Source organism: Coenobita brevimanus, chromosome 71, assembly GCF_032717465.1.
Source record: "Coenobita brevimanus isolate Jiangsu-jjx chromosome 71, ASM3271746v2, whole genome shotgun sequence".
In the NCBI taxonomy this organism is placed as follows: Eukaryota; Metazoa; Arthropoda; class Malacostraca; order Decapoda; family Coenobitidae; genus Coenobita; species Coenobita brevimanus.
In genome coordinates, this window is record NC_137024.1 from 31,697,512 (window position 1) to 31,769,600 (window position 72,089).

Below are 72,089 nucleotides of genomic sequence, written 5' to 3' on the forward strand. Positions count from 1 at the left end.
CGCACTCTGGTGTGAAACAGGAAATCCTGGTGCTTGAAGCATAGGTGCCAAAACAGTCTGGTAGTAAGCACCCCTCCCTTGACATAGTTCACGATTTTTACAATACTGGGCAAGGTGGCACTGAGCGTTTCAGAGATTTTTTTTTTTTATTCATCTTTCGGTGGATAACATAAGGTGTTCCAGTCATGTCAGTATTCTTCCTCCTGGCATGCGTCATGATGTCAGATCTTGAGCCATGCATGGCTGGGACTCCATCAGTGCATACACCAACAAGCCTGCTCCATGACTACCGTGCTTCCTCATGAAGTCAGACATGGTCCATTACATCTTGTGCCGTAGAAGTAGTGTCCAATACACGACAAATAGGAGCTCTTCCTCACTGGAGCATCCATGTACATAGTTTGCAAGAACAATGAGCTGTATCACTTGAGAGTGAGATTTGCTTCATTTTGTTATAACTCTCTTCATTCAGTGTGTAGCGCATGGTTTCAAGGAGACAAGGTTTTACAAGATTTTCCCGTTGTGTGGGGTTTCTTATTTCCTTCAAGCTGTACTGATATGTAATATGATGCCTCCATCAAGCCTTCCCTTTTTTAATCCCTTAGCCTTACTTCTGAAGTAGGGTAATCAATCCCCTTGTTTACATTACCGTTGAACGCTGTTGAAGTGATCCTTCAATTATGATGGCTTCAGAGGTTCATTTGTCAGTACTTTCAAGCAGATAATGTACTGAGAGGCATCAGTATCATTATTAACCTCTTTGCGCCCCGCGTCCCCGATATGGGACGGAACTGGGCATTTTCAAAATTTAATAAAGAAAGGAACCCCGGGGCAGGGACCTATGAGCTTCGCGACTGTGAGCCGACAGCCGGAGGGTGGTACGCCTAGCACTCTTCCAGCAAAATCCCTCGCACAGGAGCGCTGGGAGCTAAGGGGTAAAGTAGAAAGGTAAGTCCATAAATAAGAAAACTGTCATTATATCTTCTCTTGTTTGATGTTGAAATTTTGGCCTCACGAAACTCCAAAATCACTAGTGTGGCTAACTGGCGATTTTATACAAATCATGCGAACACATACAAAGTACAGATACATACAGATTGACTGGATTAACATTAGCTGACGACAATGATACGTTGCCAGCGACGAAGTGGTCGCTATGGCACCAATGAGGCAAAAAAACAAAAAAAAGTAAGTCTCTCAAGCTGGCAGTGCGTTAGGACTGTAGCGCGCTAATTTCTTTCGGAACTTATAGATGTATGTCCGCTGTGTGTGTGTGTGTGTGTGTGTGTGTGTGTGTGTATATATATATATATATATATATATATATATATATTGTTACGCTGTCCGCCTGTCCGTTCCCACGGGTGCAGCCGTTACAGCTGGGCTAGGGGATTATGCAGTATGTATCCGTCATTCGCAGAGTTTAAATTAGCGAGTGTTACAAGTTCTTTTGTTTCTTTCGTTCCAGCCACTGAGGGCAATTTTATTTAATACCATGCTGAGAATGCATTTGATTATTTTGATTGTGTTATGTGAGCTACCAGTATATTTAATGATGTTTTGCTTGCATTAGAAGTACCAATTCATTGTAGAGAGAGAGAGAGAGGGGCACGAATTTAAGTTCCTTGTTAATTAATCTGATTCATGCGTTCGCGCTTGACTGCACACGAGCCTTGATCAGTGCAGTGTCTTCCCAACCAGCTTCTGTATCGTGCGTGTGTGCACACTCTCTCTCTCCCCAGTCATTTTTTCTGCCGAGCTGGCGTTTTCATTTAAGTTTATTTTTATTCTTTTGTTGCTGACTGAGGGAAGTAGTTATTTTATTTGTTTTTGTAACCGTGTTGTCTTTGGAGGGCCAGTCTGGCTCACCGTGGTCCTCTCGCTGCCTTAATTAACGTTCCCCAACACACGTACATACACACACACCCCTAACCCCTACACAGTTCAATCCCATCTACTTGCACAAGGCTAGTGAGAACTATCGTGAGCCGTCAACTGCGTTCCCCCTTGGACACGGGTTAAGTAGAAAGTCGTCACCACCGGAAGTAAGTGGGCGGTGTTCCTGTAGACTGTCTCGGGCGGTATTACTTCCAGTAGTGACGATAGTAGGCTAGATCCATAGGTAGGCTGTTCCGTTTTACTATCAAAGTACAGAGTGTTGCGTTCTTAAGTAAGTACTTTTCCGTTGCGCAGTTTTTCTCTAGTTTGCGGAGTGTCAGTGCCGGGGTCTGCGTTATTTTTGCAACGCAGTGGAGGCCGACCATCTAAGGCTACCTTGTTACCTTTTTGTAACAGCCCCGGGCTGGCGCAACCGTAACAGTGGCGACCTCGCCAGGATATCCTAACAGTGCCTTCTTCTTGCTAGGATATCGTTACCTTGGCGTTCTCTGTGCTTTGAGGTGAAGTTGATGTGTGTGTTGTTTCTCAGTCAGCATTAGTATTTCATTATTCAGTACTGCCATTATTGTCGCCATGGAGTCACGCGTGTCTACACCAGATCGCGTACATGCTGAGTCACCTGTGGATATGGAACAACGAGAGGCACATAGCAAAGGTACTCCCCGTGTGAGCCCTGAGTTTGACTATGGTGCTGAGCTGCCTCGTTTCGCTACCCCACTATTACCATCTATGATGCCGCCGAGCCAGTTTAGAGCAGTTCCCCCAGGTATGTCTAGTGCTTTCCCTGGAGCTGTTCATTCCACTCCCATATACCCTGGAGTCTTGTCACCGGAGGCCCAGTTGCAGTTGGAGTTGAAAAAGATGGAGATGGAAATGCAGCGTGCAAGAGAGAAAGAAGAGAGGGAGATGCAGCGTGCAAGAGAGAAAGATGAGATGGAGATGCAGATGGAGTTGCAGCGTGAAAAAATGCGATTTGAGCTGGAGAAGACTCGCTTGGAGGTGACTGCTAATAGACCTACTTCAGATACCCAAACCACAGGCCGTGCAGAGGATAGAGAGAGTTGGCTCTCAAGGAGTCTGAAATTAGTGCCAGCATTTGATGAGTTGAAGGTGACAGAATGGTTTGTCAGGTTTGAAAAGAAGGCTAGGGAGTTTGAGTGGCCCAGGCAGCGCTGGGTGGGCTTGATATCTAATGTGCTGAAGGGAAAAGCTTTGGAAGTGGATAATAGGTTGAGCCCTGAGGATGTAGATGATTATGATGAATTTAAAGCAGCCATCCTGAAGGCATATGAACTTAGACCAGAGGCTTATCGGTTGTTGTTCCGTGGTGCTCGGAAAAGACCTGCTGACACCTATATGGCCTACGCCAGGTATCTGGAGCAGACGTTAGACGAGTGGTTGCTGAGTGAGAGCGCCACTTCGTATAACGATGTGCGTGAACTGCTTTTGATGGAACATTTTACCAACATAGCTGACAAAGAAATTGGTGTTAAAATTAGGGAGAAGAGATTTAAGACCTTGAAGGAAGCAGCGACGTGGGCTGATGACCGGGTGTTTGCCTTGCGGAGTATGGGGGTCAAGTATGCTAATTTTCAGCATTCCAGGGAGAGGACTGTGAGTGGCCCTGCCTGGGATAAATCTCCCGTGAATCAGTCCAAGGGAAGTACAGAGGAGAAAAGGAATTCTGGGAGAAAGAGCCCTGTATCCAGTTCGAAGCTACTTTGTTACTTTTGCAAACAGAGTGGGCACATCAAGCCTAACTGCCCTAAGTGGAAGGCCTCCCAAAATGCCAAACCAGTGGAACTAGTTGTAGGTTCGAGTCAGGTGAACGAGAGGAGTTGGGAGAGTGGTAACGGTGTGGGAGAAGTCTGTGGAAAGCTGGAGTGCAGCCGGCTGTGCTCGCTGCCAGCTCAGGCTGAAAGAGTTACCCAACATGCTACGCCACCTCCGGATGAACTCCCTCAGAAATCGTCCCTAGACTGGTGTAAACCTTTCATGTGTCACGGCACAGTGAAAATTCATGGGATCAGTTATCCAGTTACTGTGGTTCGTGATACCGGTGCACAACAGTCTGTGTGCAGAAACGTGACTGGAGGGCCTGTAAACTCAGGGAAGTATGTGCTGTGTAGAGGCATGAACTCAGATGAATACTATGATTATGTTCATGTGGAACTCGATTGCCCCATTGTTCAGGCTGCAGCTCAAGTAGCTGTTGCTGATGTAATGCCAGTAGAGGGGGTTGATTTTCTGCTGGGGAACGACCTGGCTGGGGAGAAAGTATTTCCATCTCTTCCCCCACCAGTTGTTGTGGCAGAGAAGTGTTTTGACGCCCCAGAAATTGGTATTGAAGTTGATGTAGAAGTGGAAGCCATGTTCCCGGTCTGTGCAATTACAAGATCTATGGCACAGGTTGCAGCCCGGGAGGAAGAACTGGTGAAGTCACAGGTTCTTGGGGTCGACTGTGATGAGGCAGGGCCACCAATGGAGGAACCTAGTGAACAGGGTGTTGCTGTGGTGGGTGAGGAGAGTGGGAATGCGTGCATGGGCGCCGCCCCACTTCCCACTCAGGACACTAGAGGTGGTGCTGAGTGTGTCTGTGTGGAGACTGAACCCAGCCCGCCGACTGAATTAGAATTTCAGGACGCTGGGGTCGACTGCGGGGATGCAGGACCACCGTCAAACGCGCCTGAGGAACAGAGTGTCACTGTTGAGGGTAGAGGTGGTGATGATGTCAGTGTGGAGTCTGACATTCCTCCCCCTGTCGAGTGTACTAGAGGTGCGCTGAGATTGATCGCCCTTCGCAATCCAGTGTCCCGACCAGTCCCTTATCTCAGTCCTCAGTAGAGCTGGAGGGTGTTGGGCCAGCAGAATTGAGGGTGAAGCAACAGGAGGATGTAACATTAAAGCCCTTGTTTGCTCGAGTAGGGGAAGAAAGAAGTATGGAGTGTGGTAAGGAGGAGTTCCTGATTAAAGACAATGTTTTACATCGCCGATTGACGTCCACTGGCGCCACGGTGGATGGAGGAGTGGGTGAGTTAGTGCAGGTGGTGGTGCCTGTGCAGTATAGGGTGCCGTTAATACAGTTAGCACATGAGGGACCTTTAGCAGGTCACTTGGGAAACAGAAAGACAGTGCAGCGCTTAAGATATAACTTTTGGTGGCCAAGTATGCCGGGACAGGTTGCTGCGTACATCAAGAGCTGTCACACGTGTCAGATAGTGGGCAAGCCTAATCAAGTTCTTCCTGTGGCCCCTTTGACTCCCATTCCTGCAGTTGAACCTCCGTTTACCCGGGTAATCATTGATATCGTGGGCCCTTTACCTCCTACTTCTGCTGGAAACAAGTATTTGTTAACCATAATGGATGTTACAACGCGATACCCAGAGGCTATACCAATCAGAAGCATGCAGGCGAAGTCAGTAGTCAAGCAACTTATCCTGTTCTTTACTCATTTTGGCCTGCCCAAGGAGTTGCAGTCAGACCGTGGAGTAAATTTTACATCTAATTTGTTTAAGCAGACAATGACAGAGTTGGGCATCAAACACATTTTGTCCAGTGCCTACCATCCGCAGTCACAAGGTGCCCTGGAGAGGCATCATCAGACCTTAAAGACAATGCTGTGCACCTTCTGCTATGATAGTGGAAAGGATTGGGACCTAGCGGTACCCTTTGTTATGTTTGCAGTGAGAGAGGTACCAACTGAGTCATTAGGGTTTTCACCCAATGAGTTAGTGTTTGGGCACAGAGTTCGTGGTCCCTTGGATGTGGTGCGAGAGGCCTGAGTAACAACAAATCTGGCAACCAGGAATCCATGCTTGACTATGTCTGCCGCACTCGGGAGAGACTGCATTGCGCTTTAGAGCTTGCCCGTGACCATCTAATCGGGGCTCAAGCGAAAATGAAGGCTCATTACGATAAGATGGTCAGAAGTCGTGAGTTTAAGCAAGGAGATGAAGTTTTGGCACTGCTGCCCATGCAAGGAAAACCTCTGGCGGCTAGATTCAGTGGTCCTTATATTGTGAAGAAGAGAGTTGGGGAACTTGACTATCTAATTGTTACCCCAGATAGGCGGAAGAGTACTCAGTTGTGCCACATTAATATGTTGAAGCCATACTACCGACCAGTTGATTCTCATTGTGGGATGACTGCTGATGTCTCTCACCTGGGATGTGAAGGACGGGGAAGGGAGGACGTGGCATCAAAGGAACGTGCTGTGGAGGGAGCTGTTGGTGCCGGTGATGTGAGTAGTGGACCAGGGTTACAGCCACAGTCCCTGGAAGGTGACTTTGGAGTGGACGTCGAGGGAACCAGGGATAAGAGCGCTCCTGTAGTTTTGGCGGTTGGTAGTGAGTTGGAGGAGCAGGAGGAAGTGCTTAGTCGTGGTGAGATGTTACCAGCTGACCTATGGGAGGGCAATGGTTATGCAGCTCTGTTGGAGAAATTGCGACACCTTGATCCAGTAAAGCGAGAAGAGCTGTGCAACAGATTATGGAAACATCCGAAAGTTTTTGGAGATTCACCGGGATTGACGACTTGGGCTACTCATGACATTGACGTTGGGGATAGTAAGCCTGTAAAATTAGCTCCCTACCGCATCAACCCTATCAGACAGAAAGCTCTCGATAATGAGATCAAGTATATGTTGGACCATGGATTGATCAAGAGGAGTTTCAGTGAGTGGAGTTCACCAGTTACCTTACAGCCGAAGCCAGATGGGAAGGTTAGGTTGTGTGTGGACTTCCGGAAGGTTAACTCACTGTCTAAGACCGATGCTTATCCCTTACCTCGGGTCGATGACTCCGTGGACAAGGTGGGAAATGCCACTTATATCACCAAACTTGACTTAGTAAAAGGATACTGGCAGGTCCCGCTGATGGAACGGGCTAAACAAGTGGCTAGCTTTGTTGTCAGTGGTGCAGTATATTAGTGCCACATGATGCCTTATGGACTGAAGAATGCTCCAGCCACTTTCCAGAGGCTTATGGATAAAGTGGTGGATGGCATACCTAATTGTGTCGTTTACATCGATGATGTCATTGTGTATGACACCAAGTGGGAGGAGCACCTTGATCATGTGGAAATGCTCATTAAGCGGTTGGAGGAAGCTGGCTTAGTAGTCAACTTGGACAAGTGCGAGTTCGTACGTGCTAAGGTCCAGTACCTTGGATTTGTTGTAGGACATGGGCAAGTGGCTCCACCTCGGGCTAAGGTGGATGCCATTTCCAACTTTGCAGCACCCCAGTGTCGCCGTGCCCTCCAGCGATTTTTGGGCATGATCGGCTGTTACAGAAGATTTATTGGGAATTACTCCACAGTGCTTGCCCCTCTTACTGACTTATTGCGCAAGGATAAGAAGTGGCAGTGGACAGCCGAGTGTGAGCAAGCTTTTACTACTGTTAAGTCTCTGCTGTGCCACCACCCTATATTGCGTGCACCAGATTTTGACAAATCTTTTGTGCTGGCAGTTGATGCTAGCCGAGTAGGGGTAGGAGCAGTGTTGATGCAGCCGGATGAGGGCCAGGTTGAACATCCCATATTATACTTCTCAAAGAAGTTTAATAGAGCCCAGAAGAACTATTCCGTCATAGAGCAGGAGTTATTAGCGATTATCCTAGCCCTGCAACACTTTGCTGTCTACCTGCCCCCTTTTGGCCCTGTGATCAAGATTTATTCAGACCATCATCCCCTGCAGTTTTTGAACAAGTTTAAATTTAAGAACCAGCGTTTGACCCGCTGGAGTTTGCTTTTGCAAGAGTACAATTTAGAAGTTAGGCATATTAAAGGGACTGATAACGTAATTGCTGATTGTTTATCCAGGGAGGGGTCAGGGTCTTGATTCGAAAATTTTGATCCAGGGCTCAAAATTTTCCCTTGGGGAAGGGCGTGTTACGCTGTCCGCCTGTCCGTTCCCACGGGTGCAGCCGTTACAGCTGGGCTAGGGGATTATGCAGTATGTATCCGTGTCATTCGCGGAGTTTAAATTAGCGAGTGTTACAAGTTCTTTTGTTTCTTTCGTTCCAGCCACTGAGGGCAATTTTATTTAATACCATGCTGAGAATGCATTTGATTATTTTGATTGTGTTATGTGAGCTACCAGTATATTTAATGATGTTTTGCTTGCATTAGAAGTACCAATTCATTGTAGAGAGAGAGAGAGAGGGGCACGAATTTAAGTTCCTTGTTAATTAATCTGATTCATGCGTTCGCACTTGACTGCACACGAGCCTTGATCAGTGCAGTGTCTTCCCAACCAGCTTCCGTATCGTGCGTGTGTGCACACTCTCTCTCTCCCCAGTCATTTTTTCTGCCGAGCTGGCGTTTTCATTTAAGTTTATTTTTATTCTTTTGTTGCTGACTGAGGGAAGTAGTTATTTTATTTGTTTTTGTAACCGTGTTGTCTTTGGAGGACCAGTCTGGCTCACCGTGGTCCTCTCGCTGCCTTAATTAACGTTCCCCAACACACGTACATACACACACACCCCTAACCCCTACACAGTTCAATCCCATCTACTTGCACAAGGCTAGTGAGAAATATCGTGAGCCGTCAACTGCGTTCCCCCTTGGACACGGGTTAAGTAGAAAGTCGTCACCACCGGAAGTAAGTGGGCGGTGTTCCTGTAGACTGTCTCGGGCGGTATTACTTCCGGTAGTGACGATAGTAGGCTAGATCCATAGGTAGGCTGTTCCGTTTTACTATCAAAGTAGAGAGTGTTGCGTTCTTAAGTAAGTACTTTTCCGTTGCGCAGTTTTTCTCTAGTTTGCGGAGTATCAGTGCCGGGGTCTGCGTTATTTTTGCAACGCAGTGGAGGCCGACCATCTAAGGCTACCTTGTTACCTTTTTTGTAACAGCTTCGGGCTGTACGCGCAACCGTAACAATATATATATATATATATATATATATATATATATATATATATATATATATGTGTGTATGTATGTATGTTTTTTGCTGTATTTGCAATACTTTATGTACGTACATTATTTATTACATCAAGTACTAGTACCTCCTTCCTCTCTGAACGTCCGGCTCCGTCTCAGTTAAACGTTAAATTGATTGCCAGATACTCATGCACTTGTTAGCGAACTAAACTGAACATGGGTGTATTCGCACACTTACCGGAATATCGCCAAATAAACTGATGTAACTCTGGATGCTGTCTTATCTGCAATGAATATGAAGTACTGTTTGCAGTCACAGCCTTTTATGATTGATATTACACGACTGCCAGCACTGTTTGAGTATTTTTCCTTTTCTCTCTTTCTTTTTCTTTTTCTTTTCTTTTTTTTTTGGGGGGGGAGTCTACAATCTACATGAAAATACTGTATCAATTTTTTAATACACATTTTTAACAAAGACGGTAATTATCCACCGTTTGAGAAGCACTGGTCTAGTCTTGCTTACAGAGGAATATGATGGTCAGGGTCCCAGGGTGCTCGTCTCCGTATAGGTAAACTCCAGGTGCTCAACCAAACCATCACTCGTCACACTAAAACTTTCTTGGCGATCGCAGTTACTGAAAACGCAGACATTTCAATATGTTGGGGGAGGCGTGGCTCAATCGGTAGAGAGGTGGCCTGCCGTTCTAACGGACCCAGGTTCAAATCCCCGCTGGAGCAGGGAACAGTTTAAGGATTTGAATTTCATTAAATCAGGGTTTACTGATCTACCAGAAGACCCGCCGACATGTCGTAAAAATACCCCCGCTAATACCAATACACAAGTCCTGTATGAGACAACCCTAGCATGTATTCAATATGGACGGTGGGTGTTAGCGCCGAAGTGGTGACATGTAGAGGTGTATGGTATGTAGGAGGACTGCTGGGCCTTGACAGCAAGCTGTGAAGCCTATGCCCAGAGTCGGACACAAAAAAAAAAAAAAAAAATGTTCTCCAACCTCAGTATGTACTGTACCAATTCCCCATGCTTCCTTGGGCGGAGAAGGGGGAAAAAAAAAAAAAAAAAAAGACAGGCCATGGGGCACAACAGTCGTGCTGTGGTCGAGGCACAAGGGAAGCTAATTCTCCCTTCAGTCCCAAGCTTCACTGACAGTCATCAACGAGACCCCACCAATGCCTTCAGAATTTGCAGTGAGGCTGTAAGTGACGCCCGACAGTGGAATCAAGCCCGCACTACCGCGCCTTGAAGTTTACCTAGACGGAGACGCGGATCCTAATGTCGGCAAGGGATGAGAGTCACAAACGATCAAATTCCTCTGTAAGTGAGACTATAAACTTGGGTGTCATATAGTGTCCTGTCCACCTTTTGTAGTAGCCTGAAAACTCCAATAAACGAGGGAGGGGTTGCCAGTGTTTCAATAACCGTGCCCGGGAGGAGGGGAATAAAAAAAAAAAAAAAAAAAAAAAAATTTAATACCTGCCTCCAAAACAAGGAGGGAAATGCCCACTGAAACTTACACACCACTGTAACATCCCATCAGGCTCTGCCATTACATATAGTATATATTTTTTCATTTAGATTAGGCTACTCCACATTTATACAACAAGCATAACAAAATTCCCAAGCCGATTCCACAACAAGAATGTATATGAAACTGAGTGGCAAAAACGATAATAACATACCTAGCCCTAAAGCTTTTACTGTAATGCCACCGATTGCTATGACAACTGTTTCTCCTAGAACCTCCCCCTCCCCCTGGAGAAATGGTGTTCCTTGCCAACTCCTTATGCAAGCTGTGGAATGTTATGTATTTTCATCAGCTATTGTAAGTCCGCTGCTGAACAAAGGCCTCCCCCAACCTTCATGAATTCCTTGACTGAGCCAATCTGCCAGGTTTTGCCTGCCAACTTCTCCGTCTGCTCTCTCTCCATTTGGTCTTTTTTTTTTTTTTTGTCTGATACACTTGCAATCTCATGGAGTCCAGTCAGTCAGCCTCTTGCTCAATCAGTTATTGTTCTTTCTACATGACTTCTGTAATATCTTTGACTTTAACTGCTCTCTCACCCAAGTTGATCTCTTCCTGTCTCTCAGAGATATTCCTAACATTGACCTTTCCATTTCCATTACTCTGTGAGAAGAGATTAGTTAGTTTTCCACTGATTTTGTCTCTTTCTAGGTCTCAACCGCACGTCATAGCTGGTATAATACATTCGTTACATACTTTTCGTTCCATAAATACTGGCAAGCTACTTTTCATAATGTCTCTAATTTCACCGAAAGCTTTCCATCCAATTGTAATGCGTCTCTCTCTCTCTCTCTCTCTCTCTCTCTCTCTCTCTCTCTCTCTCTCTCTCTCTCTCGTTTTAATGGTCTTTCAATAGTTTTAGTCTTTGCTCCAAATAAACTCCTCTGCTTCTTAAGAATTTCTTCATTTATTTTTATGGTGCTCTTTGGTGTCTATCTATCTATCTATCTGTCTATCTATTGCCAGACGCCTTAATCCCGTAAGGGGTGGCCACAAACAAATCGCCTCCATGTCGCCTTGTCCCCCGCCATTTCACTGCCCTGCTCCCAGCTCACACCCACCTCTCTCATATACATCTATCCCTCCATCTCATCTCGGCCTCCCCCTCCCTCTCCCCCCTTCATCTCACTCACACTCTCCTCGTCAGTCTCTCACTCTCCATCCTCTCCACATGGCCAAACCACCTCAATGTGTTTCTCCTAACGTTTCCTATTACATCCACATCCACACCACAACGCTCCTTCACATCCTAATGTACACGGGTTTTACTCACTCCTGTGTAGAGTACAACTCTCACGTGTAGGAAGGCTTCCCACATACAGCTCTTCTCAACAAGGTGGAGTAAAAGGCTTTCGTCCAATTAGCTCTCCTCTTACTGGCTCCTTTCAAAATCTGTCTCTTCACCCCCACTGTTGCATCTTTACCTCTTCTCTATCGCTACTTCAATGGTCACTGCTCCTCTGAGCTGGCTGCTTGCATCCCTCCTCCACTACTGCAGGCGCGTAGCACCCGTCTAGCAACAAACGGCTGGGGCAGGGGACAGTTTAAGGATTTCAATTTCATAAATAAAAAACAGGCTTTCCTGATCTACCAGATGACCCGTCGACATGTCGTAAAAATACCCCCGCTAATACCAATACACCAGTCCTGTATGAGACAACCCTAGCATGTATTCAATAGGGACGGTGGGTGTTAGCGCCGAAGTGGTGACATGTGGAGGCGTAGGAGGACTACTGGGCCTTGGGATAAGCTACTGCCCCCATGATATAGGCCCTGAAGCCTTTGCCCAGAGTCGGACACATAAAAAAAAAAAAAAAAAAAAAAAACTCTCATCCCTTTTCTGTCCTACTCTCTAATGCAATAGTTAACCGTTACTCCCAGTCCTTCATGTAGACAACAAAATCCCTCTGTCTGTATTTCATATCTATCTATCTATTGCCAGACGCCTCAGTCCCGTACGAGGTGGCCACAAACAAATCGCCTCCACGTCGCCGTGTCCCACGCCATTTCACTGCCCTGCTCCCAACTCACACCCTCCTCTCTCATATACCTCTCCACCCCATCCCACCATCTCATCTTCGGCCTCCCCCTCCCTCTCCCCCCCTCCACCTCACTCACATACACTCTCCTCGTCAGTCTCTCACCCTCCATTCTCTCCACATGGCCAAACCACTTCAGTGTGTTCCTCCTAATGCTTCCTATCACATCCACATCCACACCACAATGCTCCTTTACATCCTCATTTGTCAGCCTGTCTCTCCATGTGACTCCACAGGCTCCTCTCAAATAACTCAACTCCACTACTCTCACTCTTGACTTGTGTCCTTCCAACAATGTCCGAGCTTCACTTCCGTACGTCGGAGTTGGTATCACAATACTGTCATGTAGTAACTTTTTCACTTCCATGCTCACTTCCCTGTTTCTTATCACTGCTTTCAAGGAACCAGCAACCTTTCTTCCTTGTTGTACCCTTTCAAGCACTTCACCCTCCAAACTTTCATCCTTACTCATCACACTACCCAAGTACTTAATGGTACTCACATTTTCCATTTCCTAACCATCCAACCTCGCTGTACATTCACTGACTTCACCTCTCTCAGACACCATCACTTTTCTCTTCCCTGCATTCACTTTTAGATTCCGTTTCTTACACACTCTCCCAAACTCATCCACCATGCCTTGCAGCTCCCATTCATTTTCACTCAACAACACAGTATCATCTGCAAACAACAGTACAGGGAGTTTCCAAACACTACCCTCTCTCACCAGGGCCACTCCAACATCCACTGCCGTACCTTGTACCTCTTTTATTACCCCATCCATGTATGTACTGTACAAATTGAACAACCATGGAGACATGACTCATCCCTGTTTCAACCCAACCTCCAAAGAGAAAAATTCACTCAGTTCACCTTCCACACGCACTGCAGCCTTAGCACCATCATACATACTCTTCACAGCATTCAACAACTTCCCATCTACTCCATATATTCTTAATACTTTCCACAATCCTTGTCTATCCACTCTGTCATATGCTTTCTCCAAATCCATGAAAGCCGCATACAACTTCATTCCCTTCTCTAGAAACTTTCCACTAAAGATCTAAGAATGAATATCTGATCTACACAACCTCTCCCCTTCCTAAAGCCTCCCTGTTCTTCTCCAACTAATTCCTCTGTTCATTCCCTAACTCTGTCAATAAGTATCCTACCATACACTTTTCCTATTACACTAAGAAGACAAATGCCCCTATGATTACCACACACTTCTTTTTCCCCTTTTCCTTTGTACAAGGGAATAATTATACCTGACTTCCAATCCTCCAGACTCTACCTTCCTCCCAGGCCAATCTGCACATCTTCCACATCCATTCTACTACTATCTCTCCCCCATGCTTCAGCATTTCACCACACACTCCATCAATTCCTGGGGCTTTCTCCAATTTGACTTTCTTCATTGCTTCCACAACTTCTATCCTACTGATTTCTTCCTGTCTTCTCACCTCTCTCCTTCTCCCAGCCATTCCCCAGCCACTTATACTCGCATTCCTTCCATCCTCTATGTTCAACAATTCCTTAAAGTTTTCTCTCCATCTGATCACTTTTTCTCCCTTCTCCACTAGTAATCTACCATTTTTATCTTTCACTCCCCTGCTAACTTCACTGCCACCCTGTCTTATTCTTTTCACCTCTTTCCAGAACATTTTCTTACAGTCCCTCCACTTTACACTCAAATTCCTTCCAATTCCTCATCCACTCTCTTCTTACTCTCTCTTACTAATCTTTTCTCCTCTCTCTTCCTTTCTTCATATAACTCTCTCTTCCGTCTCTCAACTTCTTCCACGCCCCTATTTCTCATCCATTCATTGTATGTTTTCTTCTTTTGTGCCACAGCCTGTCTCACCTCGTCATTCCACCACGGTGTTCCTTGCACTCCCCTTCGTCTTCTCTTCACCCCACACACCACATCACATGCTGCACATATTTCTTCTGTGAATATCCTGCACACACCTTCCAAGTCCCCCATCTGCTCCAACTCATATTTACCCAATCGTTCCGCTACTTCTCTCTTATATTCTGCCATTTTCTCATCCTCTTGTAACCTTTCCACTCTCCTTGCAACTACTCCTTCTTCCCGTCCTTCCCTTCTTCTATTTCTCCATCTTGCTTGGATCTTTCCGGCTGCCTATTATATCCAGTCTTTCAAATGTAGCGTGTCCAGGCATCTCGAGATGAACTCATCTTGAATTTGGCTCTCTGTTATTTGTTTTTTCTTGAAGGGAACAATTTGCAGACTCCTGGCCTTTGCATAAAAAAATACACTAAGATTTTTTGAGAAGCTTTTCCTGTAAAAGAAATTAAGGACATTACAGCATGATTTGGGATTTACTTCTTTATGCACTGGATTACTAATTGGGTGAGACGGTTATGAACCTCTACTCCTGCATCCAACAGTACGAATAAATCTGCTACTGTTCCATCTTCTGTCGGGGCTTTTCTTCTTTTGACACCTACAAGTGAAAACGCTACTTCACCTGATTTTACCTCAGGTATTTCACTCGTGTCAACTATAATATCAACTGTTTGGAAACAGTCAAAATATGATCTCAGCACCAGTGAACGCCAGGTATTGGAAACCATTCAGCTGATATCTCTGCGAGGCTGGTCTATCTGAAAGGGAAACGCCCACACACAAGTGTCAGTGGGCATATACATGAGTGTGACATAATGATGCTCTTATCATTCATAAATATCTGCGCTAATTCGTGTTAAAATAATTACTCGAGACAAATATTTGGTATTTGTTCACACTTAATCGTCAACGATGGTCTTGAACTAATACTATATAATATTACCTTCAGTGTTGCGAAAAGACTATTTTGAAGAGCTGTCTGACCACAGTATTGTTATGTAAAGTATTATTATGTGTTATGAGCTGGTGTTAATATTTAATTTTTATGATTCTTTCCACTACTATGGGTCTCACGAGGTAGTGGAACACTGGTTTTCGGCAATAACTAGTTATCAAGCGTTGGATTACGATGATATTTTACTAGAGTATGTTTCAGACCGCGCCCTAACTGGCGTCAGTATGGATTATTACAAACTGTGGAGACTTAAGGCACTTATAAGAGTAAAATAAACATGCGAGGCGACAGAATGAGCCATCGCTCGTGCGAGGCTAGCGTGACGTATAGTTATGACGTTATGTAGGCACCGCCCACCCGGCTACTCCAAATATTACGATACTAGTAAGGCAGGAACCTGTCCGAAAACGTCAATTCATGGCCTTGGTTATAAGTCGCACTGAATCGAACAGAAAATGAATCAAGGTATGGAAATAATGCATTGCTTCGGAGTAAGAATGAAACGCCATAGCAACGCCAAAAATACAAGGATACGAACACATTCGTAAAATACAACCATTGTGAATTTTTGAGTATCCAGCACCTATCATAATATATCCACATTCTGTCTCCGGCTACGGCAATGCATGCCTCTTTATTACATGCATATACCATGTATCATTGCATCAATGGCCGTAGGTTTCATGTAAATGCTTTGTAGTTACATTATTAGTTACTTTTCTTGACAATTCATATTCAGGTAACCTTATTAAACAGGTGTGTCCTTACTCTCCGCTGAACTACACATTCCGCTGTGACGATAACAGGCAACATGTCATGTGTGCAATGTAAGGCTATTGTGTTATTTATATATGACACGTTTCGTCACTTACACATTTGTAATGTTGGAAGTGAACTTCAATCAGGGAATCTAGGAGTTGTACACCTCAAGTGGATGGTATTTCCATATATGATGATAACATTACAATAATTCACATCCCTGCGTTAAAAATGGAGAACTTCCTTATGGGCCTATGCGAAAATACCAGGTTTATTTTTCAAATATAGGCAACATTTTCCGTCCACCAAAGCAGGTACCCACCCTTTCCAATATTTCACTCATAAGATGACAGGGGGCGGTGTCTAAGTGGACAACGTCAGTGACGTCACGATATGAGTGAGGGGGCGGGGCATTTCCTCGTTAGAATTGCTCCAGCAATGGGTAAAACAGTCGCCTCGCACGCTTATTTTCCTCTTATACTAAGGTGACCAGAGTCCCGCTTTTAGGCGGGACAGTCCCGCTTTTTGGACGTCCGTCCCGCTTTTTAAATTGTGACTAGAATATCCCGCTTTTTGAGCAAATTATCTTAATTGTCCCGCTTTTAGAAACCTACTCCTGCATTGGATATAACATGACCATTTATGAAATTAGGATGAATAGAAAAAATTATACATAATCCTAACCAAATGAAATACCGAATTATTAATATAAAATCTGTAATGCTCACTAGCTGGTAACTTTGGTCGACCCTTTCACTGCACCGTACGGTATGTTTGGAGTTCGTAGACGTTAGTGTTTGATTAGCAGCCTCAGTTTGAGGTGTAGCGCAGCAGCGGTCGCTGTCACATTAGTCAATATCTATCTGTCTATATATCTATATATCTATATCTACAGTATATCTATCTATCTATCTACCTATCTATCTATATCTATAGCTATCTATCTATCTATCTACACACACATACACGCGCGCGCGAGCGCGTCCCGCTTTTAGCTCCAATAAATCTGGTCACCTTATCTTATACGTGCCTTAAGTCTCCACATTTGGTAATAAACCATACTGACGCCAGTTAGGTCGGGGTCTGAAACATACCATGGCAAAATATCATCGTAATCCAACGCTTTGATAAAAAGTTATTGCCGAAAAACATTGTTCCACTGCCTCTGGAATACATAGTAGTCTTTATTTAGTCCAGAACGCTATCGTAGTATTTAAAACGAATACTTAACGGGCATTAAGTGTTTCTTCAGTGTTTCAAACCACAATCCGAGTCACAAAGGAGGGGACATGCCATGAATCAACGCACACAATCATTATCATAATTATATTTAGCTGTGGTGGGTCAGCTCTGTGCCACTTCATTTTTTTTTTTTCCCAAACATATGCTATTCAGTTGACACACTAAATAGAAACCGTTCGAATGTTCGAATCCTCGTGATGAACCTGTTGAATGCTAACATACATGCCTGTGGTGGGCAGGGCTACCGACATGCTGTTCAGGCCAAGGCTACTTTCTTATACTGGATCGACCCCATTTCACTGTGTTACACTTTTTCCGAGTGTACAGTTTTCTTTGATGCATGCAGTTCTTCGTAAAATTCTTCAACTCTCTTCACCATCTCCCTGAACATTATGATTTCCCATTTTTGTCTTTCAATGATATAATTTGTTGCTTTCGTAGTGTCATTTGCTTCGGACCTGTTCCAGTCTTTTTCCCTTAGTGACGGTTTCTGTGGTCTGATCCATGTTTCCCTTTCGTTTTTGTTCTCTCTGGCTCTTACTGATAAGCTTCTTTAATTCTGCCCTTCTGTTTCATCTTTCTTTGATTTTATTTTCATCTCTTATCTTCTTTTTCATGAGCTTGAGGGTCAGTTTATAATAATTGTTGACACTGGTTGTATTAGCTTTCCCTGCTACCTCCGCTACTTCTCTGAACACTTTTGTTAAGGCGCGATTCCACCGGGGCAACATTTTGGCATCACGTGGCATGCTACATTGTCGCATAGGCCAAGTGTGTTCCAACAAGTTCAACACAAGGCAACATTTAGCATGCGACTGTGTGGCATGCAACAGGTGGCAATAAGTTGCCCGTAGAACGTGACGCATGCGACAAGATTGTAGTGTTGCCGGCCTTCCCACCAGTCGCGGGAAGGATTCCATGTTGAAAGCAACAAGATGCATTGGTCTCAAGAATAAAACCGTAGAATTTATAGAAGAATATAGAAAACTTGTGGTTCTATGAGGATATACGCTTGGAACAATACAAGAATAACCAGGCAAAACTAGATGCATTGCGGGGATTAGCCAAGAACACACACACACACACACACACACACACACACACACACACACACACTCTCTCTCTCTCTCTCTCTCTCTCTCTCTCCCCGCCAGTCCTAATACTGTGTCAACACTAATAAATCTTTCTTCTTTTACATTATTCTCTCTATCCTGTCTCTTGTTAAGCTAAGATACGGTACTTCAGAAAATTTTTGCATTCGTGCCTTCTTCTTGACGGCGGGCACTCAGCACCCGTCTTTCTATACATTCACACCTTTTTGTAAGTTATTCTGGTGTGTGTGTGTGTGTGTGTGTGTGTGTGTGTGTGTGTGTGTGTGTGTGTGTGTTTTACACTGTATCTACTTATATGTTTTTTTTTGTTAAGCTCTGTCTATCTACATATCTGTCTGTCTGTCTGTTACATCGTGTTGGCAACTGGCTCGGTTTTCGCTGAATCGGTGGAAATGGTTTTGTGGCATTCAACATAAACATTGGCATGCAGTATGCTACATGAAACAACGATGTTGACTTGTCGCAGTCAGTATGTCTCCTGGTTGAATGCCGCATTCAGCATACATGTTGAAAGCCAGGCAAATCGCATGTTACATGTTGCCTGTGTTGCCACGGTGGAATCACGCCTTAAAGACTTGGTGCCTTGGGACCCCGAACGTGCTTACTTTGGCACCAAGAGCAGAGATGGCAAAGTCCTCCAAACAAAATTATTAGACCCCCAGTATACCACAATATCCCTTCTGTATAGTGGTCCATGATACCACAGCTTCCCTCCTTTCTAGTAGCCTGACAACTTTTACAAAACTCTGGTGGTTACCGCTGATTCCCTGACCACACACCAGAGAAATAATAATTTAAGCAATAACTGATATTAAAAAGAAACCAATGACTGAAACCACTTGGAATAGATTCATTCACTCATATGTCACTTCACGTCATATTTTCTGCGTACGAGGGAAGGCCTTCCTGCTCTAATCTCGACTAAAAGTCATATGACCCTTTCCAAGGACATTTTTATATAGAGAATATGTTTTAAGTTACAATTTAACTAAATTATTTTTAAGTATACTTCATTACTTCATTCTTAAAATTATATATTTTGCATCAAAACAACAAAGCAATAGGTAAACTTAACAACACTTTATTAATTCGTACTCAAACGAAGAAAGGTGTTTCATTACACACACACACACATGGTGTGTGTCACCATGAACCAATGATTTTCATTCATTCTTAATGTCTCTGGTATTGCCTTGGAAGCACTTTTTTTTTTTTTTCTACTCATGTAATGAGTTGAATTCTTTGCGTATCAGTCTTCCGCCTGGTCCTCTGTCCTTCAAGGGTCACTGGGGGTTCACGCTCTCCAAATACCGCATTACAGACGAGACACCATTTTACAACATGTACTAAGATATCAAAGCCGTAAAATTATCTGCCTTGTTTTCACTATTTCTAAGAATTTTTTTATTAGGTAAGGGGCGCTGACCCCTATAAAAGTCTGGGTTAGAAAATTGTATTATAGTGGAAAACCTTCCCAACAACCAAATGAACTCATCCGGCAGGTTTAATTAAATATTTCTACCAGTTCTGTTCATTCCCATTATTGGGGGGTACTGACCCTCCCGAGAATCGTGTGGGGTTACAATTTCCAAATATCGCATTACAAATGAGAGTCCTCTGAACATGTATTAAGATATCAAAGTAATAGCTACCCCCCTTACCCTGTTCTGTATCATTTATATGTTTTCGAGGGGGGATGACCCACCTTAAAATAATGGTGAAAATTTTTCTGTAGTGGAAGACAGTATCAAGTAACCAACCGAATTGACTTGAGAAGTTGCGTTGAAATCCATCTGTTCACTTGTCCATATTTCTGATCATTTTCGTTTATGGGAGGGGGTCTGACCTCCCAAGAATCAATTGGGGGGGTCACGCTTTCCAAATATCGCATTAATGACACGAGTCCATTGTACAACACCCGTTACAACACCAAAGCCATATCTGTCTTTCTTTCATTATTTCTGAGAATTTTCCGTTTGGCTAGGGTGCTGACCCCCCTAAAAATCATGGGTGGAGGATTGTACACAGCTTGAGCATAGTGCTACGGTATACGGCACGATGCCGAAAATGATACAATCCTGCCTCGCAGGAATGATGATGATGATGATGATGATGATGATGATGATAACAGTAATAATAATAATAATAATAATAATAATAATAATAATAATAATAATAACTAGAATTCTGAAATTGGGTAAGCAATATTCAAAGAACTCCACATTCCAAATGAAAATACTTTTGTTATCATTGTTTAAATGATATGACTCAAAAATTTTTACGGATTTTGACCTGTTACCTTGAGATCAAAGCCTGGGTCACTCATACTATACAAATCATGTTCACTCATGACCCACTACACTTCCACCGCGTTTGGTCAAAATTGGCTAAATACTTTCTGATTCAAGTCCTCAGGCACGAGGCGACCATTTAGATTTTCCTCAATATCTCAGAAAGTATTTGTCGGATCACAATATCAAAACCCAGGTACACTGGTATATGTTGACGACTACATAAAGGAATATTTGCAGTGCAATCGATTCAGTACTTTTTGCTGCTTCGGAGACCAAAAACTGAAGAAAATAACACAGAGGACGCTAGTGTGGCGCTAATGTTAGGGAAAAAAAAAAATGTGTCAAAGCAATCCTGCAACCAAATTATATCCATCCATTCATCCATCCATCATCCAGTCCTACGTTGCCCCATGAGTAGCGTAGGAGCCCGGGGCAGGGCAAATTGGTTCTGACATTTTAGATGAGAGTGACCAGCATCATTCATCCCTGTTTGGCATTACGTGAGCAATAAACCCAAACCAACCCTTGGATTTAAACTTTCACCGGCTCAGTTCGATTGGAGCGCCGTAATTACCCACTAAACCACAAAGCGCCATAATTTGGTAATATCAAACCTGAAAATGTCAAATCTCTATCTCGAACGGTCTTGCCATGCCAGCCCTCCAGACCTTCCCCCCCCCATCCAAAATATATATACTCTACATATATCTACAATAAGAACTCCACAGAATATGGAGATCTTTATAATAATAATAATAATAATAATAATAATAATCCATCCATCCATCCATCATCTAATCCTACGGTGCCCCATGAGGAGCGTAGGAGCCCGGGGCTAGGAAAGTTGGTCCTGGCATTTAAGATGACTGACCAGCCTCACTCATCCGTGAGTGGCATTACGGGAGCAATAAACCCCAACCACCCCGTGGATATAAACCTTCACCGGCTCAATCCGACTGGAGAACCTTTATTACCCACTAAACCACCAAGAGCCAAAATTTGGTTATATGGTTACCACCCAGCGTAGTAAATGGTCTCCTGGTGTACAGGAAACCATTTAGCTTGTCGTTCAGTGTAGAGTCACCCACAGGCAGAAGGAAGAGGAAAGAATGAAGGAAAGAAAGACAGAAGAGGATGGATGGAAAGAAGGATGGAGGAGAGGAAAGGGCAGACACCCGAGAGCAGTACTACATCAAGTGAGTGGATGGTGAGCGCCCCCACCTACCACAAATAATAATAATAATAATAATAATAGTGGCAGGTGGGGTGCCCACCATCCACTCACTCGATGTAATGCTACTTTCGGATGTCTGCCCTTTCACCTCTTCCTTCTTTTCTTCCTTCTCTTTTTAGCTTTATTGCCGTCATTCATTCCTATTCCTTCTGCTTACGGGTGGCTTTACACTCCCTTTTCTGTCTTTCATTCCTTCATTCTTTCCTCTTCCTTCTGCCTATGGGTGACTCTACACTGAGTGACAAGCCAAATGGTTTCCTTTGCATCAGGAAACCATTTACTGCTCTGGGTGGTAACCATATAACCAAATTATGGCGCGTGGTTTTTCAGTGGGTAATTAAGGCGCTCCAGTCGGATTCAGAGTGTGTAGGTTTCCACATCCAAGGGGTGGCTGAGGTTTATTGTTCACGTAATGCCATACAGGGATGAGTGAGGCTGGTCACTCTCATCTTGAATGTCAGGACCAACCTGTCCTGTGCTCCTCATGGGACAACATAGGATTGGATGATGGATGGTTCGATGCTGCTGCTGCTGATGATGATGATAATGATAATAATAATAATAATAATAATAATAATAATAATAATAGTGTAATAATAACAATAATAATAATAATATTAATAATAATAATAATAATAGTAGTAGTAGTAGTAGTAGTAATAACCAAATTCCAAGGTTGGACACATACTGTACATGGTCGTATACCCTGAACATGGTTATATTCATGTTTATCGACTACAAGAGGGTCGTCCGGCAAGCAAGACATTCTTGCTGGGTCCAAATCTGTATAAAACATGGAACATATAAACCAAGGACATGACGGTGGCGTGGCGGTGATGTATATAATGCCTCGGTGGGGTGTCACAGCAGCAGTCTCAGCTCAGCAGGCGAAGGAAGTGCAGCAGTCATGAAGGTACTGACATTTAATACAGTATCATTGTGGAGTTAGGAGGCACATCTTCCTTTCCCTGTTTATTCAAGTAAATGGTATGTTAATATTATAATGGACGCTAGCCACATACCTAAAACTGGCGTGTAGTGGAGCCTACTGTGGTGCCCCTGTTAACTGCGAGGAAAGACGCAAATGTGGTGTCCATCCAAATACCAAACATACACACTCCTCCCCGCGCATTGCTTTGGCGAGGCGCTGTCTGCCTCAAGGAAACATCAGCTCACTGCATGGGGCATACCTACAGGGGCAACTGATTGCCTGTGGTTGATGGGTCTGCCCAGTCGTACAGACAGGGGTTACTCAGTAACAAATGTAAGTTGTTCCAATGTCTAATCTATATTACAATAATACAAATAACTTCAAAAATTGTATTAGTATGTAAATTGCAATATTACGTCTCTCAGCCTCAAGTACACAAACTAAGGACTCTCCCAGTTTCATAGGAATACAACCCATAACCTAAAATTTCCTTAGTCAACCAAGTTCCAGTTAACTTTTATAAACCTTGAGTGAAGTTCCTAATACAGTGCACAACGAGCAAGAAAATTTATCCATGAATCACACTCATGGTTCCTGCATACATGAAGACACGATCTTCATTGTTTTCTTGGTTTTGTCCACAATATTATATTTGGCCAGCAACGCATGGAGCACCATGTTCTGATTTCCTTGGCCATGATACAGAATAAAAGCTTTACCAAGGAAACAATTCGACTGGTTTGCATATGGTGACGACACCTAAATCAATGTTCAGCTTCTTTCTGGCTGTGTAACTTGTTTCTTTCGTCGTTGGAGCTGTGAAGCTGTTTGCAGAGTATAAACTGAGAATAGTGAGGGTCACAAATATCCATCACACTGACAAAATGAGGTTTACAATGACAAGGCTCCATCTTCCTGCAGTAACTACTTTGCGTTATCCAACCATACCATGAATGTGTAAATGTGTGCGTGTACTTACCTAATTGTACTTACCTAATTGTATCTTTACAGGAATGAGTCAAGCTCGTACTGTCCCGTGTCTTAAACCATATTTATCGTACATATCCTTAAATTTGTGAATTGTTTTGGCACACACTATTTCATTCGGTAGTGCATTCCATTGATCAATTGCTCTGTTTGGGAAACTGAATTTCCTTACGTCTTTATCACCTCTCTTCTTATGCAGTTTTTTGCAGTGTCCTCTTGCTGATGCTTCTCCATATGTTAAGTAATCATTTATGTCTATTTTCTCCTTTCCTGATATGCATTTATATAGCATTATCATGTCACCTCTTTTCCTTCTCTCCTGTAGTGTTGGTAGATTCAGTTTATTTTGTCTTTCTTCGTAGCTTAGGTCCCTTAAGCTTGGTATCCATCTTGTAGCGGCCCTTTGAACTTTTTCAATCTTGTCTATGTGCTTTTTGAGATAAGGACTCCAGACTACTGATCCATATTCCAGGGTTGGTCTAATGAATGATGTTATTATCCTTCTTAGCATGTCTTCACTTATGTATGTGAATGCTATTCTCATATTTGCAAGCAGTGTATACATGTTCCGTACCTTCTCGCTGATGTGGTCAGCCGGAGATAGTCTGTTATTGATAATCACACCTAGGTCTTTCTCTCTTTCTGATGTGTATAGGGTTTTATTTCCTAACTTATAATCCCAATCAGGTCTTTTTCCACTTTTACCAAACTTGATTACATGACACTTGTCCACACTGAATTCCATTTGCCATGTACTACTCCATTCATGAAGTTTATTTAATTCTTCTTGTAGCTCTTTACAAGAGTCCGTGTTAGTAATTCTCCTTTGTATTTTTGCATCATCTGCAAACATATTCAGATAGCTCTCATTTCCAGTGTTACTGTTTATATCATTTATATACGCTAAAAACATGATTGGTGCCAGCACTGAACCCTGTGGTACTCCACTAGTCACTTCTTTCCATGATGAGTAGTTTCCTCTTAGTACTGTCCTCATTTCTCTTTTTATGAGAAAGTCTTGCATCCAACAAAACAGTTTGCCTCGAATTCCTCCTTGATGGTACAGTTTCCATAAAAGTCTTTGGTGTGGTACTGTGTCAAAAGCTTTCTTGAAATCTAAATAGATACTGTCCACCCATCCTTCCCATTCCTGTATTGTGTTTGTTACTCTGTCATAGTAGCTCAACAGATTAGTAACACATGATTTTCCTTTTCTGAAACCAAACTGTCTTTCTGTTATCATACTGTGTTCTTCTAGATGATTTACCCAAGCTTTTCTTTTAAGTTTTTCTAATACCTTGCTTACAACACTGGTCAGTGATACTGGTCGGTAGTTGAATGGATTTTGTCTATTTCCTTTCTTGAATAAGGGGACAATATTTGCTTTTTTTCCAAATATCAGGTAGTTTACCTTGACTCAAGGATTTCTTGAAAATTAAAAATAATGGTTTACATAACTCCTTTGCACATTCTCGTAATACCCAACATGAAATTTCATCAGGACCACTTGCTTTTCCTCTGTCTAATCCACTTAACTCCTCCTGTATTACTTTTTCTGCTATTTGTATATCTGGTAGTATGTGTGGACATGAGTGTTCCACATAGTCCCTCTCAAAAATTTTTTCTTCTGTAAAAACTAATTGGAAATTCTTATTTAGTGCTTCACAAATATCTTTCTCTTGTGTATAAGTGATTCCCTCGTCCGTAATGGATTGTATTATATCTTTTACTTTAGTTTTGCTTCTGATATAGCTGTAAAACAGCTTTGGTTGATCACTACTTTTATTTATTATATCCTCCTCAAACTGTTTTTGGGCTTCCCTCCTTATTCTTGTATAGTCGTTTCTTGCCTGTTTGTAATTATTATACGCCCTTTCACTATTGTGTCTTCTGTATCTATTCCACAACAAATCTCTTCTTTCTTTTGATTTTTTACATTCTGTATTGAACCATTTCTGTATTTTCTTATCTGCTTCTTTGTGCTGTGGGATGTACTTCTGGACTCCTATTTCATAAAATTCACAAATTTTTTTATATACAGCATTTAAATCTCGTCCTCTAAGCTCATTTTCCCATTCAACTTCTAAGAAATATTTCTTTAGGTCTTGATAATTTCCCTTTTTATAGTTTAGGCTCTTTTTGTAACTATAATTGCTGTTTACTATGTCATATGCTATCCTGAAGTTATAATTTAGTACTGCATGATCGCTTTTGCCGAGTGGAGGGTGATATATTAAACTGTCAATATCATTTTCTTGCCTTGTAAATATTAGATCTAGCACTGAGGGTACATCAAGTCCTCTTTTTCTGGTGGTTTCCCTCACAAGTTGCGTTAAGAAAAACTCTTGTACGAGATCCAGGAGCTTTTGATCCCAACAGCTTTCTTGGCTATTTATATCTAGAGTATTCCAATTTATATTTGTATTGAAGTCCCCAGTTAGTGTAATTCTTTCCGATTTCTCTTCCATTTTATGTAGCAATGATCTTACACTCTGAATTGTACTCTCTGCCAGGTCCTCATATTCGTCTCTTTCCCATGTGTTTGATCTGGGTGGCATGTACAAATTGGCTACAATTACTTTACCTTCAGATGTGTCGATCTCTACTGCAATCAGTTCTACTTGTGATGGTATATCCAGTTTTATTTCCTTGACTTTTAGATTTTTCTTAGTTAATATTATAATTCCTCCTCCTTTTTTTAAATATCTGTCTCTTCTCCATATATTGTATTCCTCTAAGTTTAGTATGTCATTTGATATCCTTGGTATTAATTTTGTTTCAGTTAGGCATATTATTTGTGGTTCATTTTCTCTGACATAATCATTCATCTCTAGTAATTTAGATACCATTCCATCCACATTTGAGTACATCAACTTTATTATCTTGTTTATATACTTGTCATGACATGGTTCTACTACCTTCCTCCTTTTTCTTCCATCCTGTTTGTGTACCACTTTCGTACCTGCAATCCTATTACTTTGTAAAAAAATTTCCTCTTCTCCTCTTCTGATCTTCCCTCATTTTTTGTTTTTGCTTCCTCCCTTTTCTCTTTCAGTAATTCCAGTTCCTCTTGTGTTAGGCATCTTTTTATCCATATATTTTTGAACTCCTCTTTTTCCTTAAGATTCTTTGCATTTTTTAGTATCTCTTCCACAGTGTTTACACTCTGGAAAGTCACCTTTAGAGGTCTTGTCTTGCTTTTCTCGTATTCCCCTAACCTTTTGTGTTCCTCTATGTCTTTACTACAGATTTCCTCTGATACTTCTTTCAGTAAGCTCATTACATTTGCCATCTCCTTTTTGTCTCTTGTGATCTTGTTTTTAACTTCATCCTCTTCTATACTAGTGATTACTATTGATTTGTTTATCTCTACTGAATCTCTGACTAACTTTGGATTGTTTTGGATTATTCTTTTCACCTCCTTTTTAATGCTTTTTTCCTCCACCCTTGTTTCTAAGTCTTTCTTTATTTTCACCATTTCAGCATACGTGGTTTCCACATCATTTTTGTAGCTTTGCACAGCTTCATTCACCTGTGTTATCTTCTCCTCAATATCACTGCTCTGGTCAATAAGACTGCTAACTTGCCTAATTGTCTCTGTGTCATTTTTGAACTCTTCCATAACACTCTCGTGATTGACTCCTGTACTTGCCGTTTCACTCATTTTCTTCCCAAGTGTACTCAATTCCACGGTTAGTTCACTGATGGTTGTGTCTTTCTTATTGGCCTCCCTTCCTAGTTTTTCTATTTCTTCCTTTTGCAAGTGCATCTGCTTCGTTATTTCATCAATTTCATTTTTGAAAGCCATTTCTAGTTTGTTTACACGTTCAACCAGTCTATTGTGGGTCTCTACTTCAACCAGTTCTTGGTAGAAATCATCATTTTGCTTTTTACCTTTATCCCTTTTCTTTTCCAAATTTGTTTTACTGAAGTATGTATCCATTTTGCAATACTTAAAGTGCAAAGCATATACTTACAATCTCCGTCTTGTTGTAGTCTAAACAAACCTCAGAGATGACTCAGCGTATTCTTTCGTCTTGGTTCTATTTCCTGTTTTTACAAGTCTTGTTGAAACTTATTATTTTTTTCCTTTTTATAATGAACAATCATTTAGTCTAACCTGGTACTGAGCTTGACTCATACAAAGATACTATTTAGGTAATGCCACCGGCCGTGATGATTTGGTACGGAGCGCCGGCGTCACACGTCCGCCTAGATTGAATCCCTGTGTGTGTGTGTGTGTGTGTGTGTAATCAGACGGCACCAGTCAGTGCTGCTGGTGTTTGTGACGACTGAGCTAAACAAGCATGGCAACTCCTGCTCTAGGCTAGAGTGAGGCTGACACAGTGTCCACTGATCTCCAAAGGTTGTGGTGGTGTTGCTCAGTACTGCCGTGGTGATGGCGGCAGCAATCGTCGCTGAGGGCAGCAGAGGCTATAGTGGTGATGCTGGCGGCAATGGCGGGGGATCAGATGACTTCAAGCCGCCAAGGTACAACTTTGAATACGACGTCAACTACGATGGCAACCGTCACGGTCACCAGGAGGAGAGGGACAATGACGACACCACCGGCAGGTTAGACGTGATATCAGATAGGACAGGGGAAAGATTACGTGAAAATATAAAGGGATTTTGATGATACTAGCTATGAGAAAGATATCTGGAAGACCATTGTTAAATAGAATTCGTTACATACGTGTCCGTAGAACCATGGAAGAATTACTCCAGGTATTAAAGATACTCGTAAATATACCAAACAGCAGCTGATGCGAAAGAATCGTCAAATAAGGAATGTCACAAGAACACCTGTAATAACATCAAATATAAGCCAAGCAGTTTTGACACCTAGGAGTTTTGATTCTTTACGTTTTTTCACAAACCATTTGATCACTATCTTGTGCAGAGATTATCATCCTGTTTAAAGTGTCGCAAAGAGTGGTCATACAGGCAAACAAGTAACGATATACATATAATACAAGAGAATAAGTTGAAGCTGCGTGCACCTTCAGGTTTATGCCGAGAGGGTTGTAGATGGTTTGAGAGAGAGAGAGAGAGAGAGAGAGAGAGAGAGAGAGAGAGAGAGACTTTTATGTCTGTCTTTCTGCAGTTATGTTTGTGTTTGTTTCCAATCCAAAACTAACCTACGATTAATTAAACTGTAACTTATGACGCAATATTGTATTATTCGTATTCTTTACCAAAAGTATTATTATTCACTGCCAACTTTGATCTATGATACGGCAGAGTAGCCTACTGAACCACATAAATTATCGATATAATGAGACTACAATAACGATGACTGTCTACTAACCGACTTTTTTCCATCCCTCAGCTACTATGTATACCTACCAGACAGCCGAAAACTCATCGTGGATTATTACGTGGACCGCTGGGGCTACCATCCTACCCTTACCTACGAGGGCGAGGCGCGGTTCCCTACCCGCAGTGGCGGCGGCAGGGTTACTGGCGGCACAGGCGGTGTAGGATACCAGTCATACCACCAGTAACCCGACCCCAGTCACCCCGACAACCACTCTCAAAACGCTTTCAATTACTCATACAATTATTCACGTCTCAACTTCTGTTTATACCTGAAACACCTCTAGTTTAACCACTACTAGTTTTTCAGCACAATTTACAATTAATAAACAAGACTGAGATTTGAACTCAATTTTGAGCGTAGCTAAAACCTGTCCCAGCAAATGACTCTTCCACACCATCACTACCTCTCTGTCTACCCTGCTCTGTCTTTACTTCCTGGGCATATGTGCCTGGGTTGGACTGATTTTGCTATTGTTGTATACATGAATATTATATGGTGAGTCATATATTACCTTGTATGGTCACCAAACTCTTCATCGTCTGAAGCAAGCTATCATGTTGTCTTGATGTTACTTATTACTATTCCCAAACCTGTAACTTTAAAATACTTGGTTTAAAATTCATATTAAAAAAATCTTTTCTCATAGTATAAATTATTTTACTATATTCTGGCCATATTCAGGCAATCTTACCCACGTCGTCAGGATCAACAGGGATCACAAACCAACCTCACCTTAGAAACTGAGTCCCAAGCAAAAACCCTTCTTCACTTAAATCCTTCTTTCTTTGTGTTCCCGTATGATACGTCCTTTTCCTAACAACTAAAACTCTTTATATAACACTTTATGTACTGCAAACTAAGCAAAAATGAAAAAAAAAAATGCAATGTGTATGAGTGCTTTTCCTTGTTAGTGTATAAACTGGATCACAAAATATACGAGTATTATCAAAGGTTTTGTAGTATTTATTGTCATTCAGTCATAAATTCGTGACCACATGCCTATGACACACACACACACACACACACACACACACACACACACACACCGCTCGCTGGCTCAGTGATAACGATCTCGCCTGCCATCTGGTTTGACGGGGGTTCGCACCTTGCTGGGGAGGCGAAAAGTTTCACGGATGAGGCGAGTATTTACTGTCCCTTTTTGAGCAAGGGGATGGGTGTGTGCGTGTGTGAAAGGCCACAACCTTGCTCTTACATTTGACTATATAACTCTCAGCTCCCTTCCGGGAGGGTAAAAGCTGACCATCACGACCATAATGTGATCCTCTGACCGACCTGATAAATTACACACGCACTTACTTAAAGAAGTCCTACTACAGAAGACGAAGGCTACTATACTCATTATGCTGTTGTGTTTCTCAGTCATTGGTGCCAACGTGTGTGATTGTGCAGACCAATTCTGGATTAGCATACTTTACCATACAGTTGGCTTGTCAAGTCCGAGTTTGCTGGGAGAACTGTTTTGGTTGTGCTTCCATTGCCTACGCTCTTCCCTGGCCAGGTTCCGAGCTTCTTCAAGATGGATGGTTCCTTCCCTGCAGAGGGCTCGCCACTGTTTACTGACGGGGGCATTGCTTTCACGATCTATTGGTATGATGTTGCCTTTCTTCACGGTTGTCCTTTTATGATCTTTATATCTCTTCTTCTGTCCCCAAGGATTGCAACGTGCTGCAGAACCTGGTAAGGAAGGCGGTGCTCAGGCATGTGGAACACGTGTCCGACCGATCTGAGCTCTTTTTCAGCCAGAATGGTTTCTATGCTGGTTGACTTTGCCTGGTGAAAAATTTGTGAGTGAGGGACTTTATCCTCCAATGTGAGTCCTAGGATGCACTGTAAGCATCGGATGTGAAAAGATTCAAGCTGTTTGTTGTGACGCTGGTAAGTAACCCAGGATTCAGCACCGTAAAAGAGAGTGCAGAGGTATACAGATACCTTCGTCTCGATTCTCAAGTTGGCGTTTTCAAACTCTGGATCTGAGACGCCTAAAAGTGGCTGAGGCGTGGTTGATTCATACAAAGACTTTTGTATCAATGTCATGTTTATCTGTGAGCACACTTTCAAGGTAGGTACAATTCTCTACCTGTTTTACATTTTCGCCATTTGTCTGGAATGGAAGAGGTTCTACTGTGTTGTGTCTCTAAAGATATTATTTCTGTTTTACTGACGTTTATTCGGTGCCCCATTGCATGATAAACGATGGAAATGACGGTGAGAAACTGTTGTAGGGCTTCTGGGATAGATGAAAGGACAACACAGTCATCAGCATACTGAAGCTGTAAGAAATTTGCTATCTGCCTTTGACTGAGCCTGAAGACGCCTGAGATTATACACGTTACCGTCCAGATGGTACTGGATTTTATTCCATAATCAGGGTTCATTCGTTGGTGACTTAAAAGGGTGACTGCAGTGAGACAGATGGTGAAAATGACAGGAGCCAGGACACATCCATGCTTTACGCCCACATCCACACTGAAGGATTCGACTTCGCCCCCACCTACGGACACACGAGCATCCATGTTGTCATGCAGGCTCATTACGATAGTAAGAAATTTGTTTGGAACTCAAAATTTTGAAAGAGGATTCTATAAAAGTTCTCTGTTGACAGTGCCAAATGCTTTTGCAAGATTGATGAATGCAATATACAAGTCACGTTCTGCTAGTGGCATTTCTCTTGCATCTGTTGGGCAACAAAGATCATATCACAAGTACTTTCTTCCTTCTGAAATCCACGCTGCGTTTCAGAGAGCGTTCACTCAGTCAAATGTTTAGTCAGTCTGGATAAAATTATGTTGGCTAGTACTTTATTAGCATTCCCAAGGAGGAAGATGCTTCTGCTGTTGTCACAGTTTGAGCGGTTCCCTTTCTTGTTGATGGTTACAATATGAGAAGTAAGCCATTCAGATGGAATTTGTTCTTTGTTCCATATAGTCTGTATGAGATTATAGAGGCGCTAGTGAAGTAACTGGCCACCCTCTTTGATCAGTTCAGATGGTATGCCATCAGGGCCAGCGTTTTTGTTATTTTTTAGGGATCGGATGCCCTGAACAGTTTCTGCAAATGTAGGTGGTATATCGAGATCTGCTGCTTGAGGAGCATTTGGGATGTTATCAAGGAAAATTTGCTTCACAGAGTTTCTTCGATTCAGTAAGGTACTGAAGTGTTGTGCCTATCTATTTAGGATTGCTTGCCTGTCTTTCAGGAGCTCTCCTTTGGCTGATCGAACAGCGTTTATGTTGTGTTTGGTTTGCCCATAGATGATTTTAATGGACTTGCAGAACCCATGTTAGTCGTTAATATCAGATTGTCATTGCAGCTCTTTTGCTGACTCAGTCCACCATTATTTTGTTCTCCATGTCACGCAGCTCTCTTTGGGTTTCACTTCTGAGATTCCAGAATTCAGATTTTAGGGTTAAGGAGCTGGGACGAGCCAACCAGTTGTTATGTGCTCTATTCTTCATTCCAAGAAGGCCATGTATGCCCTCACCATTTTCATCAAACCAGACTTTATGGCGGTGAGTGGAGAAATCTAGTGTTTCTTCCGCCGTGCTTTGGAGCAGTGTCTTAATGTTTAGCCACTCTGCATCTAGGTTTGTTTCATTGTTGTTTGCATCAAGTGGTGGGCACTGACAGTTTGTAATTGTGTTGTGGAAGGTGTTACAAGTTGCCACATCGTTTAAGCCACTACAGTTTAGTTTCCTAATGGATGGCCTGTGACGCAGTTGTGGGCGTATGACTAACTGAAGTTTGGTGACTATTTAGGTTATGTTCTGTTGAGCACTCAGCATCTCTCATAGCTCGGGTTATAAGAACTTCTCTTCGATCTCGCTGCCTTACAATGACATAGTCAATTAGTCGCCAGTGTCTAGATCGTAGGTGCATCCATGTGGTCTTGTGTTTATTCTTAAGCAGAAAGATGGTGTTGGTGATGACCAGACAGTGCTCTGTGAATAAGGAAAGCAGTCTAAGGCCATTGTTGTTCATGTTGCCAACACCATGGCAGCCTATAATGCCTTGCCAGATGGGATTATTTTTTTCCTACTCTGGCATTAAAAACTCCAAACAGGATCAGTTTGTCTTTAGGTGGTACTGAACGAATTTTGACATCCAAAGAGTCATAAAAGGAATCTTTGACGGTGTCCTCAGAATCAAGCGTTGGGACACAGGCACCTGTGGGTGTTGCACATTGGCCTTTAGAGAGTGGTATGCGTCAAGACATCACCCTCTCTGATATACCCACAGGAGTTTCTTGAATATTCTGTAGAAGGTTGGTTCGGATTGCAAAGCCAGTACCATGGTTTCTTCTTACATTGTCTGGGTATCCCCTCCATAAATACAGTAGGTATACCCTTCTCCTGTTTCAAAAAAGTTATCCTCTCCTGAGAGGCGAGTCTCAGACAAGGTAGCAATGTCAATTTTATATCAATTCATGGGCATTAACGGCAGTTCTACGGTGTGGTCATGTGTCGTGACCAGTATCAAGCAAGATTCGTATATTCCAGGTAGCAAGAGCCAGAGGGATTTTTTTTGCTTTTTTCGACCGCAATGTGGGATGCCTTGATAGACGCGGTTATCTGCCCAGGTGGTGTACAGCAGCAAATGCTTAGGTTATCTTTTCTAAACCCCTCCCCGTCAGGGGTAAGCAGTTGGGCATCCGTTTCCGGCTGTTTAGTCGCACTGGATGCTGCCGAAGGCATGGGCATCATGCCAGCGACCACTGGGCCAGTCCCGCCTATGCGCAGGACTTGAGCTAACGACTTCCAGCCACATTCATGACCTGTCACAGTCACCCTATCCTGTCGCTCTATGTGTGTTGTATTGGTGAAAGATGAGACAGGAGGCGAGTATAACAGAGGGTTTGTGCAGTCTGGTGTGATGGTGAGCGTGCACAGTCCTTACCACCACGTGGGTTGGCCCTTTCCAGTCTGTGATAGTGGCATGAAGATTCACGATGACCATTTACTGAGCAGGGAGTCTGCCGGGAGCTCTGTATATCGAACCCAGCCTTCCATGCGACTCCACTCACAGATTTTCGTTCAGGGTAATCCTGTAGACCCAACCAAGGGCAATCCACAAGGCAGTAGACCTGGGAACACTTAGCCTGACCCTTCACTGATAACCCCTCCAGCATGAGGATCCCTGCCATCTGGCTGGGATCTCCCCCCGCGGGTACGACCCCCCTGATTTACAGGGCACGCAAGACCCCCTCCACGACAAGGTGGTTCCCATGGAGGGCACACACACACACACACACACACACACACACACACACACACACTCACCTACTGGCATACAAAAATAAATAAATAAATAAATACATGAAGGCCTACACTGAGCCTAATACACGTACATAGAGGAGTTCTTGGCAACCTATCCCAGAAAAACGAAACCGTTCATAACTGCTTCACTAGTCTAGAACGCCAGATGTTTAACAAGATTACTGGCAATGACTATAATCCCCGAAATAAAGAAAAAAAAACTGTCCCCATTAACCTTTTTTTACCCCACTGATGTATTATTTAGCCTTTTCTTGCGATCTCCAGACGATTTTATTCAGTTTTGGAAGTTTCAAGTTGGAAAGATTACACAAATATTCACTTACATTTCCACTATCTACTAAGTTAAACAGAATTTGCCTGGATGCAACCAAAATGAATAGAAAAAGCGTTAGTTACAGTGTGGGAGTGATTAATCCTTTCAGTACGACAGCCTTTAATTCGTGTTGCCACCAAACGAGAACACTCAGCTCCGGGAACACCGTTTGTAGTTAAAGAGTTAAAACAGATCCCGAATGTGTAGGCAGGCCCTCAATTTCTGAATCATTTGTAAAGCCCAAATGGATTCTGTACCGCACTGGGGAATGCACTTTGACACCCGACGGCTAAGCAAACCACGTCGGTGGGTCTTTCTTTGCTCCGTGCCTTGTTCAGTGTAACAAATAAACTACCTACAGAAGTTGTACTTATTCTGAGGACACAGCAGTTTTGGCTCAGCTTCAACCATCTTCAGGCATGATACACAAAACACGTGCATGGAGAGGATTCAGAGTGGACCGAAATTGTAGTGTACTCATTATAAGCACAATTCCAGTCATCATCATCAATCAGTCAGTCACCATCTTTATCAGCCTGTGTCTGGCCAGTGAAGACTAGTTTCTCCCATCACAGCATGTTTCATCTAATCCAGCAAATTTTTTCCAGCTTGATCTCTGTCTGCCTTTTTTTTTTTCACTCCAATCTGGTTTGCCATTCACTTACTTTGCTTTTCCATTTGTTATTTGCTCTACGAAGGGCGTGACCAGCCCACTTTCATAGGTGAATTTCAATGTCATGTATTTTACCCGCGAAATTGTCTTATTATCTTTGTATGTGACACCTAACAGTACCATTGCCATTCCTCCTTGATCCATAAGTTAGAAGGGGAAGGATGCATTGACTATATAACCATCTCTTCTGACCTTGTGGCAACTGCTTATCCATATAGTTACTTACATCTTTTTGCTTTAAAGATGAACACATTTTCAGTGAACTACGACAAAGTGCAAGACTCTGAAGACATGAACACAACTGAAATAGTCGTACACAATGCAAGCTCAATATAATGTAAGGTGAGAAAGTAGATAAAACAGACTAGCGAATACTCTTATTACTACAACGATTTAAGAAGGCACCTACGTCAATACGAAAATAATAAATGACACTGACCAAAATGGAAAACGAAAGCTATTACAAAAAAGGACTTTCACAGGATATATAGAAGCCATTTCCATTGAAAATGGAACACAGTGGAACTTCATTATAACTGCACATCGTACAGAATCACGGAATCGAGACAATTTACTAGCACCGTGAAAAATGACAATGTACTGTAACTTCAACTCCAGTCAGCTCCAGGACAGTGTGTCAGGCCCCAGTTTTGGTAACACGCCTTGTCGCGTCGCAAATAATGCTAGAAATAATATTAAATAGTAATAATAATATTCATAATAATGATAATAATAATAATAAATAATAATAATAATAATAATAATAATAATAATAAAAATAATAATACTAACTAGACAGCACCCAGACAGCGCATACTTCTGCCAACGCTTAGACAAGACTCCTCGAATCACCATCAAAATTTAATCAGTTCTTCCTTGGCCCATGACCCATATATCTAGAAAATTTAATTGAAATCCATTAATAATTTTTTGGGATATCTTGTGAACACAGAGACAAACAGGGTAAATACATAACCTCCTCCAATTTTCGTTGGCGGAGGTAATAATCATAATCATAATGAAAACGCCGAGAAGTCGGGCGCCGAGGTGTTGACGCAAAGCGTCGCTCGGTATGCCTTCGCCAAGCCTTACAGGACTCGCCATACAACCTCCACGACAGGGTTCATTACCTCCTCCAACGAAGCGGGTGGAGGTAATGCATTCAGCTGTGTATGTTGCTTGCCGGAATCGAAAGATGTGTAAAGTATGTTGGTCAGTTCCGTGTGTTTGTCCGTCAGTTTGTTTGTCTGCTCTCTACAAGTCACAATTTTGCGTCAATCGTTCTGGAAAAAAAAAAAAAAAAAAAAAAAAAGGAAATATCCATTATCAATGGCAGCCTATTGTTTTTCAGTAAAATCGGCCAAAGGCCTTGGGTTGGGTGGGGGGTTGAAACCCCTTTATGTTGCAATTTCTGTAAGAAGACCTGTACAGTGATTTCAACAAGTCAGTAAGTAAAAATCTGGGAATGAGAGAGAGAGAGAGAGAGAGAGAGAGAGAGCAGGAAACACAACATGGGCAAGAAGAGGGGGGGGAGGAAGAGGGAGGGATACATCCGGCAATTGCTCTGCCTATGGAATTTTCATATTTGCTTGTTTGTCCACACGATGTCTCCAGAAGTTCTCAATGAATTTAACTTAAAATTTGTTGAAGGGAGGGCCATTGGCCAAGAAAGAATTAAATTTTGGGGTGGATCCGGCCCCGGATCCGGAATGTGTAATGGCATTGGCGGAGGTATGCGCTCTCTGGGTGCTTTCTAGCTGTAGGTTGAAATGAGACTAAAGGTACACTAAGTCGACCGAAAATTACCTTGAAATTTGACCCCTTGACCTTCCTGAAATACTCGTTTCATCGTCCCTTCGTACTGCATCACTGACAAACGTTTGGTCGAAATCTGTCGAGGGGTTCAGGAATGTCGCTCCCACACTCCTATGACCTTGACCTTTGACCCCTTCATGGTGTATCGCTGACAAAAGTTTGGTTGAAATTCGTGGAGAGGTTCAGGAGATATCGTGCCCACATCTATATGACCTTGATCTTTGTCCCCTTGACCTCGCCGACCTAATCAGTTCATCGACCCTTCATACTGTATCACTGACAAAAGTTTGGTGGAAATCTGTCGATGGGTTCAGAAGTTATCGCGCACAGAAAAGTGTTACGGACACACAAACCCACGCACGCACTCACGCACACACAGACCAATCACTTAATGCCTCCTCCATCACAGGTGGACGGAATAATAATAGTAATAATAATAATAATAATAATAGCCGCTGCCACTCTCAGCACCAAGAAAACTACTGCACATGGGATAATGAGAAATTACAAGACAACTGAACATGTTCGTGACATGTGTTGGTTCAGGCAGAGAGAAGGAGGTTGATGCCTAATCCCCGGCTTTCTACACCAGTCAAAGCGTTGAAAGAACTTAATGAAACCCTTCACGAGACCTTCACAAAATTAAAAAAAAAAAAAAAAAATGTCTAATTCTACATTACCCAGGACACTGGACTGATAAATGGAAATTTTTAAGAAATGACTGGACCTGCTGAATGACAGGAAGTCCCGTAAAGTGAAACATGTCCGAGTATAGTATACAAACACGTGTATGAGACAGGCCTCCAAACGCACGGTGTATGGTTGATAAAAGCTGGGTATAATATGTACACACGACGTAGGTGTGTAAGAAGAATCCTGGGTGAGTGCACTGCAAGAGCCGTGAGTGGCCAGCGTGGTGGAAATGTGACCCTGATTGCTGCAGTCCCCAAGGCTGGTAGCACAACTTATCATGCATTCCGCATCCACAGTGAAACGATGAAGGTTTTCAGATTTCACGGTATCCCTTTACTATATTCTGGATGATTAAGGCACCGTTATCACTCATTCTGCAAGGCTACCCAGGCAATGCCAGTCATGAAGCAGAGTGCCTCCCATCGCATCAAGTGACCTCGTGGCCACTCTAAAGCACCATCTCGGTACCACAGCGGACTCGTGCACCACTGAAGCAGTCAGATGAGCAGGTCAGGCCTTCCAAGCCTTCTGTGAGAACATATAATGTCACGCGATGGAGGTTTTGACTACCATAACTCCTCAGCTAACTCGTGCGACATACCAGCACACCAGTTCCTACCCAAAGAAATGTCTTCACTTGGAAGATACTGTAAAAGGGACTAGGTGATGTGCAGCAAAACATCATATACCGAATGTGTTGCTTAGTTTCTATGTGGGTGTATATATATATTTATATATATATATATATATATATATATATATATATATAGAGAGAGAGAGAGAGAGAGAGAGAGAGAGAGAGAGAGAGAGAGAGAGAGAGAGAAAGAGAGAGGGAGGGAGAGAGAGAGAGAGAGAGATAATATATATATACATATATATAAAATATATACATATATATATATATATATATATATATATATATATATATATATATATATATATATATATATATATATATATATATATACTGTATGCGTGTGTGTGTGTGTGTGTGTGTGTGTGTGTGTGTGTGTGTGTGTGTGTAGGTTACTGCATATGCGAATGAATGTATGTGCGTCTACTGTTCATGCACAGCTGCATAGCAGATCTGAATCTGTACCAGGTGTTACTGGAGGTAAATGTATGTACTTTTATATACGTGCGGGTCGGATATGGGCTGCACGTTTGGCAGTTAGTTAAGTGGGTGTTTAGTTGGATCCACAAGAATAATGCGTGCTTTCTCTTGTGCTTTCATATCTACTCTTTCACCGCCACGTCTGTGTGGTGAATCAGTGGCAGGACAACTACAGCAGCGCAGATTAGAAGGCTGGCAGTTCAATCGGCATTTTTGGAAAGGCCGAATAATATAGTGGGAAGTGTTCTAACCGATCATCGATAGCTGTTTCGGTGAAACGTATACTGACAATGGATTCCTATCCATGTAACACACAACTCTTGTTACTGATGCACATTCTATACCTATGTGTTATAATACTTAATATATTCCTAACTACTGGAAATGGATTTGCATGAATGTTCATCCTGCAGTTTGTCTTTCAATACTGCCATTGTGTTCCTCCTCATTCTATACACATGTCGCTGTGCTGTTATCGATGTGTAGCTACTTATTTTGCACATGTCAAAGTATATTTTAAATTTTGCTGTATATACTGCCTCGGTGGTAGAATCACAGTTTCTTTGATACTGTCGATGACAACTGATTACTCTGAGCTCTTTAACAGTGATGCAAAGGATATAGTTAACCAAAAGCTCTACATCCCATTCCTCGTCTTCGCTTACTTTTTTGCTCATGGAGATGTTAAGGAAGGAGGTCGACATCAGACTGGCAGGTTGAAGCCACTGACGTGTCACCGCTGCTACTTTGTCGTAAGCCAAGTTGCATCCAGGTCAAGGAGTAGTCAAGTATTCTTTTCCCATACTTGCACACACACAACTATTTACCAAATTAGAAGTATAAGAAGGTTCAGTAACAATCCCGCAGTTTGACAATTCTCAGCTACCCCGAAAAAGATGGTAACTCACAATAAAAAATGAAGAACCCGTGGAAATTGCTACCCCATTCCTAGCTGCCTCTAGTTATTGTTACAAGTTCCTAATACATATCAAACAGTGACTGGCCACGCTGTTCATTTAAGCAGATTCTTAAAGCATAACATCGACAAAAAGGAGGACTCTGACGTACCGGTACTTTCGGAGATGAGAAAAGAAAATTTTTTTCGTTGTCACTGTGATTTCCCCTTGTGTGTGTGTGTGTGTGTGTGTGTGTAATTCACCGGGTCGGTCAGGATCACTTGATGGTCGTGATCGTCAGCTTTTACCCTCCCGGAAGGGAGCTGAGAACTCATATAGTCCGATCTAAGGGCAAGGCTGTGACCTTCACACACGCACACACCCGTCCCCTTGCTCGAGGGGGACAGTAACCAGCCACTTCGTCAGTGAAACTTTTCGCAACCTGAGCGAGGCGCGAACTCCCGTCTACCAGATGGCAAGCGAGAACGTTACCACTGAGTCAGCAAACGGTATATATATATATATATATATATATATATATATATATATATATATATATATATATATATATATATATATACTGCTGATTTTATGGGGCGATTCCACAGTAGTTTTCGTTTGTTTGCTTCCTCCCCAACCACACTTATAACTACATTTTTTTCCAAAAAGTTCAGTATCCACTTTCACTATCCCTGTCAAATGGTTAGATAATTAAGATTGCTACATAGTTTAGTCACCAAAATCATCATATAATTCAGTCATAAGTCATTTACACAGTTCAGAGTCTTTCGTTTGGGTGCTTGCAAACCACTACAATCAACTGTGGAATCGGCCCTTTATGTCTGTGAAACTTGAGAAGTCTTTGAACTAAGAAGCAAGTTGCAGTGTTCTACTTCCACAAAATTTGATTATTCTAATGCATTAATCACTTCAAAAGGCAAAGAGAATCTATCCTTTTTTCATATACAGATGTCCTTGTCATAGGCCACACCGTAGTACTGCCCTTATTGCCTATGCAGTGAAATGAGATAAAACTGACTTAGCAGTCCTGCCACATACCCCGGAGGCCCTGCAACAGTCTTATTATTATCATCTACAACACATACCATGCAATGGAGCTTCAATTTAATGTCAATAAAACAGATATTCTCATAGAAACAACCCAGCAGAGCCTCTTCCATTTCAGATAAACGGCAGCAATGTAAAACAGGTGGAGAATTTTACCTACTTTGGAAAATAGATAAACAAAGCATTGATGCAGAAGTCCTTGCATAAATCAACCACACCTCAGCCTTTTTTTGGACGTCTCAGATCCAGAATTTTTGAAGCACAACTTGAGAATCGAAACGAAGGTATTAGTATATACGGCTGTATGCCACCCGCTTATACTGTGCTCAATCCTGGACTGCTTACCAGCGTCACATCAAACAGCTTGAGTCGTTTCACATCCATTGCTACATGGGAAGATAAAGTCCCTCACTCACAAATTCTCCAGCAAGCAAAGTCAACCAGCATAAAACCCATGCTAGCTAAAATGTAGTTGAGATGGGTCGGGCATGTGTTCCGCATGCCTGAGCGACGCCTACCCCACCAGGTTCTATATGGCCAACTCCCTGCAGCACGCCGCAGCCCAGGGGGACAGAAGAAAAGATATAAAGATCATATAAGGAAAACATTGAAAAAATGAAGCATCATACCAAAAGATAAAACCAATGACTCTTAGAGAAAACACTGGAGAGCCCTCGATCTGCAGTGAGGGAGCCATTCATCTCGAAGAAGCTCGAACCTGCACAGAAATTAAAGCTGTCCTGCTGCTACAGAAGACGACACCTACTATACTCTCACTGTGTTTGGTGCCAACGTGTATGACTGTGCAGACCAATCTTGGATCCATAGATTTTGCCATACAGTCGGCATGTCAAATCCGGGTTTGATGAGAGAACTGTTTTGGCTGTGCCTCAGTTGTCTACGCTCTTAGTGTGTATGTGTAGAGGGCGGGGGTGCAAAAATCGAAAGGCAACATTGGCAAGGGTAAGCCAGCAAAAGTTATGTGGATAAGACAGTTATTACTCGGACGTTAACTATGCGGCAGAAACTAGAAAGCAAGATAAAACAGGAACAGGCAAAACAGATATTTAACAAATCCCAAGTTAAAATAGTTCATCTCGAGAGATGCTAAGTAGTTTTCTCTGGTGCGCAACTGACAGAGAACGGATGCTGCGCCGAAATACAAAATAACGCACCTTATTGACCCGTCTCGTGATCTCGTGAATTCCAATCAGTTCATCACGCCTCACCAAACACTGCGGACATGAAGGTAAGCCCATAGTACACACAATTAATCTCAAGATTCGAAAAGGAATACAATTAATATTATCATTAGAGAGACAAGAGTTTTGTTGAAATGTCAGCACTTTTTTCGCGGATACAACGAGAAGTGTATTATCCAATGAACAAATAAAGTGACAAACTACTTCGCACGGGCGTGATTTTCTTGAAAGTATGGAAACAAAGATTTATTATTATTTCCAGACTCCATGACTGGCATGAAAAAAAAAAAATATCGATATGACCCATCTTCAAAAACATAAACATTTAAGAAAACGTCCTTTGCAACAAACGGGCTATTCCTGTTACATGAATAATTAAGTCCAACTTACATAAACCACTTCCTTGGGAAATATTTACGATAACACGATTCATTTTCGTGTTTTTCCTTGTAGATATTTCCGCATTATTCTGAGCCATAAGGGAAATACTGCATACCCGTGACGGTTCTTTAATACTAATGCCACCATGGAAATAATATGAAAGTAAGAAACAACAGGTTGTTTTTCGAGAAGTAAAGCCAATCAACAGGAACAAAATTCATTGTACTGTTTATTTAAAATTCTGCACTGACGATATTTCTTGATGAAAAGTATGAAATGCTAACAGTACGACTACAATTATTCTCTCTCTCTCTCTCTCTCTCTCTCTCTCTCTCTCTCTCTCTCTCTCTCTGACTAGGTAATTCTCACAGATAACGACCGCTATGCTCGCTGAGGTACTGGCCCTATCGGGACACCTCAACCCTCCACTCGCCGCACCTTTCACCCCCACCCGTCAAAAGGATGGAAGTAAACAATCATTCAAAGACTGCAACACCTGCACCATACGGTTGGCCTAAGGAAAGAACATTTGACTTTATCGTGTGACCTTTATCTTTAGTCGATTGTTCTTAAAATCGAATTATTTCATCTTTACTGACCGCCAAACCTCCACCAAGTTTGGTCCACATCGAATCAAAAGTGTTTGAGTTGACCTTTCTGTATGACCTTGACTTTAAGTCCATTTTTCTCAAAATCGATCTTTCCATTCTTGCATGATTTTCAACACTCTATCAAGTCCGATCCAAATCGAAGCAAAACCGTCTGACTTATGAGGTCGAGCCTCTGACCTTGTTTCAAGACCTTGATATGTGACTGATTGTTCTCAGATTGAAATAACTTCATCCTTTACTTACCCTCAGCACTTTCTGCCGTGTTTGGTTTAAACATAATAAAAACTGTCAAAGCTGACACTGCCATGTTCTATCTTCCTATAGCCAAACGTCATAATCCCGTGAGGAGTGGCCGTTTGACTCTAAGTTTGTTGTTTTATGGGGAGGGGCACTAATCCTCCACCAACCCACTTGCTGGTACACAGGGAACACGTGTGAGTAGGTTATATGGTATAATAGTTACCACCCAGCGTTGTAAATGGTTTCCTGGCTTACAGGAAACCAAGTGACTTGTCGCTCAATGTAAAGACACCCTGAAAAGGACAGGAAAGGTAATAAAAAGTGACAGGAAAGATGAGAGAAATTGGAAAAGAAGAAGGAAGACACAGAAAAAGAATGAAAAAGATGAATGAAGAAGTAGGTAGCACTACACGAAGTGAGTGGCTGATGGTCGCCACCACCTGCCACCAACAGTGCCATGTTACAGTACCTTAACCTCTGACATTGTTTTCAGAAACACTAGGTCAAACTCTGGGAAGAGCCTCAAGCCATTCTCCAAGTCTGGTTCAAGTAAAATCAAAACTGAGTTATTCTGTTAACACTCAGGGATATGCCAAACAAAACAATATCCCGATCTAGCCTCGTAAACGCAGATGTAAATACCTCTCAATAAGAGAGGTGCTACAAAACAAATCAGTAAAGGCTGTGTGAAACTTGTAACACTCTACATTGACAATTTCCGCCATCGCTGCTGGCGCCTAGTGACGCCCAAAACACATGGTCAGAGGCCATCACTCTGGGCCACACGCGTAATGTTAGCTTTATAAAGGACCACCAAATGTTCCATGAGCTAAGTTCGTTGAAAACGTTTGTTTGGCTTCGGAGTTTTCTACACAACACACACACACACACACACACACACACACACACACACACACACACACACACACACACACACACATACTCGCGTATAGAGAGAGAGAGACAGACAGACAGACAGACAGACAGATATATATATATATATATATATATATATATATATATATATAAGTTCTACAATCTACAGTTCCAGTGTCTTTCAAAGAGAGATACATGTATCCCCTGGGAGTATAAAACGCCAATGTTGAGGGTAAGAAACAACTTCTGATTTACTCATATTTTCTTACAAAGTTACTCTTTTTCACCGGTTTTGGTGTCTTATTTTTACAGCTACACATACGTTATATGTAAATGTGTGTGTGTGTGTGTGTGTGTGTGTGTGTGTGTGTGTGTGTGTGTGTGTGTGTGTGTGTGTGTGTGTGTGTGTGTGTGTGTGTGTGTGTGTAATGTGCACCTTTTCTAACTTCCCTACTTGCCATACCTATCACACTTTTATCATCTCGGTCAGAGAGGATATGTGCTTCACTATGAAACTTTATTAACGAAACACAATCGGAAAGAAGCAGTACTAACGGTCCTGTGATTGCTGAGACTGGTGGTGTGGTGAGAGAAGGAATGTCCAATCTGATGAACATCAACAGGACCTGTTATGTTCCGTCTATGGCTGTTTTTCCCGTGAAAGTGTAACTGTGACAAAGCAATACTCTGGGTTCTGTTGACGACGTTGACATTATGAAAAATGACGCAGCTCGATCACTTCTAGGCTATTCGGATCCAACCGTTCCCACAAATGACAAAAATAATTCTGCACATTATAGTACAAATTGCAACCACAGTACTTTCACACAAAAATAAACAGGCAGAGACAGATCATGCGAGGATACTCCAAAGAAACTTGTTTTATAAACTTTATTTTGATGCAATGATGAAGGAACCAAAGGCCAGACGCCCGCAAGATTCTTCCCAAGAAAAAAATATATATATATTAGAGAGCCTAATTCAAGATCCGTTCATTTCGAGATGCTTGGACACACTGCTTTTGAAAGACTGGAGGCCATAGGTAGGAGGTAATACAAACAGAGGAAGACAGTTCCAGAGTTGACCTGATGCATACATGAAGGACTGGGAGTAGCGGTTAACTCTTGAATTAGAAAGTTGGAGAGAAAAGGGATGAGTTTGTTGCTAGACGGGTGTTACAAAGGCAAGACCAAACGAGCAACCAGCAGAGGGAAGCAACTATGCTTACATGACTGGCTGTAAGTGAATCGACCAAAGCGAATACCAAGTGTTTCATTTCCCATTACAAGATTTTTGTCTTCATTCAAAATAAAGTAGATGTACAGTTTCTTCCTGTGCATTCGGAGAAAACATGGAAACTGCATAGCTAATCCTGAGATATGTAGGCCGATTTCATTTAAATCAGTGTACCCACTTTACCCTATTTCTGATCGTTCTTGTTTTTAAGAGAGGGGCTGACCCACCTAAGAATCACTACGGGGGGGGGGTCACGCTCCCCAACTATGACATAACAGATGAGAGTCCATCGTACAACATGCATTAGGATATCAAAACCATATCTTCCTTCCTTTCACTAGTCCAGATAATTTTTTATTTGGTGAGGGAAAATTGTATATAGTGGCAGACCTTCAGAGTAACCAAACTAACCCACCTGGGAAGTTTCATTCAAATCTTTCTCCTATTTCTGATCGCTTTAATTTTTGGATAGGCGCTGACCCCCCAAGAATCACTGATGAGGGGTGACGCTCCCCAAATATCGCACTGCGGATGATAGCCCATTGTACAACTTCTGCTACGATATCAAAGACATGTCTGCCCTTCTTTCACTACTGAGAATTTTTTAATTTGGTGGGAGGGGGGGGGACTGATCCTCTCAAAACTCATGGTTTGAAAACTGTAAATAGTGGAAGACCTTCCCAGTAAGCCGACGAACTCACATGGGAAGTTTCATTCAAACTATCAAATAGTTTAGGAGGAGTTAAAATACACACACACACACACACACACACACACACACACACACACACACACTAAATCTCGAACAACGGTATTGGCGAGATGCCAAAAATGATACCATCCTGCTTCAGGCCTGATAACAAAGTTTGACTGATACATGGTTAAGCCTTATTTAGTGACTAACGGTACGATCAATTATTCTGAGAACACCAGGGGTCTGAGCGCCTACACAGGTTATAAAACAAAGCACTACATGAAAAATGTTGCTGGTATACATGAACAAAGTCTTAAATTCTGGTCTCCATCTACCTATCTATCCACCCATCCATCTATTTATCTGTCTCTCCTTTTACCTATCTATCTGTCTATCTGTTTATCCATGTATCTACCTATGTATTTAAGTCTGTCTAACTATATAGACACATATACATATATCTATCAATCTATCTATCTACTTATGTACCCATCTATCTATCTCTCTATCTATTCACCTACCTACCTATTTACCTACAGCATATATATATATATATATATATATATATATATATATGTGTGTGTGTGTGTGTGTTTATGTCTATCTTTGTCCATTTATCTACCTCTCTATCCACCTATCTATCTATCTGTGTCTAATATATCTATCTCGCAGTCTCTCTCTATCTACCCGTCAGGCGGCCGTGGTGGTTGTGCTGGTAACTATGGTGGTGGCGGGGACGGTGGCCAAGGCGTACCCAGACTCGGGGTCGCACCAGGCGCACCAGGACGAGCACCTCCACCAGGACCAAGGCGTCGGTGCTGAGGCGGACGAGATGGCCTTCCACGGTGGACCATTCGACTGGGGCATGATGGACCCAGAGGCAGGATTCTTCGGATAAAAAGGCGCGGTAAATATCTATTAACTATCTGTCTGTCTAAATGATGTGAGGGATGTGGAGGTGGTTACTTCCCAAACGATGACATCAACTTGGGATAAACAGCCTGTTGTGCAGAAACTAAGTGTTCCTCTTTTTGGATAAGCTGGGCTTGATGTGGATTTGATGGGAAGGATGTGTTGCCCTCTATGGTGCAGGAAGATTGGAAGTGGATGGTGCTCCTGTTATTCTTGTTACTTCCAGACGATTGTATTCACCCAAGAAGAAGGCAGCCATAGTTGAGGAGTTCAGCGTTCCTCTTTTGAAGTAAGCTGGACGCAGTACGGATTTGACGAGGAGTATGTGGTGCGCTCTGTTCTGGATGGTTCAAAGTGATCTGTGCTCTCTGGCAACCATTTTGCTTTCCCCTTGCTGTTATAAGGCGATTTTTTTTTTTTTTCTGCTTCGAAGATCCCTCGCAGTGAAAGAGTTATTTTTGAGGGTAAACTTGAAGTGGTAAGGACTTGGCAGACTGGATGTGCTGCCCTCAGGGGTGGATGGACGATTAGAGGCGGTTAGACTGCTCGTTGATCCCAGCTAACCTCTTGTCCCCGCCAGATTATTATACCATCGGGGGTCTTTTGCCTGGGACTTAATGGACATGAGGCAGCATTCTTTAGGTGAACTGGACTCAGTGAGGATTTGTGAGGATTTTATAGACTGGATGTGCTGCCCCCTCGCTGTGAAGAAGTTAAAAGATGTTTGTGGATAAACAGAAGAGGACAGGGTAAATACGGTTTTTTGCCAACCAGTGAGAGCCTGGTCGTGTAAAGGGTTGAAGGTTCATGACAGTTATGTTCGAGGGATGACTGAGCTTATTGCTTATAAAATGCCGTTCCGCGATGAGCACACATCTTAAATATCAAGACCGGACAGCCTAGTTCCGGGCCTTGGCGCTCCTGACGGGACAACTAAAGACTGGATAATGGATAATTGCGTAACAAACGGCTGTGGGAAAGACTTATCGATAGGAAGGATGTGTTGCCGTCAAAGGTGAATGGATGAATGGAAGTAACAAACGCTTATTAATGAACCTTTTCGTGACACACGCGTGGGTCAGGCTGAATAGTAGGAAGAAAAAGAGACATGGGGAGATACTTCACCCTCCTGTGCTTGTCCTTGCAATGAATTAATAAATTAATTAACTTAATAATAATAATAATAATAATAATAATAATAATAATAACAATAATAATGCATAATAGTAATAATAATAATAATAATAATAGTAATAATACTGTAATAATAATAATAATAATAATAATAATAATAATAATAATAACAATAATAATAATAATAATAATAATAATAATAATAACAATAATAATGCATAATAATAATAATAATAATAATAATAATAATAATAATAACAATAACAATAATAACAATGACAATAATAATAATAATAATAATAATAATAATAATAATAATAATAATAAAAGTAAGAAGAAAAAGAAGTCGTCATAAAAGAGATATGTTTTTACAAGAAGAGAGCAGGAGGCATGGGAAGATACTGCATCCTCTTTGTCGTTGCCGCGAGACCAAGTCACGGTTACCACGGGAGAACTGTTCATTAGGTGGTTTGTGTACCTCACTGCAAGTATGTTGATTGGAAGGGTGTGCTGGCCTTTCTGATAAACTGCTGGAAGTGAGAAGCGCTTACTGTCCCTGCAAATATTCAGAGGTAAGGTAGGGCTTGTGGAATAATGTGCTTCCCCGATTGGCGGTTTGCTGGATGTGGGAAATGATTACAGTAGTGGTTACTTGACTCAGCACAAGCAGTAAAAGTTAGCAACTTGAGTGATGTCCCGTTCTCTCTGGTGTACTGTCGGAAGTGGAAAACACACATGGTACTGACTTTTTAGATTATCAGATGTGATTAAGACTTGTAGACTGGAAAGATGTGCTGTCCTCTTCGGTGGGCTGTTGGGTGAGGGACCTTTTTTTTTTTTTTTTTTTTAATCAAAAACACAGGGTAAGGGTTCGTTAACAGAAAGAACGTGTTGCCCTCTAAGGTGAATAATGATATAAGATTAATCGTTTGTTTAATAAACAACTCTTGACGAGTCAAGAGCAATTATGATGGTAGTGAAGCATGTGTAAGGGTAAATGGGCACCTAATTGAATTGTTCACTATCGGTGCGGGCAGGCGACAAGGTTGTGTGATGTCCCCATAGTTGTTCAATATATATATGGATGGGGTGATGAGAGAAGTAAAAACACGAGTAATGGAGAGAGGGATGGCGTTGGTAATGAATGGTGATGGATGGAATATCTCAAATATGTTGTATGCTGATGATGCAGTACTACTTGCTAATACCGCACAAGAACTTGGTACACTAATGCAGAGTTTTGCTGATAAGTGTGAGCGTCGTGCCTTGAGAGTAAATGTAGAAAAGAGTAAAGTGATGGTTATTGAGACAGAAGGTGACTCCCGGTGTGATGTTACAATGAATGGAGAGAGACTGGAATTGGTGAGAGAGTTCAAATACCTGGGTACAGTGATGGAAACAGAGGAAAATGTGCAACAGTAGTGGAAAGCAGAGTGACACAAGGAAGGAAAGAAGCTGGTGCTATGAAGGCCTTGATAAGAAACAGAGGCTTCAGTGTTGCAGCTGCACGAGACTTACATGAAGGAGTGTTAGTGCCAACTTTAACATATGGATGTGAGACTATGGTGTGGCATGAATAAGAAAAGTCAAGAGTGAGAGCAGTGGAGACGGAACTGCTGAGGAATGTACGTGGAGTACAGAGAGTGGATAGGATACGAAATAGTGTGATTCGTGAAAGATGTGAAGTGAGGAAGTCTGTAGACACCAGAATAAAAGAGAGTGTACTGAGATGGTATGGTCATGTGGAGAGAATGGATAACAATAGGGTGGTGAAAAGAGTATATCTGAGCGACTCTGAAGGAGGGAGGAGGCGAGGTAGGCCAAGGAGATGGTGGAGGGATATGGTGGACGAGTGTGTGAGGAAGACAGGTTTGGAAGTCGGTGAAGCTAGGGGACTGACAAGAGGTCGAGCTGGCTGGATGAATGTCGTGAGGAGACGCGCATGATCAGGGATCTGGCACCCCTTTTTAACGTGACAGCGTCCGGACTGACTCTGTCGGATACGTGTATGTGAAGCTACAGAACGTGATGAATGTTTTTGGCAGGTTTGTTAGAGCCAGGATTCCGGGGGCTTGAATGGTGAGTGAATAGAAGCATGGCCCATTGGACTGGGCAAATTTGGGCTGTCTGGACGTTGCTACTCCTCATCCTGCCCTACGGTGGGAAAGGAGGTCTGGATGATGATGATGATGATTAATAAACGACTTGCTGATTGGGGTGATGTGCAGGCCTCGATGGAGGACTGTCAGATGCTGAGAGTAGGATTTTTTTTTTTTTTTACGTAATCAGAAACATGTGCTCTAAGGCTGACTGTCAGAGGCGTAAAACACTTCTGATGTCCTTAGATGTAGAGTGCAGCAAGGACTGTGTAGTGGCTTGATATACGGCACTCCTTGACAGGTGACAGGAGGCAAGAAGTACTCAGCGATGATGTTTTCAGGCACTTGGATATGGGTAAGACTGGCTTTTCAGGATAACTGGATATGGTTAAGGATCATACAGTGGGCTTATGGGCTCGTTCATCATCTCTCTGTCACCAGACTATTTCATTCAGGCCATTGCAGACGACATAAATAGTTTGAGGGAGGGGGGGAAATCTCCATTAACCCCCTGAGCAGCCAAGAATACAGCATTCCTATTTAAATGATGCAGATACCCCCTGGCGATTTTATTCAACTCAGCAAAGATCTTGCGAACTGGAGGATTGACATATTCCTATTCTGCAGACTACTGAATATGCCCAGACCCGAAGGAGCCTATCAGACAGCAGACAGACAGACATGAGAGGGAGAGGTAATAGCAAAGGTCAGTTGTAGTTGGTGGTGGTGTTACCTCAGGCTCATCTGAACGTGAATCCGATGGACTGCAGTCTGAAGCTGCCCTTCTGCAGTCCACCATCCTCCTTTCAGCAGACAGAGAGGCAGTTGAAGCTGCTTGGTTAATCTGTGCCAAGGCGTGATACTATCAATCTCCAGCACCAGCGATCAGTAGGAAGCATAAGATTTAAACAGAGGAAAAAAAAAATGTGAAAGAAAAGAGGAAACTTTCATGGACACCCAAAGAAAACACGGATAATTTTAAGACGAAGAAAACACTGATATACTTACGACATACTTGAAACCAGACTGAAAAGGAAGTAGCCTTAAGACAAAGGACAGCGGAGAAAGGATTTCACTTAATTAATCACACAGTGACCTTTTATCTCCTTCAGTCCGACCACCTTTTTTATACTCGTATTTTAGTCGTTCTACTAAAAGACAGTTCTATACAACGTAGGACAAACCTCTAGCAAAGAAAGGGCAAATGAGTGTTATGTATATGCCCTCCAGTTTTTCACATTCTCCCCTAACCGTTACACTGAATGACATCATAATGGTGGTTGCAAGAATAAAATCAAAATGACGTCACCGGAAGGAAGGGGTCAAAAGCAATTCTAAAAGACGTCATCGTGGTGAGGTGGTTAAGAGGAGAAAGAAGAAGAAAGAAAAGAGGTAGAATGAGAACGTGCACAAGGCGGAATGGGTGACGGTCCTAAATTATTCACTCGGGGACGTGGTTTATATTGTCTTCTTGCCATCCCTGGACTGCTTTATCCACTTCAAGGGAACTCTTCGAACTAAGGGGGATGGATGCAGCCTTCACTGGCCCCTTCACTAGTGGGGTAAGCTGAATGAAGTCGTATGAAAATAGAAAGGGCATAATAAAGTAAATATCACCTGACTGAATGGGCTAAAGAAAGAAAACGTGGATAATTTCAGGATATACTTAAAAATACTGGCAAATGGAAGTAAGGTAAGCCCGTATCATTTAGGGCCAAGGGAGCCCCACAGCACCTCTTCCATACCACTGTCTTCCCGTATACTGCACACCAATAACACCGCGTATGTTATTTATACGATCTATGCCTACACCCAAAACGCAACACTAGCATACAAGAGAATATCAACTGCTTCACTCAGATGACGTATTTTTCATCTCAATTAGGCAGTGAAGAGGTTTATCTAGGCTATATCTTACCCTCGAATTCAAACAAGCACAGAAAGTACTAGATGCGAAAGATTCATGGCTCTTTGGTCAGTTCCCTTTGGTGTGGTGTGGTGTAAGAATGTGGTTTTGTGTGGCGTGGTGTGAGAGGGTGGTTTGGTGTGGTGTGATGTTAGAGGATGGCATGGTGCGTGGTGTGGTGTGGTGTGGTGTGGTGTGTTGTAGAGTGGCGTGGCGTGGCGTGGCATGGCGTGGCGCTGTGTGGTATAGTATGGATGGCGTAGTGTGGTGTAGTGTAATGTAGCCTCACTAAAGTCGTAAAACTCTACGGCAGTGAATCACCACGTTTCCAAAAATCGTTAGTGAAACAAAGGGACCGGGCCGCTGCTACCGATGCTTGAGCGTTGTTAATCTGTCCTGAACAGCATTATATCGTGTACACGGTAAGAGTAACAAGGGTAGCGTTATAAATACAGGACTTGCTAGAAGGTTTTCTAAGCTGACTGGAATACGTATTCTCGCTGACTCTGGAAAATTTCTTGCACCCCTCTCTCTCTCTCTCTCTCTCTCTCTCTCTCTCTCTCTCTCTCTCTCTCTCTCTCTCTCTCTCTCTCTTGCGTATTATAATTTATTAGTATTACTGGTGTTCTTTATAATATTCAGCATGGACAAGTGTTTCATAAATAGCAGAGTAAAGCATTCCGCCGTAGCCGACACAACAACAGGGTGTTAAGGCAGAGGTGCTGGCAGCTTCCTGAACTCCTTCACCGCTACGACGTCGTTTGGGGGCTTAGTCTTGCTGTCTTCATGCGCCTAAATTCAAGAGACTTTAAACTCGAGGGTTAAAAGTAGCATTCATGAACCTATTCAGCAGAAAGGCCGCCTTTGCTGAGCTGAATCCAGTCGTGTGGCAGTGGCAATAAAACATTAAATACATCATTAATACACCAATGTGTTCTCTCGTGCGATGTTTTTTGCTCTTTAATATCGACACAGACTGCGTTTGCACCGACAAGGAAATACTAACATGCCAGATTAAGAATATAAGCTAGTAATGAACAGGTGCTAAGCAGCCTTCTGTGCCGACTGGAACACGCCCTGAGAGAGAGAGAGAGAGAGAGAGAAAGACACACACACACACACACACACACACACACACACAGAAAGAGAGACAGAGAGAGAGAGAGAGAGAGAGCAGACAATGAAGAGGAGGTGTGTCGGTGTCGAGTAATGTATAATTCACCCAGTGACCTAAGCCTGACCTTTGGGGACCGCACCGTGAGTGACAGCGGTGGACCAGCCTGTGTGGTTTACCGGGCAGTGGTGCTGAGGGGGGCCGGTTCACACGTGTCATTTGGCCGGCAGTGTTGGGAGATTTTGCCAGTTATTGTCTGAGATTCTGACGACTTAACCTTTGAGATTTTGCCGCTTTCGCCCCTTCACTGCGATTACGTGTTTTGTAGTTCATTCCTACTGCCTCCAGACAATTATTCACCCTGCCAGAGCCCCTAACTAGAGCTGATGTACCCGGGATTAATAACAGCTTCCCATCAGCTCAGTAAAATCGTCTGATGGCAACATGAATTTTAAAAAATATGTCACTAGGAAAATAAAAAATGTCATTTGGATGAAGACAGTTTGACAAGTTTCTCCTTAGTCAAAAAGACTGTTTGTCAACAACAACAAAAAATAAAACAGGAAAAATGTCACCTGTCTTAAGGGGTTTGAAGTTTCTCCCAATTAGAGTAAAACTGTCTGGTGGCAGACACGGTGAACAGAATGTACGCCACCCGGCTGAGGGAATCAAACGTGTGATTTAATAGCTTAAATTGTGGTGGGATTTGACCAGTTCTGTCCTGTGATTTAACTGATTCAACCGCGTCATTTACCTGGTTCTGTCGTGTGATATTTGTGTTCTGGTGTGTAACATAGCTGGTAGTGGTGTGTGGGAGTAAAAGGTTCCAGCCTGGGGTTGTAATAGATCTAATGGTGGAGTTATACCAGATCTAACGTGTTTTTGCTGATTGTGCTGAGTGACTTTACTTGCCGTTGTTTGACTTCATGCCTTTGTGATCCAATTTCTCAGTTACTGATGACCGTCTGAGCTTTTATAAATCAATCCTTGTAGCCTCATTTACTATACCTGGCAACCTCTGTAGCTTTCTATGGACAGACACGCCTTAATCTTGAAGGGGATGACCGCAAACAGACCACCTCCATGCCTCCCTAACCCCCACCGTCAGGCTGCCCTCCCTACAACTCACACTTCCTTCATTCTTTACCCTCATCACCCCATCCCTCGGTCTCTGCCATCCCCTCTTCCCCTCCACCTCACCCCACCCTCATTCATATAGTTCATTTCCCCATCCCTCCACTTCATCCTCGGTCTCCCCCTTCCCCTTTTCCCTCCATCTTACATATTTACACTCTCCTAATCAGTCTCTCATTCTCCATTCTCTCCACATGGCCAAACCATCCCAGGGCACTGCTAACACCTACCTGCCCATCCACATCAACACCATATTGCTCCTTAACGTCCACATCCCCGTCTGCCCACGTAACTACACATGTTCCTGCTTCTCTGTATTCCTGAACCCTTTGGCCCAAGGACTTATTTTGTTCTACTTATTGTCGGATTATTTTATTCAGCTCAAGACCCTTCCTTATATTGAAGGAAGTAATGATCATGTCCAACTTCTGTCTGAAAAGTCTCCCTTAATGTAAATAAAATCTTCTGGGAGTAGCAAGATCTCATTGTAGTGAAGGGGTTCATGGTATTACTTGTTATACCGTCTGACTCCTGTGACTGATGTTTAACTGTTCTGGTTACAACAATGACGTTTGCTCTACCAGGCCACCTGCACCACTATAATGCCTATCAACTTTATGTTCTATCACAGTAGCTACCTTTATGTCTACATGAATATGACGATTCTGGTTATAACAGTGACCTAACCCGCCATACATGATGACTTTTTATTTATTTATTTTTTTATTTTTTTTGTTATACTACTCAATGACCTCACTGGCTATACCGTCCGGTCTACAGAATGTATGAGCATTAGTAATGTTTCTGACTATAGACATGTGATGATCTAACAATAAGAATCACCTTTAACTACGGTGTACCGGTAATCTTACTTGCCATACTACCTGGTGACCTTACTAGCTATACCGTGATGGTAGGTAGTGGCATCATCCACTCACTTGGTGACGCGCTACCTACTTCTTCCTTCACCTTTAACATTCTTTTTCTGTGTTTGCCATCCTTTCTTCTTATATTACCATCCTTTCTATCATTTTTTTTTTTTACTCCTTTTTCCACTTCGAGTGGCTCTCCACTGAGTGACTAGCCTAATGGTCTCCTATAATCAGGAATCGGTGCTGGATTGTGACCTTATAACCAAATCACGGTGTGATGTAGAGACTTTCATGGTCCCCGTGTTTACTGGGTGGAGATGCAAGTGTGTCGCCCATCCAGGAACCAAACCTCCACATTTTTCACTTCACTTTGCTGTGGCGAGGCGCTGTCCACCGCAAAGGAAAATTGGTTCACTGCACGGGACGCGTATTTCCGTTTTGTTTCCTTGATCCTGTTGACATATTTTAGTCAATGTATAGATGTAAATAAGTGAATATATATAAAATTATACCTGGCAAGTATTTGGTGGCTTCTGATTGGTTGAAGCATCTGGGAGGCGATTGGCCAGCTGTGATATTGAGACGAGTACCTATTTAAAACAGAAATACGCGTCCGTACGCGCACAGGACAGCCTTGCAGGGACGGTTGCTTGCTGCAGTTGATAGGACTGCCCGACCAGACAGACAGAGGTTACTGAAAAACAACATACTTTTAAATATTATTTTTGATACCAGCAGACGATTTTATACAAGGCAGAAAAGACTTCGAGATGTAGAATTTGTAATAGCCTTCACCATCGCCTTCACAAATAATTCCTTCCTTAGCTAAACAGAATCGTCAGGCGGTGGCAGAATAAAACACCAAAATACGCCACTGGACTGAAACTGTTAATCAAGGCCTGTGTTGTCGCTGGCTTAGGAGCTGTCTGCCATGCCTTCCTCATGTCTATTTGGTCTTCATTTTCCTTAATCCCGTCAAGGCTTTTATAACTTGGTAATATCGACATACATTGCGTAAATATCATACAACACACTATCAACCCTTACACCACGATGACCTCATTTTCGTATTGTTCTTACCAGCTCCACATGATTATACCTGGTGAAGGGTAGATTTTCGACAAAGAAGATATATATACAGTAGTCTTCATAAATCTCTTCATTACCGCAGTTCGTCCCACATTTAAATAAAATCGTTTGGCGGTAGTGTGATTGAAGTGAAAACATGCTATCGTACTGCAAAGGGGTCAGTACTTTCACTCCATGTCTATGCAGCTTTCTTTTTTTTTTTTACTTTGGGTAATTTTAATTAGTTTTGGAGATTCCTTTAGAGATGAAAGGGTGAGTAAAGGTTGGGCTACACCTAACCCCTGTAGTTCGAGAAGACTATTAATCTTAATACAATCGGCAGGACATACCAAGAAAATACTTTAAAAGACGTCATCGTATTGAGGGTACTGGTAGACACAGACTGCATAGAAAACACAGAAAGGGTCCGATCTGACTCAAGGGGGCCTTGAGTCAGAGCATATATTTGGTTGGTTTATATTTGTTACTTCGAGAGTTTTTGTTTTCGCTTAGGAGGTACACTTCCACAGAAAAGTATCCTTATGATGTTTTACTAAACAATATATCAAACGACGATGACAATGTAAATATAAACAGGGGACCATGGAAACTGTTGGTAACCCTGAATATCCACTAATTATGGTTTGTCATGGGATGAGGGAGGTATTTCCTGTTATGCTATGTAATAAATGCATCGATATGGAGGTGTTCAATGGTATAAATATAAATGACATAATGCTTCTATATAGAATTCGAAGCACATGTGAAGCATTGTGCAACAGTTCCCGAAAAACCTGGGAACCCTCATTAAACATAGTTCTTATGATAAATAAAAGTATGGGCGTGTGGTTTATTCTCAAAGGTGGTGCCGGAAGTCTTTGCCGAACGTATTATAATTATCACGTTTACAGTCATGGCTGGTGGTTTACGAGTACGATGGTTTATGACTACCGCAAGTATTTTTCCAGGGTCCTAGGTGTCACGATTAATACTATCTATCTATCTATCTATAGCCCGACGCCCTAATCCCGCAAAGGGTGGCCGCAGACAAAACGCCTCCAAGTCACTCTGTCAACTCTGTCACCCACCATTTGACTCCCCTCCCCCCAACTCATCCCCCCCTCCCTCATATACCTCTCAACTCCATCCCTCCACCTCATCCTCGGTCTACCCCTCCCTCTCCCTCCCTCCACCTCACCTACATACACCCTCTTAGTCAGTCTTTCATTCTCCATTCTCTCCACATGTCCAAACCACCTCAGTGTATTTCTCCTAATCTTTTCAACCACATCCACATCTACCCCACAACGTTCCTTCACTTCTTCATTCGTCAACCTGTCCCTCCACGTCACTCCACATGCTCCTCTCAAGTAACTCATTTCCACTGCTCTCACTCTTGACTTGTTCCCCTCTTGCAAGGTCCACGCCTCGCTTCCATACGTCAGGGTAGGGATCACAATACCATCATGCAGTGACTTCTTAACTTCCATACTCACCTCCCTATTTCTCATCACTGCTTTCAGTGTACCAACAACCTTTCTTCCCTGCTGTACCCTTTCACGTACTTCATCCCCCAAAGTTCCATCCTTACTCATCACACTACCCAAGTACTTGAATGCACTCACATTCTCCATATCCTCACCATCCAACCTCACTGCACACTCTGTGGCTTCATTCCTCTCAAACACCATAACTTTACTTTTGTTTACATTAACTTTCAGCTTCCTCCTCCTACACACTGTCCCAAATTCATTCACCAAACCTTGCAACTCCCATTCATCTTCACTCAACAATACTGTATCATCAGCAAACAGCAACACCGGAAGCTTCCAAATCTCACCCTCATTCATTAGGGCCACCCCCACATCCACTGCCCTACCTTGCACCTCCTTTACAACCCCATCCATATATATATTAAACAGCCATGGAGACATCACACACCCCTGTTTCAGTCCCACAATGAGATCAAAGAACTCACTCAGCTCACCATCCACTCGCACCGTAGCCCTAGCTCCCTCGTACATACTCTTCACAGCACTCAACAATTTCCCCTCCACTCCATATATTCTTAATACCTTCCACATACCTTGCCTATCTATTCTGTCATAAGCTTTCTCCAAGTCCATGAAGGCAGCATACACTTTCCTTCCCTTCTCTAGATACTTCTCCACTAAACATCTTAGAACAAATATCTGATCTACACACCTTTTCCCTTCCTAAATCCCCCTTGTTCTTCTCCAACTAGCTCCTCTGTCATATGCCTAACCCTATCAATGAGTATTCTACCATATATTTTACCAGTCACACTAAGAAGGCAAATACCCCTATGGTTACCACATACTTCTCTCTCCCCTTTTCCTTTGTACAGAGGAACAATTATACCTGATTTCCAGTCCTCTGGAACCCTTCCCCTCTTCCCAAGCCAATCTACACAACTTCCATATCCACTCCACAACAATCTCACCCCATACCTAAGCATTTCACCACACACTCCATCAATTCCTGGGGCCTTTCCCAGCTTAATCTTCTTCATCGCTTCCACTACTTCCGACCTACTGATCTCTTCCTCCCTCCTCTCATCTCTTCTTCTCCCAGCCATTCCCCAACCACTTATACTCACACTGCTCTCACTCTCTACATTCAACAAATCCTCAAAGTGCTCCTTCCATCTCCTCAATTTCTCTCTCTTCTCCACCAACAATCTATTATTCCTATCTTTCACTCCCCTACTATTTCCCCTTTCACACTGCCTTACTTTCTTTACCTCCTTCCAAAACAATTTCTTACTCTCCCTCCATTTCACGCTCAGATTCCTCCCAAACTCTTCATCCACTTTCTTCTTACTCTCCTTCACCAGTCTCTTAACCTCCCTTCTCCTGCTCACATATACCTCTCTCTTCTCTCTCTCATCTTCTCCCCTACCTCTACTCGCCAACCATTCACCATATGCCTTCTTCTTTTGTTCCACAGCTCGTTTCACCTCATCATTCCACCATGCTGTCCCTTGCACACCCTTGCATCTCCTCCTCACTCCACAAACCGCCTCACACGCTGCGCTTATCTCTTCCGTGAATATCTTACATACGTCTTCCACCCCTTCCATCTGCTCTAGCTCATACCTTCCCAATCTTTCTTCCACTATGCTCTTATACTCTGTCATTTTCTCACTATCTTGCAATTTCTCCACTCTTCTCACAGGAGCTGCTTCCTCCTGTCTTCCCCTTCGTCTCCTCAACCACTTTCTTTGCAGCTCTACCTTGGCCATCACAAAGTGATGGTCCGAGACTCCATTCCCCCACCCTCTCCACACCCTTGCATCCAACACTTGTCTTCTCATTCGCTCATCCACACACACGTAGTCTATCATTGCCTTTCGTTCAACAAGTTCACCATCCATCCTCCTCATTACTCTCCATGTATACCGGTGGATCATCTTATGACGAAAGTAGGTGTTGGCTATTGCCAACCCCTTACCAGCACAGATGTCCACCAAAGCACTACCATTCCCATCTACTTCAGCTGGCACACCCCACTGACCAACCACTCCATCCACTTGTACATTCCCAACTTTGCCATTCATGTCTCAAATCAACAGCACTCTCTCGCTCCTCTCAAACTTGTCCATACATGCTTCTACTCTCGCCCAAGACTCATCTTTCACTCTTGCCACTCGATCCTCTGTCGGAGCATACACACATACAATCGCCCATGCTTGTATACCTACTTTCATCCTCACCCATACAATCCTTGCACCCACTGTTCCATACTCTCTTATATTCTCCTTCCACTTCTTGCTTATCATCAGACATACTCCCTCTCTTGCCCTCTCATTCTCACTGACTCCCGCACATATACCTACACCGTATTCCCATTCTCTCATCCTTTCACCTCTCCATTTAGTTTCAGTCAATCCACATATATCCACTTTTGCATCCTCAAGCACCTGGACAATCTCTCTCTCTTTCACTTCATCATTCACTCCTCTCACATTCCATGTTCCCACTCTCAGAATGTCCTTTGTCCGTTCCTTAGTCGTCAACGTATGGTCCGTCCGGGTCCGAGGCGCTTTATTTGCTTTTTTAGTTAGTTCTTTTTACGGGGTGGGTCACTAACCCACCACCAACCCTTTTAGTCGCCTCGTACGACAAGCAGGGAAACTGGGGGAGTATTCTTGAAACCCCCCTACCCCCAGGGGGTAGGATTAATACACTAAGAATATAATATTTACGTCTATTATTCATCCATCCATCCATCATCCAATCCAACGTTGTCCCATGAGAAGCGTAGGAGCCCAGGGATAGGCAAGTTGGTCCTGACATTTAAGATGAGAGTGACCAGTCTCACTCATCCCTGAGCGGCATCTATTATTCAAAGCCTATATATCACCGTCTCTTTAGGTTATAATATGGCAACCATCGATCCTTTCATGGCAGCTCCTCCCGTGACGCAATTGCCATCATTCTCACAGGGCTTCAAGCACTGTATGTAGTGATGAATATAATATTTTCACACAAGAATAATGATTATTACTTGACTGTAGCCCAAAGAATCTTGAGCTAAAGGGTAACTACCATTTTTATTACCAGATACGTCTTCCACGTATGAGTTACCAACCCTTTCGAGTCAGCAGCCATTGTAGTGTTCCTTTCCGTATCCGTCGGACCCTGAGTAAAGATACTGTTCTGAGCAAGTGTACCTTTGTTACTGAAGAGGTTAATGAATTCTATACTTAACCCCTTAAATTAGAAAAGCATTGCCTAAGCTGAATAAAATCGCCTGGCAACATGGACAATATAAGCATGCCCTCATCGTACTGAAGGCGGTGATATCGACACAAAAATGTGTCAAGAACATATACGCGAATAGTCTTCTTGTGACGGCTGGGGCGACTCTGGTACTGCATTCATATTAACGCCACAGGAGTCCATTCGCCTGAGTCATAGTGTTTATACTGATACCATTAACTTTCTCATCGACAGGACAACTCAAGAATTCTCCTCCAACTAATAGACGATTCTGTTCACCTGATAGTCATGATAGGCTGGGTGTTTGCATTGGTTCCATTAACACTCTCACGAGGCAGCTCTACCATCTCACCTACCGACAAATCTTTATTCTCTGAGTGTGAGTCATAGAATCCTGAGGGTATTAAGATGGCCTAAACAGAAATACACTAAACGGCTTCCACCTTAACGTGGCCTCCGTCATTTTGCTGCTTAATGCACGTAATTCAGTGCCAGAAAAAGACACTATAACGGTTCTGCATGCATTCCACAGCACTTCTACGTGACTAGTATCGAATTCCAATATTAATCTCTTGTTACAGCTCAGCATTCAAGATGGGTCGAGAAAATTTTAGGCCAAGTTAAGGTAAAAAATTGTACAGCAAGTGCCTGAGACGGCCACCTGCCTGGCGAGAATAACCTCATACATCATCACAGGTTCCGGTGACGGTGTTCAGAGCGTTAATGTGTGCAGTTTACTGACATTATTCATACTGTTATTATACCATTTTCTGTTGTCAAAACCACACCATAGCCAACAGCTCATTAATTAACACCATCACCACCGCCTCAGTTAACACCATCACCACCACCTCTGAATTACCCTGTTAACACCATCACTACCACCTCAGAATTACCCTGTTAACACCATCACTATCACCTCAGAATTACCCTGTTAACACCATCACTACCACCTCAGAATTACCCTGTTAACACCATCACTACCACCTCAAAAACTATCCAGGTAACACCATCACCATCACCTTAATAACTACCCAATAAACCGTAACCACATCAAATTATCTAATTAACCACCACGGCACCAAATTACCAATTAACTCTCTCATGCTTCTGACAACTCTTGCATGTGATTCCCTGCAGTTAACGCCACACGATTTTGCTTAATGGAGAGCAGGTCACTGAAGCCTCGTTGTTAACACTGTCACCGCTAATACCCCCTCATCCCCGTGACAGCTCTACTATTCTGTTCAAGCTTTCAGTCGATATTATTCAGCTGCTTGAGTCATAGGAGCCTGAATCTTAATACTAGTGTACCATTAACCCTCTCATGGTCGCCGCAACTCTAGCATTTTATTCAGCTAGGAGTGAGTCATAGGAGCCTGAGAGTACAGTATTAACTGCCTGTCTCTCTCTCCCTCAGATGGTGTGCACGGGCTGGCCTCTACTCACCTGATCATCATGGCTTCCACAAACATATATTCACTATACGTTAACCATAAGATGTCTTTCTCTCTCTTTCTCTCACTCTAGTCATTTCTCTCTCTCTCTCTCTCTCTCTCTGTATATATATATATATATATATATATATATATATATATATATATATATATATATATATATATATATATATATATATATCTGGCTCTATCTCTACCTATTTACCTGTCAATCTGTCTACCTGTCTTCGAGTATTTATAAACATATACAGTATATATTGTACATCTACCTGTCTAGCTACATTTCGATTTCTGTCTATATATCTGTCTATCTAGCACTGTTCCTTTCAGCTATCCACAGCGTTCAGTTGTTTCAAAATCTAAGGGACTACTTTGTGTGACCTTCGCACTTTCACCTCTTGTTTTTACTTCCCTCTAATCAAAAACCATGTATTTTGTAACCGCCACTCAAAATTGTAATTTGGACATAATAAATATCCTTTAAGTTAAATACCTGTATTATTTTAAACCCAATGGAAACAGACAGTATTCAGTATGATAAAGTACAGCTCACACGTAGCCTACTCAGCCCTCATTCATAAGCTAGATCACAAACAAGATTCTAGGTGGTCCATTCCCTGAGGCAAAGCAATCTTGACATGCTTAACAGATAGCAATACACCCCTTCAAATGTCACCACTTGGACGCTAATACTGAAGCATCGATAGTGAGACCTGTCAGGGATGTATCATGTAGGGGTGGTATGGCAATTGGTATATCATCCCTGGAACAGTTCACGAAGGGAGGACATCTGTACCATCAAGTTTCACTCCCAACACAAAATAAGTATTCTCATATAGCTTTTCTCCCTCCGTGCCACAAGAGGTACAAGGCCACCAGCACATACCATTATGCAGAGAAGCAAGAATCAAAACAAACATTAAAGAATGCAAAAATATCGCTAAGGGTCGATCAGGTACTCCTTCCACAGGCTTTGTTGACTCAAGGTTCATGGTGACATCAGACGTGGTCAGCAAGTTTGTACACACACACACACACACACACACACACACACACACACACATAGTTCATTTTCATTCATTCATTGCCAGACGCCATGTATCCCAGACAGGGTGGCCAAGGGCTTAGAGTTAATTGTTTTACAGGGAGGGGCACTAATCCTCCACCAACCCCACTTGACGTAGGGATGCCAACAGCATCTGGTGTTCCCAGGCGGTCACCCATCCAAGTACTAACCAGACCCAACGTTGCTTGGTGAGAGAGATAAATGAATAATAATACGCAACATTGTCACCCACCTTTCGCTGATGATGCACGCAAATCCGCCCCATGTTATCAAACAATGAATAGGAGCAGTGAAACACAAGCATGCAAAAAATCACACACAGACACACCAAAGCAATATATAATGCCCAAGACTGCAGATGGTGCTAGTGTTTTGTTATGTCAGCTCCACTTTCACCCGATCAGCGGTAGGGGGGAAAAATAAAAAGTGCGCTCTGCATACGGCTTCACGGAGTGCTGGTCGTGATAGTCGCAAAATCAGCTGAACGCTCCTAAAAACCCACGATCGTAATACCTAGTCATCATTTCCCGCCATTCTACTGCATTCTACCGTCATTCCGGTTATTATGAAGGCTTAATTATGGCCGGAGTTGACAGAGTGGAAAGATGACGGAGATGCAGTGCGAAAAAGTATGATTTTCGTTTTGGTGGGCTTTCACCAGATTATCCTATTCAGTGACATCACAAGCCCCACCCACCACCGAGGTTATACATACAGGACGCATGTGTGATGGAAGGCATTTTTGGTGAAGTAACTGCTCAGTGATGGAGGTGAAGTGAGACGAGTACATCTTTATTTATTTTTGTTATTTGGCCTATAACTGCTAGTAATGGTGTAAAATCTTGACGCGACGGTATCTCTTCCATACGATTCAAACGTTCTTTATATAGTCAGGGATAACAGGTCGTTCGTTTGTTCAAAGATTCCCTGCACCTATAATGCAGGCCGGGCCATATGTTAGCCCGGTCAGTGGGGTATGGGCTGGTTAAAAAACAGTAAGGGGGGAGGACAGGACCTGGGGATTGCCCAGCACACACGTCCTGTCTCCTGGCTGGCTTTGTGGTGTGTGTGTGATAACAGGTCGCCTAGCTAGGCCTCATATTCAACTGCGTTTACTGCACGCTTTGACGCATTATACCAAAAGAGAATTTTCTACAGGCAGAAGAATATACTATGATACGGCTTAGGAAGGTCAGCTAACAGAGGAATGCGAAAATTAAATGAAGTGAAATATCAGGCAAATCTTTCTTCCCAACTGGACCCTCCCCAAACTTTACATTGACACACACACACACACACACACACACACACACACACACACACACACACACACACACACACACACACACACACACACACACACACACACACACACAAAAGCATCTGAGTTGGAAATTTCAGTGCTGCTAAACAAGTCTCAGTGGTACGTGTGGTCGTCGCCGATGCTTTGAACTCGAAGTCGACTCTTGGTGTAACTATAATTATCAGTGAAGACAGGGGCATAGAACACAACTCACGTCCTCCCTGCGTGTCACGTTAGGCGGATAAAATTGTCAGATGCAGGGGGCCGAAGAACCTCCTTCAAATGAGGTAGGGTGTGGCACTGTGTTGCATACTCATACCACCTACGTTACAGTAGATGGAATGAGATTATACCTGCAGTTTCATTCTTCCATCGGTTCATGTCCTCATAGAGATCTAAGATCCTTGTTAAGGATTTTCATACACTGTATTCATGCAAAACATTCTTTGGAATGATGATGCTAACCACACTCACCGGAATACTCTGACACGGACAACCTAAACAAACTTTGTCTTGAACAACAAGAACAAAATAATAATAATAATAATAATAATAATAATAATAAAAAAATAATAATAATAATAATAATGTCATGTTATCCTCAAGTGATCAAGCTGATAATGTAATGTTAGCTTTTTAATCTTTACGAATGGAAGAAGGACCGAAAAACGGATGTTACATTGGCAAACAATATTCCTTAAGTTAAGAAATGGAAAGCCTCAGTGCGGTGCTAGAATTCTGTACCGTATTACTCATCCTACAAGGTATATTCATTACTCATTAGTTCACTTATTCTTCATTTTTATGGCTTTTTAACAATTTATTAAGACTTCACTACCATGGGAAAATCATTTGAAGAATAAGCAGTTAATCCTTGACATCCGAAAAAATGCTCTCGGTATTATCCTGTCTTTACAAAAACTATGACGTCTGTTGCTAAACATATATAAAAACAAGAGAATATCACAAAGGACAGTCATCATTCCAATCACAGTGTCCGTTTACGAGATGGGTAAAGTGTGATCCAGTAACAAACTCATTAGCGGCCTATGAGAGCTATTAGCGGGAGTATCAGTGAAATTATCACACAGTCAGTCACACATTCATGCCTTCGATCTCACTAGCTCCACCTCGGAAGCAAACACCTTCCTCACACATGTTTTTTAGTTTTGTTTTGTTTCTTAGACGATGAAGTTAAACAGGGGTGCAGGCCTTGTCCTGTGCATCTCCATATATGGGTCATCCATCCGTTTCGATCCCTTGACAATTCCTCAGCCTCCATATTTTGCTAGCTGACAGACTCATCAGCCATATCCAGCTATATTCTTGTCCTCCCAAGCTTCCTTCTACCTTCAGACTCACATAACCTATACCCTTTTCACCATCCATTCAATCTGTAAGACCATACCATCGAAGCATATCCTTCTAGCAAATCAGGAATGTTGAACTAAAGGTAATATCACGAACTATAGTTCACCGACAACCCCGTCAGCATTGCTTCCTATCTACCAGCTTTCTCATTTCGCCCTTGAACGTCAGGAGGTATCCTTCTTTCTCGAAATATTTTACTGTGTGCTTCATATTCCCACCACATAAAAATATTTCATGTTACACATACTTCCGTCGTCACAGCCGGCAGGGAAATGTCGCCGAACTTTCGATCTTGAACACTGTACTGGGGTCGGACGTCAGTATCCACACACACACACACACACACACACACACACACACACACACACACACACACACAAATAAACAAACACACATATCTGACTGCTGGATCAAAGGAGTTTTCTCCAACGGAACAACTAGTGTGTTGTACACTATGGAAATATACCACGTAAAACTTTATCACAGGGGCGCGGCAGATCCACTTGTGTTCTTACATACTCGCATTCTTAAGGAAAGTTATATGTGTACAGTTTGCAACACAAATAACTGCCTGTCGATTTTAAACTTATTTTAGGAAGCTGCCTGGACACTCACTGCAGCTTGTTTACTAATGACCTCGTCAGTCTAACGTAACTTAACCTAACTGTGTGGCTTCGCTCCCTAGACCATAAGTTTAATCACCTATAGGATTGCCACTAAGCCTAACAGTAGAAGCCTCCAATTCCTATCAGACCAAAGCTTCTAACCTAACCTATCCTAATCAACCTGGACCTATTTGAAGAGAAAAATCTGGATGACTTGCGCCCGTGTTGTAAAGTATTAATAAACACTGTTGTCAATCATCTGTGAAGCTGGTGTCATGGGTATACTCGTATAAACAATTCTAGATGGTGATGCGAGGTATATTGTCAGCCAGTCCATATATGGTTCACTGCAGGATATGCTTTCCCAATGTATGTGAGGGTGACAGGCAAAATCAATCTTTCGTCGTACTGAAAAAGTATAAACCAATAAAGTGAGCTTTGTGAACACGTAACGAACGAGCGAACTCCATGATATCACAATTTCCCTTGGTGATTTCCCTTGGTGATTTCACCATCAAAACATACCAAAAACGTTCATGAAAAATTACAACGGAATCTCCATTACCTAATTGCCTTAGATTATGACAAAAAACAATGTTACGACGGAAAATCTTTTTCAATTTGATTTCGTCACTGAGGCGTTCACCGATTACAGCCAAACACTCCCTTGGAAAACTCGAGATTTCAAGAGTTTCCTACGCCTTTATCGGTGAGTTTTTAGTTGATAACAAAATTTACTGAATGAATGTATCACATGCAGGAGTTTCAACTACTTCACATAGGAGTAAAGTTATTAGCTGCTTAAGCCCCTGTCACACATACGCGACTCAAGGGCCTACCGCGGCGCGACTCAAGGTCGTAACGCATTTTCTCATCGATCGTCCCTTGATTCGCCGAAAAAGCCCGGACTCTTTAGGGCACTCGTGAGCCACTGGGACGACTCGTCGCGCCTCCCGACTTGCCAAAAGTCGTGTCACAGTTGTGTCACAGTTGGGAGTGTCGTACAGTGGTCGTGAAGCAGTCTTAGCTCAATCAGATGCGTCGTGATGCGGTCGTTGCATGTCGTGATGCTGTCACCGACAAAAAAAAACATCCACCTTGCACCACCCACCTGGCACCACCCACCTGCCTCCTGCCACCATCCACCTGCCACCACCCACCTGTCTCCACACACCTGCCTCCACACACCTGTCTCCACCCACCTGCCTCCACCCACCTGCCTCCACTCGCCTGCCACCACCCACCTACCACCACCCACCTGCCATCTGCCACCACCCACCTACCATCTGCCACCACCGACCAGCCACCTGCCACCACCAATCAGCCACCTGCCACCACCCAGCTGCCACCCGCCTCCACCCACTTGCCTCCACCCACCACCCACTTACCCACCTGCCACCATCTTACTCACCTACCACTTACTCACCTACCACCCACTAACCCACCTACCACTCACCCACCTACCACTCACCACCCACCTACCACCCAACCACCCACCAGAGCCTTCCTGATTGCTGACAACCCTACTGACGAAGCCACCTCAAAATAAAACCTACTTTTGTTTAATAAAATCTGGAAATCTATTACCATACATCAATTACCTCTGTCTTTATACCTGTTAACTATTTGATGTGGGGTTGGTGTTGATATTGTGGGGTTGGATGTCACTGGTGGTCCAGGTGTGATGCCCCGCCCCATGCTGGGTGTCATTGGTGGTCCAGGTGTGATGCCCCACCCCATGGGTCGGTCGTGGGGGGGTCATGGGGGGTCGGGGTGCATTCCCCAAATGCGTCACGCAGTCGTGTTGCGTTCGTGGGCAGTCGTGTCACGGTCAGGCTGACAAAAATCCATTAAATTTCAAATTTGAAGATTCGTAGCTCCGTCGCCTTGTGGTCACCTCACAATTTTGTCGCATTCTTGAGAACGTCACGACCGGTCGTGAGGTGGTCGTGACGCGATCCTGAGGCAGTCGTGAGCAGAGCAGACTCGGGGCCAGTCGGGAGGTGTGGGAGCCAACTAGGACACGCCCTTGAGTCACGCCGCGGTCGGCCCTTGAGTCGTGTATGTGTGACAGGGGCTTTAGCGTGACGGCCTGGTCGGGCCAGGCCGTGTCGGGTCGGACCACTCATTTCCAAACTTAACTGAGAGTAAACATATGAGCAGCTCGCTCGCTCGTAATTAACAAGGGGTAAGATGACCAGTGGATGGGAGAATCAGAATGTTGTGATGATCGTGCTTGTGTGCTAAATTCAACATAACCATCAGTATGATCTATAAACAAACAAGGTTACAACATTAATACACTAGCATTATGGTAGCATATCAATGCATCCGCAATAAACTTTCACTAGGCCAGTGCAGAAATAGAGAAGGAGGCAATACTGTTACACCACCATGACTCTGATGTGAGGTTGCTAGTGACAGAAGCTATACTAAGTCTAACTGGAATAACAGAAGCTGCAGCATTAGCTTTCCCAGAGTTATAATTCATCAGCCAAATGGTTACAAGGAGGCAGGACATCTTCACCAGGAAGCTTACAGCGGCTTATACTGGTGGTGAAAATAGCGATGATATTCATACATAATCCTATTCCTTACTGGAAAACAGGATGATGATGATGATGACGATGATTATGTTTTTTTGTCTGGGGGGTGGCAGATGCCTGCATCTACAGTGAGGTCTTTCTCAGGTGGTGGTCGTGGTGGCGACGTGTATGACTACATTGACGTCATCAGCAGCATCCCAGCCTTCTTCCAGCTACGCCTTCCTCCTCGCACCACCACCTCCTCAGCACACATCACCACCACCCCAGAACACCCCAGTTCCCGCTCCATCCAGTGCTGACTACTCCCCAGGTCAAGATACCAAGATCTCATCAAGTTTTGGACCCCAAAACAACCCCGTAACAAACTCACAGTATTCCTCCACCACCAGTTCTCAGTTTTCCTCGATTCCCAGTCCCCAGTACATCTCGGATCCCAGTTCCCAGCAGTTTCAAGTTCCCAGTCCCCAAACTTCCCCTAAAACCAGTTCACAGTTCACTCCGAATCCCAGTCCTCAGCATTCAGCCCCGAGCCCCCAGTTCAGATCCGCCTCCGGTCCCCAGTACCCTGACACCTCGACCCAGTACAGGTTCCACTGGGATGTGAACGACGGCAACTCCGGCAACTTCTACGGTCACCAGGAACAGCGGGACGGCGACAACACTCACGGCAGGTACGGCACTCAGAACCTAGGCCGGGAGTCACTATCAAATCAGCGATCACTCCCATGCCCTTACTGTTATTTGTTTTCCCAGGAGGGGCAAAGAGAATGTAAAATCATCTCATACCTCCTGTTCTTGCAAAAACAAAATATAAGTTATGAAAGAAATTATCTGAAGTTATTTTGTTTTGCAGGAAGAAATGAAAGACAGGCAATGTAGAATTTTCACGTGCCTTTAGTTTTTCCTTTCGAAACAAATCTTAAGTTACAACAGAAATCGATCGTAAATATGGTTAAGAATTCCACTTCAGAATTAATTATACAAGAGGCCATGAGTGGGTCAGATCAGAGGTGTTTGTAGAGTATGTGGTCCAGTGATTAAAAAAAAAAAAAAAACGTCATACTGACCGACGGTTGGCATATAATGTACCCATGTAACCTCTCTGATGGCACATCATCTATTTACACCACCACCTGTAGGCTAAGTCGGCGTTGACCATCACACACGCACACACACACACACACACACACACACACACACCAATACTGCAATGAGTTGTTTAACACTTTCACTATGATAACGTCATGTCTATAATTTTATTCTTGCCAACTCTAGAGAGTACCACGGTAATTACTGTATGAGATACTACTCTTACCAAAATAGTTAAATGTAGGCTTAACTAACATCTTCACTACTAGGGAGTGGCTATTCTTTTAGTTGAAAGAAATCGTCTGGTAGTAACTAGATGAGTAAAATATGCCATCATACTGGAGTGCTCACATCCGAAACACGCCAGTGGGCACGTACATGGCAAGTGAAGCATGAACAGTGTACGTCAGTCAGGTACACGTGCAAGCCAGTGCCGTAGCGAAAGGAGGTGCCTGAGAGGACCCCGACTCCCTCAGCCATACCCTCGGCCTCCGCACTGACCCCCCCCCATGTGAATTTCTATCTATCTATCTATCTATAGCCCGACGCCCTAATCCCGCAAAAGGTGGCCGCAGACAAAACGCCTCCAAGTCGCTCTGTCACCCACCATTTGACTACCCTCCCCCCAACTCACACACCCCTCCCTCATATACCTCTCAACTCCATCCCTCCACCTCATCCTCGGTCTACCTCTCCCTCTCCCTCCCTCCACCTTACCTACATACACCCTCTTAGTCAGTCTTTCATTCTCCATTCTCTCCACGTCCAAACCACCTCAGTGTATTTCTCCTAATCTTCTCAACCACATCCACATCCACCCCACAGCGTGGATTTACATTACATTTATTTTTGTCTTATTTTTTTGAAAACGTGTAGTTTCAACTCCTACTGTGCTAAACACCTCATGAGCTCTTAGCGCTGAAACTAATTTGACACCAAGTTAACACACAAAGTGGGCCAAATGGGTTCCTTCCAGATCTGGCCTTGCCTACACCTTCCACCCTCTCCCTCTCATTCGTCCATACTTGGCCATACCCCTGACAGAATTAAAGATAACTCCCTGCACCTACAGCGGACATTTCCACTCTTGACACACACACACACACACACACACACACACACACACACACACACACACACACGAGCGCGCGCAGAGAGATTGAGAGAGAGAGAGAGAGAGAGAGAGAGAGAGAGAGAGAATCACCATTGCATGAAAACGATGTATTTTTGGAAGAGAGATCAAGAATGAGATTGAACAAGAAATTAGAAACACAAAAAGTGGTCTGCCCACACGGCGGAAGTCAATGTGTTGTTCGATACGAGATTAGTTAAAACATCGGGCAGATTGTGACGGTATAAATATTTGTGGACTTTTATGAGGAACTGCTCATTCATATAAGTGAAATTCTCACCATCAAACAACACCCGTCTTCACAGTGCCCAGCCTCACAACACCACCCACCACCTCAGCTCATCTCCCCTACCTCCAT

The 72,089-nt window shown here is 43.0% G+C and overlaps 1 protein-coding gene and 1 long non-coding RNA gene across 2 annotated transcripts; both read left to right on the forward strand.

Annotated features, from left to right (window-relative positions):
* The first annotated feature begins 28,148 nt into the window (after positions 1-28,148).
* On the forward strand, positions 28,149-29,256 carry LOC145406738 (pro-resilin-like). Its single transcript, XM_080277836.1, has 2 exons — positions 28,149-28,324; positions 29,082-29,256. Exons 1-2 carry the CDS (start codon positions 28,149-28,151, stop codon positions 29,254-29,256), a joined length of 351 nt encoding a protein of 116 aa, XP_080133962.1.
* Positions 29,257-42,133: 12,877 nt separating this feature from the next.
* Positions 42,134-47,076, forward strand: LOC145406847 (uncharacterized). Its single transcript, XR_013898599.1, has 2 exons — positions 42,134-42,187; positions 46,873-47,076. It is a non-coding gene; the product is annotated as an uncharacterized LOC145406847 (long non-coding RNA).
* The last annotated feature ends 25,013 nt before the right edge of the window (positions 47,077-72,089 follow it).

Coding starts and splice junctions, on each gene's coding strand:
- LOC145406738 (XM_080277836.1), top strand. CDS start 28,149: ATGGCGGCAGCAATCGTCGCTGAGGGCAGCAGAGGCTATAGTGGTGAT. Junction 28,325..29,081: donor AATGACGACACCACCGGCAG/GTTAGACGTGAT, acceptor TCCATCCCTCAG/CTACTATGTATACCTACCAG.